Here is a 72,089-nt window from a genome sequence, read left to right on the forward strand (position 1 = left end):
GTTTGTTGTTGCCTGTTGGCTTAGTGCAGCTGATCTTCCAGTTCACTAATTCTCTCTTCAGCTGCGGTCATTCTACTGTTGAGTGCAGAGACTGAATTTTTCATTTCATCTACAGAATCTTTTAATCATGACATTTCTGTTCTCATTTCTTCCCTTAATTTGTTGATTTTTTCTGTCATGTTACTGGATATCTGTCTGACTGTTTCATTGAGTTGATTGAACATCTTCATAACTTCATACATGAATTCTTTGGTAGAGAGTTCCCTTAGGTATCTACAGAGGCTTCTGGATTCTTTTTGTTGTCCTCCCCATGTTGTGGGTATTTGCGTAGTTTTTTCATGTTGGTGTGTAGGTATGTGGAGTAGGTTTCTTGTATGGGTAAATTACCTGTGACCATGTGAGCGTTGGTCTGCTGAAAATTAGGCCACACCCACTTCCACAGAAGCCATGCTCTCTTCTGAAGAGGCCACTTCCCCACGGAAACCTGGTGTGTGTGTGGGGGGAGGGGTAAAGACGAGGTGGTGTAGAAGATCAGCACAGCTTGGGAGACGAAGAGGAAGAGCCCAGTCTCATATTTGAAAGTTCCTCATGGCATAATGATGATAGTGAGTTTTATTAATTTCATGTGTATCATCCCGTTGCTGCATCTACTCATTTTCATGGAAGAGTGCTAATTAGTATAACATTGTAGTTTAACATTTCTTTATACTATTGGATAGTTTGGGAATAAACATTACAGCAAAGAAAAAGAAAGGTATATTTAGATTCAGGGTTTTTATTTTTGAGAGCCAAAACACCTTTCAGTGGTTGAGCATTTCAATATTTCAGTTAATTGACTTAAAACAAATGTCTTGGTATGCCCCCAAGCCAAAATAATGGTGCCATCCGGAATTGATATCTGATTGATATCTGACACAGTGTGCTCAGACCTGAATAGGTCCTTGTTTATGTTCCAATACAGAGAGTCCACATTAACTGATATGATGCATTCTTAATAAACACATTATATAGACATGGATATTTGGGGAGGGAATTGTACCTGACACTGATGGAATGCATCATTTTGTCCTCCTGATAGTCAAACTTCTGTTTTGGGGCTTCAGGGATGACTCAAAGGACTGAATCACATGATTTCTTTCCTGGAACATGGATTCTGTCACTGGCACCATATAATCTCCTCTGTAGAGGACAGTGAATGACCCAAGCCCTGCTGAATATGTGCCCCCTTATCTCCCCCACCAAAATAAAAAAGCATGCTTTTTACCAATAGCAATATTTGTTGATTATTTACATGAAGCACGGGTGCACAGATACTTTCTCTCGTGATCTTTGATTTGCAGAGATATACACATATACATTTCTCCTACCGTCTCTTTTTTATCAACTGTATATTGCCATCATAGCACATCAAAGGGTCATACAGATAATATATTAAACAATATCAAACAACCAGGATAAATTCTTTCCAGTTTCCACATCATGTTCTATAAAAATGAGTAAAATTATCTGACATTCAAGTTAAGTTTGTGTAAAATCATATTACTCAGAAATATCTTTAATTTTAAGTTTATGGAACAATGGCTACTATTGTTTACAGCCATTTACCATGACACATACAGACAATAGTATGTTGAATTGTTTTGTGCCACAAGTTTTTTTTTTATTAGTGAAATACCATGAGATACAGTTTTAGACTTAAAGGTTTTTGTGCTTGGGTTTCAGTTATACAATGATCGAGTACCCATCCCACCACCAGTACCCATTCTCCACCCCCACCAATCCTAGTATCCCTCCCACCTCTCCATTCCCCATCCCACCCTGCCTCTGTAGCAGGGCACTCACATCCGTTCTATCCTTTTGGGTGCTGTGGTTTGCAGAAGAGGCATTGGGTGGCAATCATGTTTAGTCTATAGTGTACTTTCAGCATGCATCTCCCGTCCTGGGCGGATCTTCCCAGCACCCTTGTTTTGGTGCACCCTTCTCCATCTGACTTGCCTTTACCCCTAGAGTGTGCGGGAGGCCTCGAAGTCATGGAGTGAACCTCCTGGTATTTATCACAGTTGTTCTTGGATGTTAGTCTCTTATTTTGTTACTTTAAGTTACCCAAATGAATGCAATCTTTCCAGGTCTATCCCTCCCTTTCTGGCTCATATCGCTTAATATGATACTTTCCATGTAGTACCACTTGTACGTAAATTTAATGAATTCACTTTTTCTAACAGCTCTGTAGTACTCTATTGTGTAGATGTACCAAAATTTCTCTAACCAGTCATCTGTTCTCGGGCACTCAGGTTTTTTCCAGATTCTGGCTATTGTAAAGAGTGCTGCAATGAACAAACAAGTGCAAATGTCACTTCGACTTTACTTTTTTGCCTCTCTGGGATATATTCCCAGGAGTGGGATTGCTGGGTCAAATGGGAGCTGAATTTCTAATTTCTTGAGAATTGTCCATACTGTTTTCCAAAAGGGTTGAACCAGTTGGCATTTCCACCAGCAGTGAAGGAGGGTCTCTTTATCGCCACATCCGTACCAACACAGGTTACTTTTGTTGTTTTGGATGTGGGCCAGTCTCTGTGGTGTAAAATGATATCTCATTGTTGTTTTGAACTGCATTTCCCTGATTATTAATGATGTGGAGTATTTTCACATGTGCCTTTTAGCCATTCGGATTTCATCTTTGAGAAAGTTTCTGTTCATTTCGTCGCCCCACTTTTTGATGGGGTTGGATGTTTTCTTCTTGTGGAGTTCAACCAGCACTTTGTATATCCTTGATATCAACCGCTTGTCGGATGTGTATTCAGCGAATATCCTTTCCCATTCTGTGGACTGTCTTTGTATTTTGGTCACTGTTTCTTTGGAGGTGCAGAAGCTTCTTAGTTTAAGATAGTCCCATTTGTCTATCTCTGTTTTCATTTGCTTGGCCAGTGGCATGTCATCTTTGAAGATACCATTAGCTTCAATGCCATGGAGGGTTTTGCCAACTTTTTCTTCAATGTACCTTAAAGATTCTGGTCTGATGTTGAGGTCTTCGATCCATTTCGATCTTACTTTTGCACATGGTGTTAGGCAGAGATCTGAGCCCAGTGTTTTGCATGTAGCTGTACAGTTTTGACAGCACCATTTGTAAAAAAGGCTTTCCTTACTCCACTTCACATTTCTTTCCCCTTTATCAAAGATTAGATGGTCATATGTTTGAGGAGAGATATCAGTATATTCAACCCTGTTCCATAGGTCTTCAGCTCTACCTTTGTTTCAGTAGCATGCTGTTTTAATTATTACTGCTTTGTAGTAGAGTTTGAAGGTAGGGAGGTTGATTCCTCCCATTTTCTTTTTCCCAAGAATTGCTTTATCTATTCGTGGGGGCTTATTATTCCATATAAATTTCAGGAGGGTTTGCTCCATTTCTTTGATGAATGTCATGGGTATCCTTATAGGGATCACATTGAATTTGTACAATGCTTTGGGAAGTATTGCCATTTTTACAATGATAATTCTCTCGAACCATGAACAGGGGATATTTTTATATTTCCTCACGTCCTCTTTTATTTCCTGAAGCAGTATTTTGTAGTTTTCTTTGTACAGGTCCTTTACTTCCTTAGTTAAGATAATTCCTAGGTAGTTGATTTTCTGGGGTACAATTGTGAACGGGATTGTTTTCTTCATGTCCTTTTCTTCTCTCTATTTGCATATAGGAAAGCCATGGACTTCTGCGTATTGAGTTTATAGCCTGCAACTTTACTATACATGTCTATCATTTCTAGGAGTTTTTTGGTAGAGGTTTAGGGTACTCTAAGTATAGTATCATATCATCTTTGAATAGTGAGAGTTTGATTTCTTCCTTTCCTAATTGGATTCCCTTTATAACTTTTTCTTGCCTAATCGCTATTGCAAGTACTTCCAGTACTATATTGAACAGCAGTGGAGAGAGTGGGCATCCTTGTCTCATCCCTGCTCTTAGGGGGAAGGCTCTCAGTTTTTCCCCATTGAGGATGATGCTTGCTGTAGGCTTGTGGTAGATAGATTTAACTATATTGAGGAAAGTCTCCTCTATCTACAATTTGGCAAGGCTTTTCATCATAAATGGGTGCTGGATCTTGTCAAATGCTTTCTCTGCATCTATTGATATGATCAAATGTTTTTATCATTTCTTTTGTTGATGTGATGTATTATGTTGATAGATTTCCGAATGTTGATCCATCCTTGCATCCCGGGGATGAATCCCACTTGGTCATGGTGTATGATCTTTTTGATGAGTTGAGAAAGTCTATTTGCTAGTATTTTGTTGAGAAAATTCGCATCCGTGTTCATTAGGGATACCGGTCTGTAGTTTTCTTTTTTTGTGGCATCTTTGTTTCCTTTTGGGATTACAGAGATATGGGCTTCATAGAAACTGTTTGGGAGAGTTTCTGTTTTTTCAATTTCCTGGAATAGCTTGAGAAGAACTGGTAGTACGTCTTCTTTAAATGTTTTGAAAAATTCGCCAGTAAATCCATCTGCACCTGGGCTTTTGTTTTTGGGAAAACTTTTGATTACAGTTTCAATTTTTTTGATGTTAATAGGTCCATTCAGGTACTCTATATCTTCTGGCCTCAACTTTGGAAGATTATAGGAATCCAGGAATTTATCCATTTCTTTTAGGTTCTCTTGTTTCGTGGCATACAGACTTTCAAAGTAGTCTCTGATGATCTTTTGAATTTCTTTGGTTTCTGTTGTGATATCTCCATTCTTATTTCTGATTTGGTTTATTAGGGTTCTCTCTCTCTCTGTTTCTTTGTGTCGCTAGTGATTCATCTATCTTGTTTATTTTCTCGAAGAACCAGCTCTTGGTTTCATCTTTCGGATTGCTTCTTTGGTTTTCATGTCGTTGATTTCGGCTCTAAGTTTTATGTTCTCTTTCCTTCTGCCTGATTTGGGCTCCTTCTGTTGATCCTTTTCTAAGATCTTGAGTTGTGAAGTCAAGTTGCTTATGTGCTTCCTTTCTTCCATCCTGAGATATGCTTGCATGACTATAAGTTTTCCCCTTAATACGGCTTCAGCTGCATCCCATAAATTCTGTTAGCTCGTGTCTTCATTCTCATTTGTTTCCAAGTACCTTTTGATTTCGTCCTTGACTTCCTTTCTGACCCACACGTTGTTCAACAGTGAGTTGTTTAGTTTCCAGGTGTTTGATTTGGTTCTCCGTGTGTGTGTGTGTGTGTGTGTGTGTGTGTGTGTGTGTGATTCACTTCTATTCTCAGTACATCTTGGTCTGAAAAGATTGTTGATACTATTTCTATCTTCCTCATTCTATTGAAGTATGTTTTGTGGCCTAGCACATGGTGTGTTTTATAAAATGTTCCGTGCACATTGGAGAAGAATGTGTATTCTTTCTTTTTGGGGTGTAAAGCCCTGTATAGGAATATAAGTTCTTTCTCTTCTATTCATTCAAAGTCAATGTTTCCTTGCTGAGTTTTGTTCTTGTTGATCTATCCAGAGGTGATACGGCGATGTTGAAGTCTCCAGCTACTATTGTGTTGGTAGTAATGTCCTCCTTAAAATCTGTTAGCAGTTGTTTTAAGTATCTAGCTGTTCCTTCATTAGGTGCGAATACATTTAAAAATGTGATTTCTTCCTGTTGTATGTATCCCTTGATGAAGAGAAAATGGCCTTCGCTATCCCTTATAATCTTTTTCAGCCTGAAATTAATGTTGCGCATACTAGTAAGACCACCATAGCTTTTTTGAAGGAGCTGTTTGCTTGCAGGATTGCTTCCCATCCTTTAACTTTGAGTCTGTGTTTGCTCTGATTGTTCATATGAGTTTCTTTTAGACAGCAGAATGTTGCTTTCAGTTTCTGGATCCATTTTGCCACTCTGCGTCTCTTGGTTCGTGCATTTAGACCATTGACATTAGGAAAGATTATTGTCATGGGGTTTTGTGCCATCTTTCAGTAGGAGTTGGTTGTGTTTATACGTGTTTTACTTCTTATCTTACAGGAGCCCCTTTAGTCTTTCTTTTAGATTTCTTTTTGAGTCTATGAAGTTCCTGAGCTCTTGTTTATCTACAAAGTGGTGTATTGTTCCATCAAATTTGAGTGAGAGTTTAGCTGGATAGAGTATTCTTGGTGAGGCGTTCATTTCATTGAGTTTTTTCACTATATCCCATTATTGCCTTTGGGCTTGAAGGGTTTCTTCTGATAAGTCTGCTGTGAATCTAAGGGGTGCTCCTTTGTATGTAATTTCCTTCTTTGACCTTGCTGCTTGTAATATTGTGTCTTTGTCCACAGCATCCATCGTTCTGACTATGATATGCTTTGGAGTGTTTTTACTGGGATCTCTTTTAGCTGGTACCTTCTGGCTCCTTGGATCTGGATGTCTGCATTCCTTAACTCTGGGAACTTTTCAGCAATGATTTCTTTGTCTGTGGCTTTTTCATTGGGGTTGTCTCCCTGTCCTTCTGTTACTCCAATGATTCTAATGTTGTTCCTCTTGGCGTCATTCCCTAGGTCTCTGATTCTCCTTAGAGCTATTTTGAGGTCTTTTCTTATTGCTTGTTGTTCCCTATGGGATTTCTGTTGCTCATCTTCAAACTTGCTGATCCTCTCTTTAGCTGCACTTATCCTATTGCTAAGGGCACTTACTGAGTTTTTAATTTCATCTACTGGATCCTTTACTTGTGACACTTCTTTTTGTAGCTTTTTTATTTCTGCTCTCATTTCTTCCTGTATTTTCTCGATCATCTTTTCTATTGTTTCTTTCATTTCTTCTTTTATTTTTCTGGATATCTCTTCCATTGATTCTTTGAGTAAATCCTTGTACATCTTCTGCATTTCCTCCCGGTATTCTTTATCGAAGAGAGCATAATAGTTGACAACCTTGGTTGAGGATTCTGGATTCTTTCCTTCGTATTCTCCTTGTAGTGGAGATTTGCACTGTTTCTTTATGTTGTTTTGGTTGTATAGAGGAATAGCACTGAAATCGCTGGTACTATTCCCTCTTATCGTGGGAAAGGATTTTGGATAAGGTTGATCGATGGTAGTCACCCTTCTCCCTTTCTAGATTCTGACCTTCTTCTCAGTCAGGCATTATTCTTTGTTTTATAACGAACATTGAATGAAGTTTGGAGGAGGTGCTCTTTAATATTGAGCTTGTACACCTTATTTCATACTGGTCTTTTGTTAGAAATGGAGTAGGCAATTGGAATATTGTTGTAGTAGAGGTGGTCAGAAATTTTTGGTCGGTATTAGTTGACAAAGGGTGGGATGGAAGTCCTGAGTGCTCGGATTGGGAAATATAACTGCTGCCGCATGAGCGGCCGCCCACCTTGGAGGAAGCCACACCCGCTTCTAGGCCGCCATGCCCCCTATGTAGTGGTCACACCCCCGTCCCATCCTGGGGTCACTCCCACTCAGATCCTGGAATGGAGGGGACGGTGGGGTGATGGGTTGTCATGCGGTGGAGCTGCGGCTGGTGTCCCCCCTGTGCCACAAGTTTTAAGGAAATTATTGACCTTAAATTTAATATTTTCGTCTAACAGGGACAACACATATTTAAAACAAAATTTTTGTTTTAAAAGGAAAATATGACTAAGTTAACAAAGTAAATAGGTAAATGTATCTTTGTTATGGGAGTTTTTGATGGTATGCATTTGGAGGACCACATTATTGCCATAGAGAAGTCTGAGTGTTCTAAGGAATTCAAGACTGTGGGAATGATAGGAACGTACCTGATTGCACAAAAAGCTCAGGAAAACAATGATATTCTTTTTTATATTGTTCCAAGCATTTTAGGCTTGACATTGAATTGTCCTTTATTTTTTTTTAATTTTTATTAGTGAGACATCATGAGGTACAGTTGTAGACTTACAATTTTTTTGTGCTTGGGTTTCAATTATACAATGATCAAAAATACCCATCCCTCCACCAGTGCCCATTTCCCACCACCACGGATCCCACCTCCCAACCCCCCATCCCACCCTGCCTCTGTGGCAGGGCATTCCCTTTTGTTCTCTCTCTCTTATTGGGTGTTGTGGTTTGCAAAAGAGGCAATGGGTGACAATCATGTTTGGTCTATAGTCTACTTTCAGCATGCTTCTCCCATACTGGGAGTATCCTCCCAAGACCCTTTATTTGGTGTTTCCTTCTCTATCTGAGCTCCCTTTTCCCCTAGCATGTGTGGCTGGCCTCCAAGCCATGGAGTAAAATTTCTGGTACTAATCTAGGCCATTCTTGTGTGTTAGTCTCCTATTTTGTTACGTTATGTTCCCCAGATGAATGCAATCTTTCTATGTCTATCCCTTTCTTTCTGAGTCATTTCGCTTAAAATGATACTTTCCATGTAGTACCACTTGTATGTAAATTTCATGACTTCATCTTTTCTAATAGCTACATAGTACTCCAACAATGATATTCTTAATTTAAACTATTTAATCTTGACTTAAGATCTAAGGAAATAGTTGGAACAATCAACATGTGGATAGAAATTCTTATTTTAATGAATCATCGTGAGATACATTTACAGACTTACAGACTTTCATGATTGCATTTCAGTCAAACAATGTTCAAGTACCTATCCCTCCACCACTGCCCGTTCTTCACCATCATGTTCCCAGTATCGATCCCCCCATTTCCACCTCTTTTCCACCTCTTGCCTCTGTGGCAGGCACAATCCCTCTTACTCTCTCTGTCCTTTTGGGTGTTTATGGTTTTCAATACAGGTAACAAGCAGCCATCATGCTTGGTACATAGTCTACTTTCAACATGCATCCACTATCCCGAGCGATCCCTCCAACCATCACTTATTTAATGCTCCTCTCTTCATCACAGCTACCTTTTCCCCAAGTTCATGAGATTGGCTATCAAGCCATGGAGCAGTCCTCCTGACCCTTATTTCAACTGTCCGTAGGCGTTAGTCTCGTATAATGTTACTTTATATTTCACAAATGAGTGCAGTCCTTTTATGTCTGTACCTCTCTTTCTGACTCACTTCTCTTAGAATAGTACTCTCCTTGTTAATCCACTTATACACAAATTTCATAACTTCATTTTTTATGTTTTTTTTTTGTTTTTGAGTCACACTCGGCAATACACAGAGGTTACTCCTGGCTTTGCAGTCAGGAATTAGTCCTAGCTGTGCTCAGACGACCATATGGGATGCTGGGAATCAAACCCGTTTCGGCCACGTGCAAGGCAAACTCCCTACCCGCTGTGCTATCGCTCCAGCCCCATGACTTCATTTTTTTAGATAGAATTTCTTTAGTTCAACTTTTGGACTTAATTGGTTAAATCCTAAAATCATTTGTGGTAACTTGATCCTGGCAATTACCAAATTTCAGAATAACTATTTTTTCTGTTTTGCATGTCGTTTTGGCAAACATAGTTAATTAAATTAAAAGAGTATAAACTCAAGAAAAGGCAAGTTGAAGCAAAATAAAAGAAAATTAATTTCCAGTAAGGTATATTAAAGGGATGGAATGTGTGCTCTGAATTCTGTTTTTAAGTCCTGGCAACAAATGGTCCCCCAAATATTGCTGAGATTGGCTCATTACCACCAAGAGGAAATAATTCCCAAGCACTATCATGTATTACTTCCAAATTCACCAAAATATCAAAAAAGCCAAAATATCACTGAAACTCACTTACGGAAAATAAGAATCTCTCCCTTCGTCCAATGATATTGTTATATTTTAGCTTAAAAACAAGTAATTTCATTACCAATGAAAACTAATTCAAAAAAAGAAAGATTTACTAATGCTACCTTTCCAATTCCATTAATACCTATCTGCATAGCTTAGTATGTTTTCATTTTCTTTCAAAATTAGGTAAAGGACTAAATAAAAGTCAAAAGTAGGGAAATATTTTCACATAGAAACAACTGTAGAACACAAAACTTTGAACTGTTGAATTTTAGAAACAGAAAATTTTGACCAGATATATAATACAGGTGGGTAAAGAGTTTGCACGTGGCTGATCTGGGTTCAGTCCAGAACCAAATATAGTCCTCCAGCCCTTGCTGGGAGTGATACCTGAGTACAGACCCAGGAGAAAACTCTGAGTTCAGCCATATTTGACCCAAGAATCCAAAAAGATAAAAAAATAAAAACTTAGAAGGACTGGAGAGATAGTGCAGAGTGCAGAGCCATAAGTAAGTCCTGAGAACAGCTGGGTGTGGCCCCAGGCCCCCCAAAATAAAAACAAACTTGAGTACTTTGAGTGGATTATCATTGCATATCCAAAGGAAATAATTTTAGATCTCATTAAATTTATTTATATATTTCCTAGGGCTTTTATTGTTAATGTCCTACTTCCAAAATTCTAGCTTTCCACAAAGCTGAAAGTATTGTGTCAAATGTGTTTGATAAAGAAAATTTACATGTTATCAGTCAATTTCATCTTAGGAAGAAAGAATTTACAGAAAACAGAACTCAAGAGCAATCAAGGAGATGGAAAGTTTGAGTATAGTGACTGTGAAGACTTGCATGGAATAAAACAAGAAAGTATATCTTGAAGAAGAGAATTAACAGTTAATGGGTTGATAGGTTCCAGGTGGTAGAAGTGGAACATCGAAATTTAGTGACTCTAAACTTAACTTGATAGTCCCACTATCTACTGATGCAGGATTGTTATTCTACTATAGAGGTCAAGAGATTATGATTCAGGGATACTTAATAACAGTTACTGCAAATGAAGTCATGGCAGAAGGCAGTATTAGAACTCTATACTATTGAACAGTGGAGTATGCAGGGTGAAGAGGGAATTCTCATACATCATGACAGACCCTGGAGCTAACGTCTGACAGAAAATTCAGTTGAATCAAATTTTTAAAAAGCTATTGTCTGAATGTACCACCAGAGGGCACAAGTTTTAACGTTTTCCCTTTAGATTGCCTGTTTTTTTTTTTTTTTCTTCAGTGACTGAATATAACTGAGAGAACTGACTCTTGTTTCCCAGAAGTGAGCCTGGACTGATAACCTCAGTCTTGGGGATCTAGGTTTTCCATTGCCTTTTTGCACCCTACTTGTGAGGTTTTTTTTTTCTGTTCAGCTTTAACAGCCGCTGTCAGGTAGTCAGAAAGATCCTTTGCATCCAGGATGAGTATTTCAGTTATCTTTGAAACACAGGGTTTTCTACATAAAAGTAGGTCTCTATATGTTTGATTAAGTAGAACTAATGCCACTGGATATTCAGTGTCTAGTGACTGCTTTGTTAAAAGGCTCCAGTGACTTTGTAATGCAATCAAGCTAAACTCTGCACTGTTTTACCTGGTTTTGCAAATTCCATCATAGATCGTGGTCTCAACCTCCTTCAAACTAATCTTCATTTTCCCTTCAGCTTCCACTGAGCTAATGTAATCATAAAGAGGTCAGCATATGAAACTGGATGATTCACTCACATTCCTTGGACATAGTAAGTGCTCAATAAGGAGTTGTTTTCGGCAGCGACTGGGCTAAAATCATCACTACTACTACTAGTCTAGTACTAGTAAGTGGATGAGGCAAGATTGAACTGAAATATCCTGAGACCAATTCTCTTTACTCCATTGCTTTATCACAGCATTCGGTTCAGTACACAATCAGTGCAGTACCAGATGGTGAACTCATTAAGTCTTCTCTTCTTGGACTCTTCTGCATTCTCTTTGAAATCCAGTTGGCCAAGAGATGGCTCAAGATATTTCAGGACAGGACTGATTTTCCCCCTGAGCAAACATGGATGTTTGCAGAATCAGAAGTCTAGAATTGGAAGCTACCTTTGACATTATTTCCTCTAGGTCAATGCACAAATAATTTTATACAACACCTAATAGACTTGTCACCCAGGCTCTGTCAGAAATGTTCTCTCATAAATCTACCAAATCCTAGCTATTTAGCCCTAATGGGAATAACAGTCTTTACATTGTTTCTTCTTGGTGCTTTTACTCTTGTTTTTCATCCTGCCGACAGCAAGGTTTCATTTCCTTGTATAAACATGACTCAGGACAATTCTTATAGTCTTCTTCCTTTTTCATTATAGATTAAAGACCTGGAAGCAAATACATTCAATTTTTTTTATCTTTATCATTTTCACTTTTGCCCTTGGTTTTGTGCATCAGCTTTAAAAAATATCATCTTGGGGTTAATGAATAACTAAGTATGCTCTACTTTTGCAATACAGGGCATGTTATAAAGATGGAAAGTTTATTTTACTTGTGTGAGATGCAAGAGGCTTCATGGACGTGTGTTGTAAGTACTGTTGTTTTTATCTTTTGGAAACACTGAACATCTATCTCAACAAGTCAGAATATAAAATAAATATGAGTTTCAAATTACTAGAAAATTATGGCAAGGATTGTCACTAAAAATTAAGTTCCTAGTACTCAGTAATTTTCACAAAAAGATCACTCGAAGAAACGTAGAGATTGATTTAGAGACACATATGTGCAGTCGGCTGATGTGATATTGATTTGAGGCAGTATGTTAGAAATTGACTTAGTATTTCAGGCCACAAACTGACACAATCTGTGAAAAAATGGAGAGAAGGAAGAATCTAGAAAGGTATTTAGGAGATGGTTTTCAGGTAGAATCATATCTCATTTGACGTGAAAAATGAGACTTAAGGACTCCCTAAGACGTGACTAGTTTCTCTTCACTGTCATCACATTTGTCCATGATTATTGGGGTTTCATAGCTGAATGCCTACTCCATTACTTTGTTTTTTGTCATACTCAGAGAATATTATGTAATTTTCCAAGACTTCTCTAATAATTTAAAAATAACACTCATGCGTGTGAGAAGAATAATATTATGATATCTTGTAACTTAGAGATGATTCTTTACAGGTAGAGAGATCTGATATGTGAAATTTATATTTTCAGCTTTGCATTGTTCAGAAATATCTCTGTAGCTTCTGTGCATACACAAATACAACTAAATTCAATTTTTGACTTTATACCTGGCTCCATAAACCAATACTCTCCTATTCCCACTATAGATAGCTTGTAAGATTCAACTCTGCACCCCCAAATGATTACATCTAAATGATTACATCTAAAAGGAGTCCTAAAAGTATTCTTTTTAGGTTCATAGAATTTATGGCATTAATTCTTCTTCAAAATTATAATCCACAAAAGAAATATAAGAAGGGAGAGGGCTAGTTTGATTCTCAACTCCCTTCATATGCTTCCTCTAATTCAATAGATGGTAAATTTTTCTTGACTTAACTTATCCATAGTTTTTGCATAATATTTGAAGAAGAATTAATGCCATAAATTCTATGAACCTAAAAAGAATACTTTTAGGACTCCTTTTAGATGTAATCATTTGGGGGTGCAGAGTTGAATCTTACCTGAAAGTGCTTAGGAATCATATGTAATGCCACGAATCATGCCAGCATTGGCCGCACACAAGGAAAATACTTTACCTCCTGTATTTTATCTCTGGCCAAAAGCTATTTAAAGGAGAGAGAACTTTCCACTAATTTATGATTATTATAACATTAACTATTTTCTAATGTCATCAATAACCATGATGATGATTATTATTCATCTCTGGCTCAGAGTTTTCCTACAGCTAAATCTTTCATTTACTTTTTTTTCTTTTGCTTTTTGGGTCACACCCAACTATACACAGGGGTTACTCCTGGCTTTGCACTCAGGAACTACTCCTGATGGTGCTCAGGGGACCATATGGGATGCTGGGAATCAAACCCAGTTCAGCCGTGTGCAAGGTAAGCACACTACCTGCTGCACTATGGCTCCAGCCCCACAGCTAAATCTTTCTTAACAGTTTTATTATCTCTTGTAGATTACCTTTCTTTGAAAATGCCAGTGTTCCTCTATCTGGTTCTCTTGGTGCTTGGGCTACATTGCACATCATGTAAGAACTCTGAAGGTAAAGCAACCACCTGCTATTACCCCCCGAAAAATGGCACTCTGTATAAGATGTCATCCATCAATGCTGACTTTGCATTCAATCTCTACCGAAGTTTTACTGTGGAGAACCCACAGAGGAATATTTTCTTTTCCCCTGTGAGCATTTCTGCAGCTTTGGCCATGCTCTCCCTCGGGGCCTGCTCCAGCACTCAAACTCAAATCCTGGAAAGCTTGGGATTTAATCTCACAGATACCCCAACATCAGAGATACAACAGGGCTTTCAGTACCTCATGTGTTCGCTGAATTTTCCCAAAAAGGAATTGGAACTACAGATGGGAAATTCCCTCTTCATTGGAAAGCAACTGAAACCACTGGCAAAGTTCTTGAATGAGGTCAAGAGATTCTATGAGACTGAAGTCTTTTCTACTGACTTCTCCAATATTTCTGCAGCCCAACAGGAGATCAATAGTCATGTGGAGAAACAAACCAAAGGGAATGTTGTGGATCTTATACAAGACCTCCAACCAAACACCGTCATGATCTTGGTGAACTATATTCACTTTAAAGGTAAGGCACCAAGATATCTATTTTACATGTTTAGATAATTTGGCATGTCACTGAGAAAGTTCAAGATCCCTTCTCACTGGCATCAGGAGGTGTCCTTCATGGCACAATGATGTGCTCCACTGGATATAGCTTTATATAATTTTGTATCTTCCTGGAGGGAAATATTAATCTGTGGATCAGCCCAGGGAATAGCTAGAGATAGGGAACTTTTAGATGATGGTAAAAATATCCTGATAGCAGCTAGTAGAAAATAATTATGTCCAAAAGATTTGGTGAGCTAAAGCAAGTTATCTTTTTGCAGATATACTCATTTGGATTTACACCTACTATAAATTTCACTTGGACATACTGTACAGATATAGCTATTATATATTATGCAACCCACATATACTAAACATCGTATATGTGTGTGGTTTATATACATTGTATCATCCAATTCTAATAAATGCACAGATTCAAATAGTGAATCATTTTCACAGATGTTGTTCCCATCCATGTTTGTCTGTTCTAAAGCTGACAATCGTTTAAATTAATCCTATAACTTTTACAAAGCCAGTCTGTCCAAATGATTTCTACTGGCTCTACAGCACGTATCAGTCATGTTTTGGGGAGAGGCAAACATTCTTGTCCATAAACCATACACTTATAGATTAATAAAATGGCACAACAGATCTGTTGTCTGTTTTCACCAGGTGTGTTGAATATTCATATATATATATATATTTAAAGTTTTTATTGAATCACAGTGAACTACAGTTACAATACTTTCATGTTTGAGTTTCAGTTGTGCACTGATCGAACACGCATCACTCCACCAGTGTACATTATTCTCATATATTTTTAAAGAAGAGGAAACTGTGGTTCTAATGGGTTTAGTGTAAGTATAGTTTTGAACACAGGACATAGAGTTCAATTGATTTGAGATCACCGTTGCTCATCTGAAATCATCTATACAAAATGCCATGTAAAGTCTTGTTCTCTCTGCAACTAATCACTTGTAGAATTGGTTAACAGTAAGTACATATTTCTATGATGGTCTAATTACTAAAAATGTGACTGATGAAAAAGCACACTGACATTAACATTGGTTTAAAAATAATGTTCTTCTCTATATTTTAAGCCCAGTGGGCAAATCCTTTTGACCCATCCAAGACAGAAGAAGACTACAGCTTCTTAGTTGACAAAACCACCACGGTGCAAGTTCCCATGATGCACCTGATGGAACAATACTATCACCTGGTGGATACGGAGTTGAACTGCACGGTGTTGCAAATGGACTATAGCAAAAATGCTCTGGCACTTTTTGTCCTTCCCAAGGATGGTCAGATGGAGTGGGTGGAAGGGGCCATGTCATCTAAAACACTGAAGAAGTGGAACCGTTTACTACAGAAGGGGTAAAATAATTGGTATATTATTTTTATGTAAATTTCATATACTGTGTTTCATTTAGGCAGAGTCGTAAAGGTACAAAGGAGCTGGTATAAAAGACATTTTTTCAAATAAGGAAGTAAGAGCTAAAAAGTAAGATGAATTTTTCAGAGTTGACCAACTATTAATTTGATATCTTCCTGGAGACCATTTAAAGCTTGGTGATGGAAAAAATATTGATGTTAAGAGATTTGGTACACAGTCACACTGAGCTGGGAGTGCTAGATGAAAAACCATCAAATAGCCTGTTGAAACTCAATTCCATAGCCACTCTAATCTTGGCCAACACTCTAGAGATATTTTCTTTTGTTTCTATGAGTCGCATTTTACTACTTCCATTGTTGAAAGCCAGCTTTGGGTAAATAGGAACGTATTTGTTTCAGTATAACTTCTAAGACATTGATGCCATGTGTTAACCTGGCAAAAGCTATTGTGTAAATAATTAGAGTAGGGAGCAGAGTCCAATATAAAACCATAGTGACAGAGAAAGAGGAAGTTATAAGCTTGGTGTACTTATAGTCATGTTTTCTATCATCTTTCTTCACAGGTGGATTGACTTGTTTGTCCCCAAATTTTCCATTTCTGCCACATATGACCTTAGATCCACTCTTCTGAAAATGGGTATTCAAGATGCCTTTGATGATAATGCTGATTTTCCTGAACTCACGGAAGACAATGGTCTTAAACTTTCCAATGTAAGTTGGTTTTCTAGATTCCTTGCATATGTCTTATGATAAGCCATTCACAGTCTGTTGATTTAGGTTTTTTATTTTATTAATTAGAATACTGAATCTTAGATAGATAAATGCTAACAGCATTTTAATTGCCATAAAGTTTTACTGATTTAGTTGCTTCCATCCTTGAATTCCCAGTTATAAATGATTCGGGTAAAAGAACATAATGATAAAATTTATTCTGGTTATATTTCTGTTTCTAGAAAAGGAAGTGGGGATAGGATGGGGATATTTAAGAAGAGAGCTTTATAGGAGCTGGAGAGATAGTAAGGCAGGAAAGATGCTTGCCTTGCATGCAGCTGAGCCAGATTCGATCCCTGGGTAGTACATATGGTTCCCTGAGCCCAGCCAGAAGTAATCCCTGAGCAATGAGTCCAGAGTAAGACCTGAGCACTGCTGGCCCCATAACAGCACAACAGATACTTTGAGAGATAGAAGGCCATGTAAAAAGAGTTTAGTATTCTTCATTTTCGCTGGAGCGATAGCACAGCGGTAGGGCGTTTGTCTTGCATGCAGCCAACATGGCTGACCTGAGTTCTATTCCTCCACCCCTCTCGGAGAGCCCGTCAAGCTACAGAGAGTATCTCGCCCACAAGGCAGAGCCTGGCAAGCTCCCCGTGACGTATTTGATATGCCAGACACAGTAACAACAAAGTCTCCAATGGAGACGTTACTGGGCCCGCTCGAGCAAATCGATGAACAATGGGAGGACCTTTACCTTACCTTTTACCATTTTCAAACACCACATATACAGTGAGGAGGTAACCCTGCCCTTCATTTTTCTTTTCTATTCCAAATCATTGCAAAGACATATAAGATTTCTTCAGGGAACCAACAGTGTTTGCTCTCCCCCCAACAGGCTGCCCACAAGGCTGTGCTGCACATTGGTGAAAAGGGAACAGAAGCTGTATCTATCCCTGAAGTGAGATTCCTGGATCATCCCGAGATTACTCTCCTTCATCCTATCATCCAATTTGATAGCTCCTTCCTCTTGTTGATTTTGGAGAAAAGCACCAAGAGCATTCTCTTTCTAGGAAAAGTTGTGAACCCAACGGAAGTGTAGTTGGGAAAGACATTGGCAAATATCATGTGTGTACTGCAATAGGAAATAAATAAATAGTGTAGGCTGATAAAATCAATGTGGGTTTGGATGTGCTTTCTTTTGTGCAGAGGTGGAGAAACCATTCCTGTGACCAAATATTCATATAATCAGTGAATTATCCAAAGCACAGGAAGAGTTTATGTCAGCACATTTTTATTTGAGCCTTTTCCCTAGATAGATCAAAGGAATTTGATTTGGTAAATGCCTTTTCTGAATTTTAGAGAATAGTTGAAATGCGGGTCAGATCATCATAGCTTACTGTATTCGTAATAAATTTGAGGAATATAAAACAATTCAAATTCAATGGCTTATGTGGGATTTGCAAAAATTCTCAATGCCTTACTACTTCACCATTAACAACAGTTCCCCACATTTTTTCCAAATAGACCACCAGCAGGTTATAAAAAGATTTCAACTACAAGTCTTAGTCACAGAATCACAGACTGAAAGCCTCTACTAAGAAAGTAACTTTTGCAATACAGATACTGAAGGGATATACATGATACCTTTTCAGTATCTGTATTGAAAACCACAATGAAAAAAAGGAAAGAGAGAGTGCAAGTGAGCTAGTGAGTAAAAGAGAGAGAAAGTCAGAGAGAGAGAGAGAAGTGCCAGGCTATAGAGGCAGGCTGGGGTGGAGAGTTGGAGACTGGAATGAAACTGGGGAAGGATTGGTGCTGAATAATGCACACTGGTGGAGGGATGAATGTTGGAACACTGTATGACTGAATCTCAATCATGAATAGCTGTGTTATGGTGATTCAAATACTAAGTGAAATGAGTAAGAGAGAGGGAAGGACATATTATGACTGTAGTCATTCTTGGAATATAGAATAACATAATATGAGACTAACACCCAAGGACAGTAGAGAAGGGGCAAGGAGGATTTCTCCGTGGTTTGAAAGACTGCCTCATTTGCCTGGGGAGAAGGCAGTTGAGATGGAGTCGGGACCACTTAGTCATGGAGATGGGAGATGTGTAGTGAAATTAGACTAAGGACCAAACATGATGGTCTCTCAGTATCTGTATTGCAAACCATAGTGCCTAAACTGAGAGAGAGAGAGAGAGAGAGAGAGAGAGAGAGAGAGTAAGAAGGAAGATTACTACCAAAGAGACAGGGGGTTGGATGGGGTGGGGGTGGCGGGAGGGATACTGGGGACATTGGTGGTGGAAAATGAGCACTGATGGAGTGATGGGTGTTCCATCATTGTATAACTGAAACTCAATCGTGAAAGCTTTGTAACTGTATGTTATAGTGATAAAAAAGTATAAAATAAAATAAAGAATGTGACCTTCGTGAACTTACAGTCATGGGGCAAAACAAGACAGATAGGAACTTCCCTGAATAAACCCATTTCACCATTCCTCTCCATCCAGTTTCTTTATTGCTTATTTATAAGTTTATGATGAAGAAGGAAATAAATTCATTCAAACCATATCTCAGTACCTCATTTTCTATGTACAATCATTTTTCTTTCCAAATGTTCCTCTGGTCCTATTTGCTCAAATAAAAATATTCTAATCAATCCATATTTTCATCTATGTTCTCATTGGAGGTTAGTGATTTCTTAAACTTAAATCTTTCATTGACTTCATCTTCTCTGTGTGTGCCATTCTAACAACTCAAAAAAAACTAGATTTATTTTAGCAATAATTTTTCAATGTCTCAGTATTACAGTTAAGTGCACACAATTAGTGCAGTGATTGCTAGTATGATGATATATAAAATTTTAAACCTAAGGTGAAAATCTTAAATACCAACAAAATAATATCCAAATCACAAATGTTTTGGAAGATAGTAAAGATTTTCAGATAGTCCAAAATTGAAAATATTTTGAAGAAATACATATATATGCCACATTTTAATGTGGGCATCTTTTTAATTCACGTGTAAATTATATTCATAATTTAAATTAAATTATTTCCAACTTATAAAGTTGACTTTTAAGTGTTTGCTTTCTACCTTTGTAGTGTGAATAATATATATAATATGTATATATATATGAATCACTACTCCTACCACCTATGTTTCAGTGCCATCCTACCACCATAAAGACCTCTCTCTACTCTAATCATTCTTCTAACCTTTCTTCATAATGTGTCTGGTAATTAATACAATGTTTATGGAGTCTAGGAGTTTTTTCAGCTTGTTTGTTTTTATAAATTAGTTATTCTTTACGGATTCTTCTTTGGTAAAGGAAATTGTCTCCTCTATGTCTAAGTGCAAATCAATTGTTTCACAGGAATTATTTTAAAATTTTATTTCTAAAGACAACAGTTAATAAACAATAGATATTACCAACATTATATTATCCAATATCTCCTCCTGGAGCATGTTTTGACCTTGCTTTCAAGTAACTGTCTTTGATAACTGTAACCAATTTTTGTCACTTTACTGAAATATATCCAGTATCAAACTGCATGGTTCTCACAGTGTATAACTTGGTAAATTTAAGCAAAAGCCCCATAGTTGTGTGTTATTATTATGGAAGAATTTTCGTTTAGAATATCAGTCTCTACATTCTATTTTTAAGTGTTGGAGGCTGTTATTACAAATATACACAGATATTTTTAGTGAATGAAAAAATTTATTATTCACTCTTGTTATTTTGTCTCTAGCCCTCCCGTTGATCATCGATTTGCTCAAGCGGGCCCAGTAACGTCTCCATTGGAGACTTTGTTGTTACTGTGTCTGGCATATCGAATACTCTCGGTAGCTTGCCGGGTTCTCCGAGAGGGGCGGAGGAATCGAACTTGGGTCGGCCATGTTGGCTGCGTGCAAGGCAAACGCCCTACCCGCTGTGCTATAGCTCCAGCGATATATATATATATCTCTTGTTATATCTTGTTATATAACAAGATATATAACTCTTGTTATAATATAATAAATATATTGCTTGGCAGAAGGTAACTTTCCTCCAAATAGTGACTCAGAGGAAAGAGAATAATTTTCAATGCAAGCTTCTGAGATCTCCTAAAACGTTAATAATATATATTGACCCCATATACTCCATGACACATAAGTGATGTTTTGCATTGATTTATTTATTGTCGATACTATTACAGGTATTAGGAATTATGCTAGGAGTGATCTTTGAGTATACACTGAAAACTGATGGATATAACATTAAACAAAAATAACAAAAATTAAATAAATAAAACGATTTAATTAAAAATTAAAGGAAAGAGAAAAGTAACATATAAAGGCACCTCTATCAGGTTTTCAGAGAGATTCTCAGAAGAAATAGGCAGGTCATGTGAAAGTGGAGTGAAAGAGTCACACCACTTATATATAAAAACTGTCAACAGACCACTTAATACGATTATCATTTAAGTATGATAGAGAAATAAAGCATGTTTAGAGAAAAAAATAACAAATAAAGTTTTTTTACCAACAGACCCTAGCTACAAAAAGTGTTTGAAGAAGTGCTTTAAAATATCCAAAGGTGCACAAGACCATGAGCAAGGGGATAAGCACTAAGACACAATCATAAAAATAAAAATAACAGGAGAAAATGTGTTTTTTTCATGTTTTAGTGTAGCACTGTAGCACTGTCTTCCTGTTGTTCATCGATTTGCTTGAGTGGGCCCAGTAACGTCTCCATTGTGAGAGCAATAGCACACCAGGTAGGGCATTTGCCTTATATGTGGCTGACTCGGCTGACCCGAGTTCGATTCCTCCACCCCTCTTGGAGAGCTGGCAAGCTACCCAGTGTATCTCTCCCGCACAGCAAAGCCTGGCAACCTACCCGTGACATATTCGATATGCCAAACATAGTAACAACAAAGTCTCACAATGTTTTATTGAAAAAAGAAAGTTTAAGAAGAATATCCCATTAAACGTCTCCATTGGAGACTTTGTTACTGTGTCTGGCATATCAAATACTCTCGGTAGCTTGCCGGGCTCTCCGAGAGGGGCGGAGGAATCGAACTCGGCTCGGCCATGTTGGCCGCTTGTAAGGCGAACGCCCTACCGCTGTGCTATCGCTCCAGTTACTGGGCCCGCTAGAGCAAATCGACGAGCAATCCCATTAAAAATTTAGATTTTTATCAAATAAAAAACTTCTTTGAGCCTAATCAGTGGCTGAATAAATATCAGTACTCCTACATTAAAAAAAAACTTCTTTGACAGGGCCAGAGTGATAGTACAGTGGGTAGGGCGTTTGCCTTGCACGTGGTCGACAGGAGTTCAATCCCCAGCATCCCATATGGTCCCTCAAGCACTACCAGAAGCAATTCCTGAGTGCAGAGCCAGAAGTAACCCCCAAGCATAGCTGGCTGTGACCCAAAAAGCCAAAAAAATTCTTTGTAGTTACCTAAGGAAGGAAATGAAAGACCTATTTACTAAATATTATAAAACTTTAGCACTGTAGCACTGTAGCAATGCCCTCCCATTGTTCATCAATTTGCTCGAGAGGATACCAGTAACATCTCCATTGTGAGACTTGTTACTGTTTTTGGCATATCAAATACGTCACAGTAGCTTGCCAGGCTTTGATATCCTGGCGGGATACTCTCGGCACATTTCAAGGCTCTCCGAGAGGGGCGGAGGAATCGAATCCTGGTCAACTGCATGCAAGGCAACCACACTACCGGATGTGCTATCGCTCCAGACCATAAAACTTTACTGAAATAAATTGTGAAACTATACTTAAAGACAATGTAAATAAATGGAAATGTGTCTTGCATTTATGGACTGGAAAATAAACATTATTAGAAGGGACACATTACCTAAAGCAATCTATATATGGAGAGAGCAATCCTTATTATAACCATCATGGAATATTTAAAGAGATAAAAAAAGTAAAGGCCCTCCCGTTGATCATCGATTTGCTCAAGCGGGCCCAGTAACGTCTCCATTGGAGACTTTGTTGTTACTGTGTCTGGCATATCGAATACTCTCAGTAGCTTGCCAGGCTCTCCGAGAGGGGCGGAGGAATCGAACTCGGGTCGGCCATGTTGGCTGCGTGCAAGGCAGATGCCCTACCCGCTGTGCTATCGCTACAGCCCAGAGATAAAAAAGTAATTAAATGTATATGAAACCAAGAAAGGCTCAGATCATCAAAATATATTTATAGAAAAGTATGGAGACATTATACTCCTTTATTTTAAATAAATTTATAATAAAGTGGTTGTAAACAGAACTGGCAGAGGAACCCAGGTGTGAGGGACCCGGGGCTGAGATCTCCAAGCCTGCACGGTTTGGGACTGGACCTGTCAGTAGCTAGACAGTTACACCCTCCAACTGCCGTGTAACCCCAACTACGGCCAGGATGCAGAGATTATCACAACAAGCTCCCGGGAGCACGCGGCCGCGAATGCTATTTATTTACTTTTCTCTAAGTTTTCAGGGTACCTTTAAATATCCCACCTGCACGGCAGAGCCTGGCAAGCTATCCGTGGTCTATGCCAAACAGACCAAATTGATATGTCAAATCCAGTAATAAATGGATCTCATTCCCCTAACCCTGAATATGGCAGAGTCGAGAAGGATATGGAAGGAAAGGCTGATAAAATACCAAGGCAGAAATAGGCTGCCAAAACGAAGAAAAACAAAAACGATTGTCTGTACTTTTAATGCTTGTACGCTGGCATCTGCTGTATCCATTGAAGACCTTATGGTACAAGCGCGAAAGATCAAGTACGACATCATTGGTCTGACCGAAACGAGAAGACATCAATCACATCATGCCGTTTTCGACACTGGAGAAGAACTGTTCCTTGGAACATGTGATAAAAGAGGCGTCGGTGGTGTCGGTATCCTTGTCAACACAAACTTAGCCACGAGCATTGATTCATTCGAATGCCTAACAACCCAAATCGGACGATTACACTTGAATAGATGTGGCTCACTACCGGCAGTTTCTATCTTTGTTGTCTATGCACCAACATCCAGTTATGGTGAAAGAGAAACTGAGAAGTTCTACATGGAGCTGGAGAAGTTCTATAAAGAAGATCACACCTTTTACAAGATCATTGTCGGTGATTTTAATGCCAAGATAGGACCAAGAAGATCAGTTGATGAACTCCACATCGGGACCCATGGCCTAGAATGGAACGAACAGGGTGACAGACTGTCTGAGTTCATCATGTCAACCAAAACCTTCCATGGTAACTCACAGTTCCAAAAGGCTGAATCTAAATGTTAGACATGGGAGTCTCCCGATGGACGGATCCACATTGAAATAGATCATATCATATTCAATCGGCGGTTTTGCCTAACCGATGTTGCTGTTGTCCCAAAATTCCAAACGGGATCAGACCACCGTCTTCTTCATGCAAAATTCTACCTCGCAGAACGAGGAGAAAAGAATGCAAGGTTTAAGAAGAGGACTCCAAGAACGACCACCAACTGGGAGCTCTTTGGCTCTGTTGTGGCAGCATGGGAAGATGCCGTCATTGATAACATTGATGAGGAATACGATTGAATGATTCAGCACCTCCATGATTGTGCGAGGAATGCCAAGAGAGAGATAACCACAAAAAACCGCCTTTCTTCGAACACTCTTGAGCTTATTCGCCAATGTGGCTTGGCACATGTCTCAGGCAACCACAAGCGAACATTCAAACTGGCAAAACAGTGCAGAGAAGCCATCAAGGATGACCTCAAAAACAGGAGAGCAGCAGTACTTGGTAGATGCAGCAGAAGCCGGGAAAAGCATTCGTAATGCCTGCCTGTCCTTCACCAACTACAAAACCAAGATGACTGCCCTCCGACATCATGATGGATCTATCACATCTTCCAGAAGGGCAATGGAGAAGATTATTCATGACTTCTACTCAGATCTCTTTAATAGCCACGTCCACTTGCCCACATACCACGTACCACATGATGGATATGTCGTTCTCAATGTTCTCCCTTCCGAAATCCAACATGCCATCTCGTCGGTAAAGAAACAAAGAGCACCTGGCCCAGACAAGATCAGACCTGAACACCTGAAGAATTTACCATCAGTACTCATCAATACATTGGCTCGGCTCTTCACACGCTGCCTGTCTGAATGCAAGGTTCCATCCCAATGGAAAACCAGCAGGACTGTACTACTATACAAGAAGGGAGACATCCACGACATTGGCAACTATCGCCCAATCTGCCTATTGTCTGTCGTCTACAAACTGTTCACTCGAGTCATCCTGAATAGGATTAGCAGAACACTAGATGAAGGACAACCGTGTGAACAAGCCGGATTCCGAAAAGGATTCAGTACCATCGACCATATCCACACGATTACTAAGTTCATTGAGGTTTCTCGGGAGTTCAAGATGCCGCTCTGTCTAACATTCATTGATTTAAAGAAGGCCTTTGATTCTGTTGAGATAGAAGTGGTCATGGAAGCCCTAGCCAATCAGGGCGTACAAACGCAATACATCGGGATCCTTCGTGAGCTGTATTGCGGATTCACTACCAGGATCTCACCATTCTATAAAGAAGTAATCATCCATGTCAAGAGAGGGGTTCGGCAGGGTGATACCATTTCACCGAAACTCTTCAGTGCCACCCTCAAGAACATCATGCGACGACTGGAATGGGAAAGCATGGGAGTGAAGATAGATGGTCGGCAACTACACCACCTCCGCTTTGCTGATGACATTATTCTAATAACACCAAACATCAGCCAAGTGGCACAAATGCTGAATGACTTTGACCGTGAATGTTGAAAGGTCGGACTACAGCTGAATCTTACGAAGACAATGTTTATGAGAAACAGCCTTGTTCCTGTCGCTCCATTCACTCTCAATGGAACCACCATCTCCGAATGCAACAGTTATATATACCTAGGTCGAGAAATCAACATGATGAATGACCTGGCACCTGAGTTGCACAGGAGGAAGAGAGCGGCTTGGAATACCTTCAAGAACGTTGAAGAAATAACTGAAAGGACAAAGAACCTCCAGCTACGAGTACATCTCTTTGATTCCACTGTTCTTCCTGCATTAACATATGCCTCAGAGACCTGGACCCTACGAAAACAGGATGAGAATGCTATTCGGGTCTCTCAAAGAGGAATCGAAAGAGCTATGCTTGGAATATCACGATTCACTCAAATGAGAGATAGAATCCGGAGTTCTGATCTTCGTCAACGCTCAAGAATCAGGGACGCTGTCTCATTTGCCAAGACATCAAAAAATCAGATGGGCTGGACACGTAATGGGGTTTACAGACAACCGCTGGACTAGAGCCATTAGGGATTGGATTTCACGGGACATCAAAAGATCACGTGGACGCCCACCTACAAGATGGTCAGACTTCTTCGTCAAGACCCTGAATGATCGGTTTGAGGCTCTGCATGTTCCTAGAATGAACAGATAACATTGGGCTACGCTAGCACGCAACCGGGATGAATGGAGATGTTACTGGCACCCGCTCGAGTAAATCGATGAATAATGGGGATTAAGTGATTAAGTGATTAAGTGGTTGTAAACTCCAGGACTTCAAAGATGTATATGGAAACTCAACTCTAAAGTGAAGGGAAATAAAAGCAAAAATAAACAAATGGAACTACATTAAATTTAAATTTTTATGTACATTAAACTAGTTCGTTTCTCATAAACATTGTCTTCGTGAGATTTAGCTACAGTCCGACCTTTCCACACTCGCAGTTGAAGTTGGCCAACATTTGTGCTGATTGGCTGACATTTAGTGTTATTAGAACGATGTCATCAATAAAGTGGTGGGGGTGCAGTTGCCGACTGTCTATCTTCACTCCCATTCCTTCCCATTCCAGTTGTCGCATAATGTTCTCGAGGGTGGCACTGAAGTGTTTTGGTGAAATGGCATCACTTTTCCAAACCCCTCTTCTTACGTTGATGACCACGTCCTTGTAGAATGGTGAGATGCTGGTGGTGAATCCATAATACAGCTCACAGAGGATCCTGATGTACTGAGTTTGAACGCCCTGTTTGGCTAGGGCTTCGATGACCTCTTCAATCTCAACAGAATCAAAGGCCTTCTTTATTTTTTATCTTTTAAAATTTATTTATTGAATCACTGTGAGGACAGTTACAACGCTTTCAGGTTTAAGTCTCAATCATACAATGATCAAACACCCATCCCTTCACCAGTGCATAGTTTCCACCACGAAGAACCCCAATATGCCCCCATTCCAACCCTCCCTCTGCCTGTGAGGCAGATGATTTCCACTAAACTCTCTACTTTGATTGCATTCATTATTTTGACTAAAGATGCACAATTATTATTTGGAATTTTACCCCAACAATCAGACCTACTGAAAATGCATCATGAAATAATTTGTTTTCTATTCCTGATTATGAAGAGCATAAGATGTCACTATTGTGGCCTCGTGATTTCGGGTTTCTGATATTATATTAACTAAGTCTGGAGGGATTTCTTCCAAAAGACGAATAGTTCCAAGATTGGTTTGTGTGCCTCTGGGTCCATGGCCATGCTGGAGAGCCACACGTGGGGCGGGGGGGTCAACTCGTGGTCTCGGCGGGGTGAAAAGGATGTGTCGGTTCCACCCCCCATGCCATGAGGCCGCAGTTGCCCCATCACTGCCAGCTCATAACTGGCTGTCCAATATGCTCTGAGGCGGTGGCCACAGTGCCGCCTGGGGGAGGGGGTTAAAGTCAGGAGAAACAGACACCCTTTCCTTCACAGGGCGGGCACAGCTCCGTAGCTTAATGCATAGTCCATTCAGATTTCTGCCAAAAGTTGCTGGGTTTCAAATTATGTCCATGTGCCTCTGGGGCCATGGCCCTGCTGGAGAGCCGCCATGGAGGGTAACTTGTGGTCTCAGCAGAGCAGGAAGGATGTGCCAGTTCCATCCCATGAGACCACAGTTGCCCCGTCATTAAAGGCCTTCTTTAAATTGATGAACGTTAGACAGAGGGGCATCTTGAACTCTCGCAAAACCTCAATGAACTTGGTCACCATGTGGATATGGTTGATCATGCTGAATCCTTTTCAGATCCCAGCTTGCTTGTATGGTTTCCTTCATCTAGTGAGTGTTCTGCCAATACTATTCACGATGACTCTATTGAATAACTTGTAGATGACAGACAACAGGCAGATCTGTCGATAGTTTTCAATGTCATGGATGTCTCCCTTCTTGTATAACAGAATGGTCCTGCTTGTTTTCCACTGGGATGGAACCTTGCATTCAGACAGGTAGTGTGTGAAGAGCCGAGCCAGTGTATTGACGAGTTCTGGTGGCATATTCTTCAGGTGTTCAGGTCTGACCTTGTCTGGACCAGGTATGTATGCTTCTTTACCAATAAAATGTCATGTCAGATTTCGGAATGGAGAACGCTGGGAATGACATATCCATCCTGTGGAATTTAGTATGTGGATAGGTGGACATGGATATTGAAGACATCCGAGTAGAAGTCGTGAATAATCTTCTCCATTGCCTTCTAGAAGATGTGATAGATCCATCAGGACATTGGAGGGCAGTCATCTTGGTCTTATACTTGGCGAAGGACAGGCAGGTGTTGTGAATGCTTTTCCGAGCTCCTGCTGCATCATCCAACACTGATACTGCTTTTCTCTCCTTGAAGTCTTCCTTTATCGCTTTTCTTTTTTTTTTTTTGCAGGCTGTTAGCTTGTGATTGCCTGAGGCTCCCGCCAAACAGAGCTGGCGAAAGAGCTCCAGTGTTTCTGAAGACAGGTGTCTTTTTGTGGCTTTCTCTCTCTCAGCATTCCTTGAAAAATCATGGAGTTGCTGAACCAGTCAATCGTATTTTTTGTCGATGTTGTCAAAGACGGCATCTTCCCATATTGCTGCAAAGGTTGGACTTCAGCTAAATCTCACGAAGAAAATGTTAATGAGAAATGGAGTAGTTCCTCACATTCCATTTGCCCTCAATGGAAAGAACATCTCCAAATGCAGCAGTTATGTGTATGTAGGTCGAGAACTCAACATGACAAACGACCTGGCAACTAAAGTGCACAGGAGGAAGAGAGTGGAGTGGAACGCCTTCAAGAACGTCAAAGAAGTGGTTAAGAGAACGAAGAATCTCTGGCTCCGAGCACATCTTTTCGACTCCATCATTCTTCCTGCACTAACATACGCCTCAAAGACCTGGGCCCTACGAAAACAGGATGAGAATGCTATTCGGGCATCCCAAATAGGAATCGAAAGAGCAATGCTTGGAATATCATGTTTCACTCAAGTGAGAAAAGGAATCTGGAGTTCTGACCTCCATTGAAGATCAAGAAGAAAGGGACCCTCCTTCACTGCTGGTGGGAATGCCGACTGGTCCAACCCTTTTGGAAAACAGTATAGATTATTCTCAAAAAATTAGAATTTGATCTCCCATTTGACCCAGCAATACCACTTCTGGGAATATATCCCAGAGAGGCAAAAATGTATAGTCGAAGTGACATCTGCACTTGTTTGTTCATTGCAGCACTCTTTACAATAGCCAGAATCTGGAAAAAACCTGAGTGCCCAAGAAAAGATGATTGGTTAAAGAAACTTCGGTACATTTACACAATAGAGTACTCTGTAGCTGTTAGAAAATATGAAGTCATGAAATTTACATACAAGTGGTACTACATGGAAAGTATCATGTTAAGCGAAATGAGTCAGAAAGAATGGGATAGGCACAGAAATATTGCATTCATAAAGAACATAAAGTAACAAAATAGGAGACTAACACCCACAAATGGCCGAGATTAGTACCAGGAATTTTGCTCCATGATTCGGAGGCCAGCCACACGTGCTAGGGGAAAAGGAAGCTCGGATAGAGAAGGGAGCACCAAATAAAGGGTGTTGGGAGGATTCTCCCAGGATGGGAGAAGCATGCTGAAAGGAGACTATAGACCAAACATGATTGCCACTCAATGCCTCTCTTGCAAACCACAGGACCAAAAAGGAGAGAGAGAACAAAAGGGAATGCCCTGCCACAGAGGCAGGGTGGGATGGGGGGATGGAGGATGAGAGGGATGCTGGGACCCGTGGTGGTGGAGGATGGGTGTTGGTGGAGAGATAGGTATGTGATCATTGTATAACTGAAACCCAAGCACAAAAATTTGTAAGTCTATAACTGTACCTCATGGTGTTTCACTAATAAAAAAAAGAATCAGGGACACTGCCTAGTTTGCCAAGGGATCAAAAATCAGATTGACTGGATACATAATACGATTTAGAGACAACTGCTGGACTAGAGCTATTACCGACTGGATTCCACGGGACATCAAAAGGATGCATGGTCACCCACCTATGAGATGGTCAGACTTCTTCATCAAAACCATAACAAATGGTTTGAGGCTCTTTGTGTTCCCGGAGCAAGCAGGAACCACTGGGCTACACTAGTACTCGACAAGGACGAATGGAGAAGTTACTGGCACCCGCTTGAGCAAATTGATGATCAAGGATGACAAGTGATACAAGTAATATAAATTAAAATAAAGTAGTTTAAATAGAAGGCAGCCTAAAATTGGTAGATGATTATTGCACACAAATATCCATATATTTAACAAGATAAATACAAATTATATGTATTTAACAAGATAAATACATGATAATGTTCAAAATATGTAATGGACACCTAACTTAATAACAAAAAGCCAAGAAGCCCAGTGAAAAAGGAAAAAGATCAAAATATACACTAACAAAGAGCACAGAAATATAACTCATGAGCACTCACAAAATCTGCTCAATGTCATTTATTTATAATTAGGGAAGTGCAATTCAAAAACACAATCAGATATCAACTTATGCTTGTGAAAATGGCTTATTTACTAAACACTGCAAATAGGAAATGTTGGTGAGCATGCGGAGTAAAAGAATTCTGGTAAACTGTTGATGAAAATGTAAATTTGTCTAGCCTCTGTAGAAAACAATCTGAAAAGTCCTTAATAACAGAAAAAGAAAATTCCATGTCATATAGTAGCACCCGTTCTAGGCTTTTTACTGCAGAAAACTAGTTTAAAAGGATATTTGCACCCTTATTTTTTTTAATTGAAAATCGATATATTTTATTATATTTTATTAAATGGTTTTAATTTCCTTGTTTCCATAAGTTAAAATCATAGAGCAATCACAAATTGGATTTTACTGGTTTACTTTTTTTTCTTTTTTTTCCCTTTATTTTATTTTATTTTTTATTTAAAGTTGTAGATTTACAATTCTTTGTGCTTTGGTTTCAATTATACAATGATCAGATACCCATCCCTCCACCAGTGCCCATTTTCCACCACCATGAATAATATCCCTCCCACCCCCATCCCCCCATCCCCCCTGTCTCTGTGGCAGGGCAATCCCCTGTGTTCTCTCTCTCCTTTTGGGTGTTGTGGTCTGCAAAAGAGGCATTGAGTGGCAAACATGTTCAGTCCATAGTCTACTTTCGACATGCATCTCCCCTCCTGGGAGGATCCTCCAAACATCCTTTATTTGGTGCTCCCTTCTCTATCTGAACTGCCCTTTCCTCTAGGATACCCGGCTGGCCTCTAAGTTATGGAGTAATCCTCCTGGTGCTGATCTCAGCTATTCTTGGGTATTAATCTCATACTTTGTTACTTTATATCCCCCAGATGAATGCAATCTTTCTATGTCTATCCCTCTCTTTCTGACTCATTTCGCTTAGCATGATACTTTCCATATTGTACCACTTGTATGTAAATTTCATGACTTCATCTTTTCTAACAGCTACATAGTACTCCATTGTGTAGATGTACCAAAGTATCTTTAACCAGTCATCTGTTCTTGGGCATTCAGGTTTCTTCCAGTTTCTGGCTATTGTAAAGAGTGCTGCAATGAACAAACAAGTGCAGATGTCACTTCGACTATACATTTTTGCCTCTCTGGGATATATTCCCAGGAGTGGTATTGCTGGGTCAAATGGGAGATCAATTTCTAATTTTTTGAGAATCGTCCATACTGTTGTCCAGAAGGGCTGAACCAGTGGACATTCCCACCAACAGTGAAGGAGTGTCCCTTTCTCGCCACATCCACGCCAGCATTGGTTGCTTTTGTTCTTTTGAATGTGGGCCAGTCTCTGAGGTGTGAGATGGTATCTCATTGTGGTTTTGATCTGCATCTCTCTGATGATTAATGATGTAGAGCATTTTCTCATGTGCTTTTTTGCCATTCGGATATCTTCTTTGAGAAAGTTTCTGTTCATTTCATTGCCCCATTTTTGGATGGGGTTGGATGTTTTCTTCTTGTGGAGTTTAACCAGTATTTTGTATATCCTGGATATCAACCCCTTGTCAGATGTGTACTCGGCGAATATCCTTTCCCATTCTGTAGACTGTCTTTGTATTTTGGTCACTGTTTCTTTGGATGCACCCTTATTTTTATAGCAGCTCTATTCAGAATAGTCAACACTTGTAATCAACCTAAATGTCTACTAGTAGATGATTGGATAAATATGCTTTTTATGCATATTTAACAAACCACAAATTTATCATTAAAGATAAAATTATACACTTTAGTAAATATGTTATAGATCCTGAGAAGATGCTGCTAAGTGAAAACGGTAAGTAAATAGATAACACACAAGTGCAAAACATAACAAAGAATACACCATTAAGTATTATGGTTTAAAAACTAATGTCTTTGTTCACTATCTATTTTCAAGATCTACTGGAGTGGCTACATCACCAGACCACCACCCTGCCGCCGCCATGGCTTTGGTGAAAGGTTCTACTAAGGGTTCCACCCTTAGCTGTGTTAGGGAGAATTGTATTAATAACCTAATATTGTGTGTTAGGAATCTAGAGACCAAGAGAAAATTGAATTTTGATCACTGTCACTCTCCTCCCATTGTTCATCGATTTGCTCGAGCGGGCCCAGTAATGTCTTCATTGTAACACTTGTTACTGTGTTTGGCATATTGAATACGTCACGGGTAGCTTGCCAGGCTTTGCTGTGCGGGCGAGATATTCTCAGTAGCTTGCCAGGCTCTCCAGGAGGGGTGGAGAAATTGAACCCGAGTCATCCGGGTCGGCCGCGTGCAAGGCAAACGCCCTACCCGCTGTGCTATCTCTGCAACCCGAATTTTAATCATCTAGAAATAAATAATATTGATTAGATAAGAAGTAAATTGATAGTGGCAAAACTACAGAGAGGACCAACAAAACCTAAGACAGTTTCTTTTAAAGTATCAGCAGTATTAATATACTGATATAAACTGTCCCAGAGAAAGTAACTTAATTACTAAAATAATAAAAGTGGAAAGAAACATTATTACAGACCTTAGGGAAATAAAAAGAATTATAGGATCATAATTTAAGCTGCTATTTGCTAATACTGAGATTTATGTAGAATATACGAACAAATTTCTAGAAAATGAGAGTATGTACAACCTAAGAAAAATATAAAATAAAATAGGAATAAAATTATAACAAGATTGAATGAGTAATTTTAATATCTTCAACTAATGAATAACAAGTTGTTAAATAATTCATTTGTAAATTCTAATATTCACAAAATAATTAATTATAATTTACAATTATTATCTGTACTAGTTTGAGATCAATTAACTATTAATCAATAGTTAATTGATCTCAAACTCTTACCAATACTTAGAAAGAATACTTCCTACCATATTTTGTTAGGCCACAATACCATAACTATATAAGGGCATAATAGAAAGAAAAAAATAATAATACCCTGCATAAATATGATTGTTAAATACTTAATACATTACTGGTAAATAGAATCCACTACTGATAAATTACATGAAATCCATGTGGAAGTTTAATCTGTGAAAGCAATGCAATTTTGGCATATAAAAGTGAAGTCAATATAATACCACATATTTATAAAATTTTAATCTTTAATGTATAATTGTTTAAATTAAGACACCATTTTTACAAAATTGTCTATAATAGAATTGGTTCAAGCTTACAATGTTGAGAAAACAATCCCACCATCAGTGTTTCTAGGGTGCCTGCTATAGCCAAACATGCCCTCTTAGCAGGCATATACCAAATATATTTCATATTCCTTGTTCCAAAAAGCTTAAAGAAATGTCAAATAGAATTATGAGAAGATAAATCAACACAATTCATTGTGAAAATTTATATGTAATTTTAACCTATGTGAATAAAGAAATTCAAATAATTTAATATAATATAGTATACTGCCCATTCTCCTTTACATAAATAAGTTTTCAACTCTGTAATCTAAAATATATTGCATTAAATTTTATTTCATACTTGAACCTTATTGCACTAGTCATCATATCCTTCCTGTCATAAATGAGACTTTTTATTTTTGCCCGTTTGGCAGGTATATAGTAAATTTATTTTATACTATTTGTTCCAAACTACTTGAATGACAAACAGAATTATTAGAAAATAAATCAACAAAGTCAATTAATGATTAGTTAATTGATTAATTAATTATTAATGTAGTGATTAATTGCTAAATATTTTTAACTTTTTTTATCTGGGCCCCCTCGAGCAAATCGATGAACAAGGGGAGGACAGTCCTACAGTGCTATCTAGTAGAGAACTATGTTTTAACCTTTCTTAATCTAGTTAGAGAACTATATATACCATTAGTTAGTGTCATACAATGCCACCTGATGTAAAGTTTCTCTTGTTTTTTAAAGTAGCCCTTTTAACTTTTCTTGCAGAATCACCCAGATTACTAGTGTTTGTCCCCAGTGATTATTTTCCTGGTTAAAATTATTGCTCTAAAAGATAGGGGATTTATCCTAAGACATATGTTTCATTCACACAACGCTCGAGCACCCATCCCTCCACCAGTGCACATTTTCCACCACCATTATTCCCGGTGTTCCACCCGCCATCCCCACCCCACATCATTTCCCACCTCACACCCCACCTTTCCCTTCAGGTAAAGTCCTTCTCACTCTCTCTCTCTAATTTGGGGCATTATGGTTTGCAATACAGAAACTGAGATGCCATTGTGCTTGGTCTTTGGTCTACTTTCAACACACATTTCCCATCCAGGGTGAGTCTTCCAATCATCATTTATTTAGTGGTTCCTTCTCCATCTCAACATCCTTTTCCCCCAGCACGTGGGGCCAGCTTCCAATCTTCCATTGACTGCATTATCTCTACTGTCCTTAGGTGTTAGCCTCATATTATGCTACTTTATATTCCGCAAACAAGTGCAGTCATTCTATGTCTATCCCTCTCTTTCTGACTCATTTCACTTAGCATGATAATCTCCATGTCTATCCACTTAAATGCGGATTTCATGATTTCATCACTTCTAACAGATGCATACCATTACATTGTGTAGATGTACCAGATTTTCTTTAACCAGTCATCTCTACTAGGGCACTCAGGTTTTTTCCACATTCTGGCTATTGTGAACAGTGCTGAAATAAACATACAAGTGCAGATACTATTTCCACTGTGGCTTTTTTTTGCATCTCCAGGGCATTTTCCCAGCAGTAGTATTGATGGGTCATATGGAAGCTCGCTTTACCGGGTAAAACTGCGTGGGTGGTCATGCAAGAGCGCCAGCTATCCTGAGGGAGGGCTGGAGCAATAGCACAGTGGTAGGGCATTTGCCTTACATGCAGCTAACATGGCCGACCCGAGTTCGATTCCTCCACCCCTCTCGGAGAGCCCGGCAAGCTACCGAGAGTATCTCGCCTGTACGGCAGAGCTTGGCAAGCTACCCGTGATGTATTCAAAATGCCAAACTCAGTAACAACAAAGTCTCCAATGGAGATGTTACTGGGCCTGCTCGAGCAAATTGATGAAAAATTGATGGAAGCTCAATTTCTAGTTTTTGGAGGAATGCCAATATTGTTTTTCAAAAAAATCTGGATGAGTCGGGATTCCCATCAACAATGAATAAGAGTCCCTTTCTCTCCACTTCAGCACCAGCACTGGTTGTTCTTTTTCTTATTGATGTGTGCCAGTTTCTGTGGTATAAGATGATAGTTCATTGTTTTAATTTGCATCTACCTGATGATTGGCGATGTAGAACATTATTCCTGAGCCTTTTCATCATTTGAATTTCTTCTTTGAGGAACTTTCTCTTCATTTCTTCTCCCCATTTTTTACTGGTTAGAGGTTTTTATCTTGTAAAGTTCTACCAGTGTCTTCTGTATCCTGAATATTAAGCCCCTATCTGATGGGTATTGGGTAAATATTTTTTTCCCATTCTGTGGACTCTTTCTGTATTTAGTCACTGGTTCTTTTGAGTTGCAGAAGCTTCTTAGTTTAATGTAGTCTCATTTGTTTATATTTGTTTACACTTGCTTAGTCAGTGGTGTTACATCCTTGAAGACTCCTTTAGCTTCAATGTCATGGGGCGTTCTGCCTACGTTTTCCTCCATGTACTTTATGGATTCATAAAGTCTGATATTGAGGTCTTTAACCCATTTTGATCTGACTTTTTTGCTTGGTATTAGACAGAGGTCTGGTTCATTCTTTTTTTTAGTGTAGCTATCCAGTTTTTCCAGCACCACTTGTTGAAGAGGCTTTCTTTTCTCCACTTCATGTTTCTTGCTCCTTTATCAAATATTATGTGATTGTATATTTGAGAGGCTGTACCAGAATACTTAACTCTGTTGCATTGGTCTGCGGGTATGTTTCTATTCCATTACCATGCTGTTTCAATTTTTTTTATTTTTGGGACACACCCAGCGATGCACAGGGGTTACTCCTGGATCTGCACTCAGGAATTAATAATAATAATAAATAAAAGGCCCTCCCGTTGATCATCGATTTGCTCGAGCGGGCCCAGTAACGTCTCCATTGAAGACTTTGTTGTTACTGTGTCTGGCATATCGAGTACTCTCGGTAGCTTGCCGGGCTCTCCAAGAGGGGCGGAGGAATCGAACTCGGGTCGGCCGTGTTGGCCGCTTGTAAGGCGAATGCCCTACCGCTGTGCTATTAATCCATATTAATTTCAGGAGTGTTTTGTCTATTTGTTTGAAAAATGTTATGGGTATCCTTATAGGGACTGCATTGAATCTGTACAATACTTTGGGGGAATATTACCATTTTGACCATGCTAATCCTCCAGATCCATGAGCAGGAGATGTGCTTACATTTCCTAGTGTCCAATATTCCAGTCAACAAACACAGAATATGTTTCCATTTCCTTGTGTCTTCTTTTATTTCTTTCAGCAAGGATTATAGTTTTCAATAAGTAGGTCTTTTGCTTCCTTTTTTATGATATTTTAAATACTTGTGGTTTAATTTTGATATCTGTTTTGTAACCTGACTATAAATGAATTATGTTTTTACATTTCTCTTCTGCTTCATTGTTTGCTTATAAGAATGAAGTAATAAATTTCTGTGCCTTTATTTTTAGCCTACTAATTACTATGTAGATTATAACTTATGGTTTTTTATAGAATCTTCATGGTTTCCTATGTACAATATCATGTGACTTTTGGATAGTGGACTTGGATTTGCATCTACTTGGATTGCTTTCATTTCTTTTTATTATCTGATTGTAGTGATTAGGACTTCCAGTACTTTGTTGAAGAATAATAATGGTGAAAACAAACATCCTTATCATGCGACTCACTTTAGAGGAAAGGCTTTTAGTTTTTCTCCACTAACTGTGAGGTTAGCTATGGGTTTGTTGTTTTAAGATGAGATAGCTCCATTCAATTCCCATTTTGTTTAGGGTTTTAATCATGAATGTGTGCTGACTATCGTCAGTTTCTCTTCATCTATAGATATTGTTCTTAATCTTTCTTTTATCAATGTGGTTTATCATATTCACATTCAAATGATTTGTGAACACTGAACCGTACTTGGATCCTTGGGATAAAACACATGTGACTGTAGTGCATAATGTTTTAATATATTGATGCATACAATTTATGTAAATTTTATTGAGTATATTTGTGTCTTTGATCATAGGGTATATTTGAAGAATATTTTTATTAATGTTGTTTTAAAGTAGAAGAGATTTTATTTGGGGGTTTTTGAAGGTGAGGAGGGAGGGAAAGTGTAAGAGTAATGCGCTCAAGGGAGAACACAGGTTCCTATACACACCCCAGCATTAGATAGGAAAATACACATCTCAAGACAGGAGATGTGGACAACACATGTGCTCAGGCACCACATGTGCTAGGCCATACGGGCACAGCAGCACATGGGCTTAGGTGGCAAATGCCCCTATTAATATTTTCATCAAATTTTTGTAACAAGATGATGTTACTTCTGAGGAAATTATCTCATGCTTTTTGTTTCTTCTATTTCGTGGAAGAGTTTAAAAATTATGTATATAGTGTCTTTTAGAATATTTGGAGACTTCAATTCACATCTAAAGTCACATGACCTTGAAATTTTATACTTTGACAGGTTTTCTATAATATCCTAGAGAATGAAATATGTGGACTGAGAAATAATACATAGGCAACTTTAGGGACCTGGAGAGCCCTTAAGTATATATTAAATTTCAGTCTTTAATTTTTTCTTTAGTGTCACTACTTATTTACTATCAGACTGCTTATTTACTATCAGTCTAGATAGTAAATAATCTATCTTTTTTTTAGCTTTTTGGGTCACACCCGGAGATGCACACGGGTTACTTCTGGCTCATGCACTCAGGAATTACTCCTGGCGGTGCTTAGGGGACCATATGGGATGCTGGAAGTCATACCTGGGTTGGCCGCGTGCAAGGCAAACGCCCTACCCACTGTGCTATGACTCCAGCCCCTTAGACAATCTATCTTATGGTGAGGTATTGATATTAATCTCACTGTATATTGGGTTGCTGTTGATTCAGTTCTGATAGTTATTGCTTTGCATCAGGGAAGTTGGGATACTAGGAATCTTCATAGAGTTTACATTTATATATATATGGAGAGAGCAAACTAAGTAAAGTAAGTCTTTGATATTGATGGGTACTATGGAGACCTATAAAGCAAGGGAGAATCTTTTCATAATTAATGATACATTACTGCAAACTGGAGAAACAAGGGTTGCTCTCTCTGCTTTATATACCACACTTCTCAGAACTTGAAAAGAAACACCCCCTCAAGGTCTAAGTTGAATTTTCTTCTTCCCCTATCACTTATTTGTTTTATTTTCTTGTAAATTATTAACTTTGTAAGATATTATTTTGCAACGGTTTGTCTCAATCTGCACTCTGCCTCCTCTCTTTGTAGCAACTTTCTTATTTACTTTCCATTTTACTACTGCCCACACAAAAGACCGGCTCATTGGTAATTGTGTACATAGAAAAAAGAACAATTCCCTCTCATTTTCTGCCAATTATTTCCCACATTTTATTTTAGTCTTAGTTTTTTTTTCAGGACACAAACTAGAATCACAAGCGTGAATTTTGGAATCAGGCGAATTTAATTTATATTTAGGTTCTACCTCTTACCAATGTAGGGAATTTCGACATATTACCAAGAAGCTGTTTTTGCATGATATTGATGACATTATATACTGGCAGTTTTCAGCCACTAGACTATGAACCAATGTCAATCTGCAGGTAAAGAAACGTTAAAAACCACTGGTCTACTCCACTGTTAATAAATAATGGTTCAAAGACCAGTACTGAGGACAGGTTATGGGTTCAGGCTTAAAATGACTGAAAAAATAGTAATATTTCCTATAAAATATTCAGGTAAGAAGTCTAATTTTGTTACATAGACAGAGAAGTTGGAAGCAGAATATTAACCAATGCAACTCTTCTTATATGGGGCTTCCAAAGCTTTGAGTACACTACTGAACAGTGAACAACAAGGACTAATGTGTCTATTAAAAAAAGAAACAGGAGCAGAAAGTAGAGAGTGAAGTGAGAAAATGATAAATATAATTATGATCTGAAGGTCAATTAATAAACTGAGTTCTTTTGTTTTTTAAAATTCTCCTTATCGTTTTGTATCTATATACTTGAAATAATACTTTTATTTCTGAAAACCACATATAAACTCTGATTATGGTGGTTAAATTTAGTTCACAATTTTAATACTATTAAAATAAAATAACAATGTATCTAATAAATATTTGAGCATAACATATTGATCCTGGAACTCAAGGATGTGACAAATGAGATATTGTGAAGTGAAAGAGCTTGTTTCAGATTATGCATGAAGTAACTGCATCTTTTTCGGCAGAGTCATATTTTGGAACAACGCATGCGGGAGGAATGCTGTGTAGAATACAGAATTGTGCTTTGATTTTCTTTAAAAACAAACTACCTTGTTTTTAGGTATATTTAAATTAAAGTCATTATTTCACTCTATTATAGAAAAGAATGCCCCGAAATAAGTTTAGGGTCATCTAATTTTTTGTGGATTAAATTTGGATTTTAATTAAATATTGAAAATGAGAAAAGTCTAAAATTTGTAAAGTAAAATTTGTGTAGGTATGTATCTTCCTAATTAGACAATCATACTATACCACTACTTTGGGACAGTGCTAGTCCAATTATCTAGTTCCTTATTAGTTCTCTCAGCATTTTGTATTACTACTTATTTTTTAAAATTTTATTTCATTAAAGCACCGTGATTTACAAATTTATTCATAGGCGAGTTTTAAATATATGATGTTCCAACACTGATTCTACCAACAATGTCAACTCCCTTCCTCCAATGTTCCCAGATTCCCTCCCCTACCCCACCCCCACCCCAAGCCTGGCCTCTTGACAGGCACCTTTTATTTATTTATTTTTTTTCTTTTTTTATTAGTGAAACACCATGAGGTACAGTTATAGGCTTACAAATTTTGTGCTTGGGTTTCAGTTATACAATGATCAAGTGCCCATCCCTCCACCAGTGCCCGTCATCCATCACCACGGGTCCCAGCATCCCCCCCACCCCTCATCCACCCCCCCGTCCCATCCTGCCTCTGTGGCAGGGTATTGCCCCTTGTTCTCTCTCTCTTCTTTTGGGTACTGTGTTTTGCAAGAGAGGCTTTGAGTGACAATCATGTTTGGTCTATCGACTACTTTTAGCATGCTTCGCCCACCCTGGGAGGGTCCTCACAACACCCTTCATTTGGTACTCTCTTCTCTATCTGAGCTTCCTTTTCACCTAGAGTGTGTGGCTGGCCTTCCATTCATGGAGCAAAATTCCTGGTACTAATTTCAGCCATTCCTGGGTGTTAATCTCCCTTTTTGTTGCTTTATGTTCCCCAGATGAATGCAATCTTTCTGTGTCTATCCCGCTCTTTCTGACTCATTTCGCTTAACATGATACTTTCCATGTAGTACCACTTGTATGTAAATTTCATAACTTCATCTTTTCTAACAGCTACATAGTACTCCATTGTGTAAATGTACCAAAGTTTCTTTAACCAGTCATCTGCTCTTGGGCACTCAGTTTTTTTCCAGATTCTGGCTATTGTTAAGAGTGCTGCAATGAACAAACAATTGCAGATGTCACTTCGACTATATCTTTTTGCTTCTCTGGGATATATTCCCAGGAGTGCTATAGTTGGGTCAAATGGCAGATCAAATTCTAATTTTTTGAGAGTCGTCCATACATCACAGGCACCTTTTACAGTTTTGTTCTTAAAGTTTAGGTCTCATGATTTCAGTATTGCTTATTCAGGGATGTGTATATTCATCTCTGTCATTCCTTAACACCACCAATGTACATGAATCCACTTGAGCCCTGCTTCCCAACCTCCATTGCTTCTCACCTGTCTCTTCTCCCATTTTCCTCCATTCTATTTCTTTTCTTCTACTACCTGTACTGGGGTCAAGGGTGATCTCTTTAAAAACATGTGTTTACTTGCCCTGTCATTATAAACAACACATATAAATTTTATCTTCCCATGTTTATCCTTCTTCTTCTGGCTTATTTCATCTAGCATGATATCTTCCAATTCCATTCATGTTTCAGCAAATTGCATGATTTCATCATTCCTTTCAGCCCTTTATAATATTATAGTTTTCATTTTTATTAGTTTGTTGTAATATTATAGTTTTCATTTTTATTAGTTTGTATGTGCATTGTCCAAAGTTTTATAAAATAATTTCATCAGATAATTTAGAATTTCAGTAGAAAGACTATATATTATAATACAATGATGTATATGAGTACTTACATAAAAACATGATTTTAATTTCTGGTACTACCATTTAAATGTTCCTGCTTGAGTTTCTTTGTAGACAAAGTGATAAAAGAAACATCTATATCATACAGTTATTGTACAACAGGTGGCCAATTATTTACTTTCCTATTTTCCCTTTGGTTTCTGGGTCACACCTGAAAGAACTCAGAGGGTATTCTGGACTCTTGGTAATGCTTAGGGGACCATGTGTGGTACGAGAGATTGAAACGGGGTTGACTGCATGCAAGGCAAGGGCCGTAACTACTTCACAATTTCTCTAAAACCAATTAAGCTCCCAGGTAATTGCTGGCCTTTATCATTATGTTACTGACTGATCTCACTCACGTACTTCCAACATTTTTCTGTCACTACCAAATTATAAGGAGAAATTCATTGTTGCAGGAGCAACTTCTAGACTGGGAAATTATTTTTATTTTATGGGATATGATTGTGCTTATTGAAATAATGAATACAGCTTCAAAAAGGGCCAGGAACTACTTCCAGGAAAAGTGAATGCTTCAAATTGTTTTGCAGGGATTTTTAGCTACTGTCCTGGAGATTTTTAATAAAACATTATGGTATAACTAACCAGACACATCAGCTTTACTATACATTAACCAAAATAAGTATATGTAAAGAAATTAAAAAAACCCAAAAATAATTTTTAAAATAAATTAAAAAATAAGTATATGTATGGTGTGAAGAGTACTCTGAACTGGTATGTATACATTCATCTTACACAGTTATTTTACTGTGCAGTGATAATTGGTATTTTCTCTATTCTCATTCCCATATAGCCTTAATCAAGCCTTCATCACCAACATAAATAGTTACACATTTTTACTTGAAAAGTCCTTTGCTTCATAACATTCAAATTTTTCTGCTTTGGATTTCTACAGCATTTCATCAGTATTATTTAACTAGTGTTTGCTTTGAAAACACTGAAGACCTTTAAACTATCCCTGCCCATACACTTTACCTTTTGCCTCTGGCAACAAAGGCTTTTGCTCCAGACAGAACTCAAAAGTCACCCTGGTGCTGGGTTAGGACTACCTGAGGAAAATATGTTTTTCATACAGGTGGCATTAATACAGTGACAAGTTTTCCTCTTATCCTAATTTATGTCCTCCAAATTTGTCAATTCTTCAAAAATATGGATCTGTTTAGCCATTAATCACTTTCTACGAATACAATCCTTTTACTCGTGAAAAATGCTGTGTTTATAGGTAGATGATTTGAAAGTCAAATATATTATTTATTTAAAGGTTTTCAAACAAAGCATTTTATAGCAGTTGGATTTGAGTAGCCATGGTGGAAGTGTGAATGTTGGAAATTTAATTTTTATATTATGTGACTCACTTTAAAAATAAGAACTATGTAATATTTTTATAATTATGAAGAAGCATAAGTAGGGCCAAGGCATCAGCATGGCCTGGTCCCTGTTCCTTGTGTACACCCAAGAACAATTTAAAATACGTCATGAAACAATTAAAATAAGTACTTATTTTAAAAGGCAGAGGAGGTAATTAAAGGATGCTACTACCCAGTTAGGAGAACGTGAAGTGTTTAAGGAAAAGAGAAGGAAGCAAGGATACTCAAACAAGTGTATCGAGTGGGAGGGGTCCAAAGAGAAAACTAAGTGCTTTTTCTTTTTTTTATTTTTGATGGGCTCAAACTTCCCACCTTTCCTAGTCCTCCTCACTTTTCTCACCAAATGGATAGGAACTATTCAAAATCTTAAGCCATAACTATATCTCGTCATTGTCATGGGTAACAATAAAATAGCATGTGGTCAGTGAGAGTGTTTTTGATATAAGTTAGTATTATAAGATGATATAATTAGTTCTTTATGGTCCTCTCATTATAAAAAAGGAAGAGGGAACACATAGAGTTAAAAAAGGAATTACACTTCACACTACACTACTTCTATGGTGAAAGAGTGAGGGCTTTCTCACGCAAGATCCAGTACAAGATAGGGATGTCTATTATCACCATCATTCAACATAGTTACTGGACGTTTTAGAAAGCACAATAAAGCCAAGACTAGAAATGAGGAAAAATCAATTATAAAATTAATAAGATATTTATAAAATATTTATAAAATGGCCTGCTAGTCAATGATAAAAGAAGTTACTAATAAAAGCAATGATATAATAAATTTCATTGACATTAACATGGCTTTAATTTGATCCCCTCTTATTTATTCTGTTAATGAGGGAGGGTTCTAGGAATGTTCAAAGACATGACACCCAACACTGGATAGTTGAGAACAAAAGTTTATTTATCACATATGCTTTTATAGATAGATTAGGGGCTTCGTACACTATTTGTCATTGCTTTTCTACTCTCCAGGGGAAAATATTTTAATAGAGCTTTACCCCACTTAACAGAAGAGCATTTCCCTTGCTGTAAAACTCCCCTGTGCTTTCCTGTTTCAGTTAAGAAGAGAATTTATAGATTTGTAGAGACCACAGTTCAATAATAAGGGCCCAGAAAAAGACTATTTGATTATGTGGTTCTATTCTACACTTAAAAGTTACACTTGCGGGGCTCCAGTATGATAATGATGTTTTGCAACTGTAAAAGGTGCAAGATTTGGACTCTACCCGAGGATGCGTTCTTAAAGAATCCCAGTGTTAGCATGCGGTAAAGTGATAAAAACACCTTTGACATTTCTAACATTTAAAAATATCAACAATGCTAAAAGTATTAAACAAAGAGCCATGACCTTAATGAGTTTCACATAAAAACACAAATTTCTTATTAATCTCAGATTTTGTGACTTGATAGATACATAAAGACGGTTAGGGTCCACCCAGCTGGAATGGCTGACAACTTTAGCAGTTGGGGGACCAGTAGGGGGGAGAGATAAAACTGAATAGCAGATGCATCAGGAAAAAAAAGGCAGCCAATCCCGCACTTCCGCTGCTAGGAGGTCCCTAACCGCTGAGGCCCACCAATCAGGGGACAGGTTGGTTGACAGTTGAGGTTCGAGTATAAAAGTGGCATGGAGATGTAGGGGCTTTCTAGCTCTCCAGGAAAACGGCCCTGATAGATTGATGGCTCAGTATTTGGACCATGTGCATGGCGCGAAAAAAATCTTTGCTGAACTTTCGCATCTGTGTTGTAGTCGTTCCTTCGGTCATGGACCATAATAGAACATATCCATATCTGTTTTTTTTCAGATCATTAATTTATTAATTTTTTTAAAGTTTTGTATATATTTCTTACAAACCATGTAATTTATAAACTTGACCTCATATAACTTTTTTTTTAGATTTACAATTTTTTGTACTTGGGTTTCGATTATACAATGATCAAATATCCATCCCTCCAACAGTGCCCATTTTCCACCACCATGGATAATATCCCTACCACCCGCATCCCCCCCATCCCACCTTGCCTCTGTGGCAGGGAAATCGCTTGTGTTCTCTCTCTCCTTTTGGGTGTTGTGGTCTGCAAAAGAGGCAATGAGTGGCAAACATGTTCAGTCCATAGTCTACTTTTGACATGGATCTCCCCTCATGGGAGGATCTTACAAACACCCTTTATTTGGTGATCCCTTCACTATCTGAGCTGCCATTTCCCCTAGAATGACCGGCTGGCCTCTAAGGTATGGAGTAATCCTCCTGGTACTGATCTCAGCTATTCTTGGGTATTAATCTCATATTTTGTTACTTTATATCCCCCACATGAATGCAGTCTTTCTATGTCTATCCCACTCTGACTCATTTCGCTTAGCATGATAATTTCCATGTTGTACCACTTGTATGTAAATTTCATGACTTCATCTTTTCTAACAGCTACATAGTACTCCATTGTGTAGATGCACCAAAGTTTCTTTAACCAGTCATCTGTTCTTGGGCATTCAGGTTTCTTCCAGTTTCTGGCTATTGTAAAGAGTGCTGCAATGAACAAACAAGTGCAGATGTCACTTCGACTATACATTTTTGCCTCTCTGGGATGTATTCCCAGGAGTAGTATTGCTGGGTCAAATGGGAGCTCAATTTCTAATTTTTTGAGAATTGTCCATACTGTTTTCCAGGTATTCCAGGTCTTCTTTCTTTTAGTTCCCTAAGCATCCTAAGTAGCTCCGTTCTGAATTCCACAGCTGCCGAGAACAGAATCAGTGAGCTCAAAGATGAAGTTCAGAGACTCCCCAGAAAATAGCAGAAAATGGAAAAGAGACTCACATTTCGGGAACAGATGGCAAGAGAAGATTGTGATGAAACCAAGAAGGGTAACATAAGAATTATTGGAGTCCCAGAGGGACAGGAAGAAAACCTTGATGAAGAAGAAACTGTCAAAGTCATCACTGCTACAACATTTCCAGAGATGAAGAAAACTTGTGACCACATTCAGGAGGCCCGAAGGGTAGCAGTTAGAAGAAATCCGAAAAAATATACCCCAAGACACATCCTGATCAAAATGACCAAAACCTTAGACAGAGAAAAAATTCTGAAATCAGCAAGATCGAAGAAAGAAATCTCTTACAAAGGAGCATCCTTAAAATTCACAGCTGATTTTTCTGATGAAACCCTCATGGTCCAAAAACAGTGGTGGGACATAGTGAAAAAACTCAATGAAATAAATGCCTCTCCAAAAATACTTTACCCAGGGAGACTCTCATTCACAATAGAAGGAAAAACACACAGTTACACAGGGAAACAACAGCTCAGGAACTTCATAGACTCTAAACCATGGTTACAAAAAAAACTAAATGGGTTACTTTAAGGCAAGACAGGCCCCTCAAATACACCAAATTTCAACAGAAAAAATGGGACAAAATCCCATAAGAATAATCTCTCTCAATGTCAATGGGCTAAACATACCAATTAAAAGACGCAGAGTGGCAGTATGAATTAGAAAATTGAACCGAACATACTGCTGCCTGCAGGAAACACATCTCAATAGTCAAAGCAAACACAAACTCAGAGTCAAAGGCTGGAAAACAATCCTACGAGCAAACAGCCCATAAAAAAGCTGGGGTAGCCATCCTAATATCAGACCACATCGATTTCAGAGTGAAGAAGGTCAAAAGGGACAGTGAAGGCCATTTCTTATTGATCAAAGGATCTGTACAACAGGAAGAACTTACAATAATAAATGTATATGCTCCTAATGAGAGACCAGCAAAGTACTTAAAACAACTACTCATAGATATGGAAAAAGACATCAATAGCAACACAATGCTAGTGGGAGACTTCAACACCGCTTTGTCACCTCTTGATAGATCAACCAGACTCAGGCTTAGCAAGGACATACTTCATCTGAGGGAAACAATCGAAGAAAAGGACTTAGTAGATATATACAGGACATTCATCCTCAAAAAGCTGAATACACATTCTTCTCAAGCGTACATGGAACATACTCCAAGATATACCACATGCTGAGCCAAAAAACATGCCTCCATAAAATTAAGAATATAGAGATTGTATCAACAATCTTCTCAGACCATAATGTGCTGAGATTAGAAGCAAATCACACATAAAAACAGAAAACTAAATCAAACACCTCGAAATTAAACAGTGCTCTATTGAACGAGTGGCTAAGAAAGGAAATCAAAATATTCCTAGAAAAGAATTAAAATGAGGACACAAGTTACCAAAACTTATGGGACACAGCAAAAGCTGTGTTAAGAGGAAAGTTTGTAGCTCTTCAAGCATTCCTCAGGAAGGAGGAGTGAGCACACATAAATAACCTAACCTCACAGCTTAAGAGTTTAGAGAAGGACCAACAAAAGGAGCACTACCAGAACAGGAGAAAGGAAATAATAAAACTCAGAGCCGAGATTAATGAGATGGGAACCCAAAAAACAATCCGAAAGATCAATGAAACCAAGAACTGGTTCTTCAAGAAAATTAACAAGATCAATAAGCCTCTAGCAAAACTCACAAAGAAAGGGAGAGAGAAAACCCTAATAAACCGAATCAGAAATGAAAAGGGGTCATTACAACAGAAACTACAGAAATTCAAAGGATCCTCAGGGAGTACTTTGAGAAGCTTTATGCCACGGAACATCAAAACCTCGAGGAAATGGATAAATTCCTAGACTCCTACAGACTCCCAAGGCTGAACCAAGAAGACCTGGAATACCTGAACAGACCTATCACCATCAAGGAAATTGAAATGGTCATAAAAATTCTCCCAAAGCACAAAAGTCCTGGCCAGGATGGATTCACTAGTGAATTCTTCCAAATCTTTAAAGAGGATTTACTCCCACTCCTCTTTAAGATTTTCCACGAAATTGAAATATCAAAAACACTTCTCAACAGTTTCTACAAAGCAAGTATTATCCTGATACCAAAAGCAGACAGAGATACCACAAGGAAAGAGAATTACAGGCCGATATCCCTGATGAACGCAGATGCAAAGATCCTCAAGAAACTACTAGCAAATAGAATCCAACTACTCATCAAAAAGATCATACACCATGACCAAGTAGGATTCATCCCAGGAATGCAAGGATGGTTACCGTTCGGAAATCAATCAACATAATTCATCATATCAACATAAGAAAAGAAAAAAAGCATATGATCATATCAATAGATGCAGAGAAAGCATTTGACAAGATCCAGCACCCCTTTATGATGAAAACCCTAGCCAAAATGGGTATAGAGGGGACTTTCCTCAACAAAGTTAAAGCCATCTACCACAAGCCTACAGCAAGCATCATCCTCAATGGGGAAAAATTGAGAGCCTTCCCTCTAAGATCAGGGACGAGACAAGGATGTCCACTCCATCAACTGCTGTTCAATATAGTACTGGAAGTACTTGCAATAGCGACTAGGCAAGAAAAAGATATTAAGGGCATTCAGGTAAGAAAGGAAGAAATCAAGCTCTCACTATTCACAGATGATGTGCTACTATACTTAGAGAACCCAATAACCTCCACCAAAAAACTCCTAGAAACAATAGACTTGTATAGTAAAGTTGCAGGCTAAAAATCAATACCCAAAAGTCCATGGCTTTCCTACATGCAAACAGTGAGAAAGAAGAAAGCGACATGATAAAAACAATCCCGTTCATAATTGTGACCCAGAAAATCTAGGACCTAGGAATCAGCTTAACTATGGAAGTAAGGAAATAAAAGAGGATATGAGGAAATGGAGAGAGATCCCCTGCTCATGGGTCGGGAGACTTAACATTGTCAAAATGGCAATACTACCGAAAGCATTGTATAAAGTCAATGCAATTCCTATAAGGATACCCATGACATTTTTCAAAGAAATGGAGCAAACACTCCTGAAATTTATATGGAACAATAAGCCCCCAAGAATAGCTAAAGCAATTCTTGTGAAAAAGAAAATGGGAGGAATCAACGTCCCTAACTTCAAACTGTAGTACAAAGCAGTAATAATTAAAACAGCATGGCACTGGAACAAAGGCAGTACTGCAGACCAGTGGAACAGGGTTGAATACACTGATATCTCCCCTCAATGATATGATCATCTAATATTTGATAAAGGTGCAAGAAATGTGGAGTAAGGAAAGCCTCTTTAACAAATTGTGCTGGCATCACTGGATGGCTACATGCAAAAAATTGGCTCAGAACTCTGCCTCACACCATGTACAAAAGTAAGATCAAAATGGATTAAAGACCTCAACATCAGAACACTAACCATAAGGTACATTGAAGACAAAGTTGTCAAAACCCTCCATGACATTGAAGCTAATGGTATTTTCAAAGATGCCATGCCCCTGGCCGAGCAAGTGAAAACAGAGATAGATAAATGGGACTATCTTAAACTAAGACGCTTTTGCACCTCCAAAGAAACGGTGACCAAAATACAAAGACAGTCTACAGAATGAGAAAGTACATTCGCCGAATACACATCTGACAAGAGGTTGATACCAAGGATATATAAAGTACTGGTTGAACTCCGCAAGAAGAAAACATCCAACCCCATCCAAAAATGGGGCAGTGAAATGAACAGAAAATTTCTCAAAGAAGAAATCAGAATGGCAAAAAAGCACATGAGAAAATGCTCTACATCATTAATCATTATTGAGGTGCAGATCAAAACCACAATGAGATACCACCTAACACCTCAGAGACTGGCCCACATTCAAAAGAAAAAAAAACTGATGCTGGTGCGGATGTGGCAAGAAAGGGACACTCCTTCACTGTTGGTGGGAATGCCGACTGGTTAAGCCCTTCTGGAAAACAGTGTGGACGATTCTCAAAAAATTAGAAATTGAGCTCCCATCTGACTCAGCAATCCCACTCCTGGGTATACATCCCAGAGAGGCAAAAATGTATAGTCAAAGTGACATCTGCACTTGTTTGTTCCTTGCAGCACTCTTTACAATAGCCAGAAACTGGAAGAAACCTGAATGCCTAAGAACTGATGACTGATTAAAGAAACTTTGGTTTATCTACACAATGAAGTACTATGTAGCTGTTAGAAAAGATGAAGTCATGAAATTTACATACAAGTGGTACAACATGGAAAGTATCATGCTAAGCGAAATGAATCAGAAAGAGAGGGATAGACTTATAAAGACTGCATTCATGTGGGGGATATAAAGTAACAAAATATGAGATTAATACCCAAGTTTAGCTGATATTAGCACCAGAAGGATTATTCCACAGCTTAGAGGCCAGCCGGGCATTCTAGGGGAAAGGGCAGCTCAGATAGAAAAGGGAGCACCGAATAAAGGGTGTTTGGAGGATCCTCCCAGGAGGAGAGATGTATGTTGAAAGTAGACTATGGACTGAACATGCTTGCCACTCAATGCCTCTTTTGCAGACCACAAAACCCAAAATGAGAGAGAGAACAAAAGGGAATGCCCTGCCACAGAGGCAGGGTGGGATGGGGGAATGGGGGTGGGAGGGATATTATCCATGGTGGTGGAAAATGGGCAATGGTGGAGGAATGGGTATTTGATCATTGTTTAATCGAAACCCAAGCACAAAGAATTGTGAATTTACAACTGTACCTCATGGTGTTTCACTAATAAAAAAAAGTATATATAATACATGTATCTGATTAGTATGGATCAAATACAATATCCTAGTAAATTTGCCTTCAGAAATCCAATTTATATATAAAGACTCAGATAGGAGAAGTTACAGAATAAAGAAAGATAGATTCTATTAAAAAGAAAGCAGGACCATTAATTTTAGACCAAAAAAGTAAAAAATAAATTAATACAAAGAGCATACATAAGTGCATTAATTGTAAAATAATGGATCATAGTTCTTGATTTAAGTTCATTTAACAAAAAATATGTTAGGCAAAAACCAACAGAACTGAAATAATGGATAAGTCCACTTTAGTATTTAAATACTTCAATAATATGTTAATCTTTGATATATCAGGGGTGGAGAAAACTACTTAGAGTAGACTTATACGGTAGAGTCAACTTGATTAAACCAACATTAATTGAATGTTTTTGAAGTAAATGTCGAGAAACTTTATTGCTTTGTCTTTGTCATTTATGACTGCCATTTTGCATATTGTTATATAATTTATCTAGGGCTACTTATATGGACATCTTATTCTACATAAATACACTATCCTGAACTAATTAGCTAAATACTATAATTTTATATATATGGATTCATTTCTTAATTGTTTTGTCTTATTGTTAAATGAATATCACAGTTCTAATATTTTAAACTTTATCATAAACTTTCTTATTAGATATATTTTCCAGTGTCCTTTAACTTGACTATGATCCTTTAAAATTATCTTTTTAATGTTTATTTTACAATACTAATAATATTTACGCCTTTTTGTGCACAAACTTACTGTACTTCACAACTAGGAAAGTGCATAAAACAAACACTACTGTCTATATATCACTTCTAGTCTGCCCCATAGGGCGTTCGCCTTACAAGCGGCCAACATGGCCGACCCGAGTTTGATTCCTCTACCCCTCTCGGAGAGCCCGGCAAGCTACTGAGAGTATTCGATATGCCAGACACAGTAACAACAAAGTCTCCATTGGAGACGTTACTGGGCCCGCTCGAGCAAATCGACGATCAACGGGAGGGCCTTTACCTTTACCTTACCTTTAGTCTGCCCCATCAATGTCTATCCTCTAACTGTCACCTTCTTGTTAAACTCAGATATAAGGTGTGTTTATTTTTTTTAAATTTTTTTATTAAAAAATTTTTAATAGTGAGACATCATGAGGTACAGTTGCAGACTTACACATTTTTGTGCTTGGGATTCAATTATACAATGATCAAATACCCATCCCTACACTAGTGCCCATTTCCCACCACCACGGATTCCAGTATCTTTCCCAACCCCGATCCCACCATCCCACCCTGCCTCTGTGGCAGGGCATTCCCTTTTGTTCTCTCTCTCTTACTGGGTGTTGTGGTTTGCAAAAGAGGCAGTGGGTGATAATCATGTTTAGTCTATAGTCTACTTTCCGCATGCTTCTCCCATCCTGGGAGGATCCTCCCAACAACTTTATTTGGTGTTCCCTTCTTTATCTGAGCTCCCTTTTCCCCTAGTATGTGTGGTTGGCCTCCAAGCCATGGAGTAAAATTCCTGGTACTAATCTCGGCCATTCTTGGGTGTTAGTCTCCTATTTTGTTACTTTGTATTCCCCAGATGAATGCAGTCTTTCTATGTCTATCCCTTTCTTTCTGAGTCATTTCGCTTAACATGATACTTTCCATGTAGTACCACTTGTATATAAATTTCGTGACTTCGTCTATAAGGTGTGTTTTAATTCATTACTATGAACTTTCCTTTCTTTGCTCCTTCATGTACACCATATGGGTAATATTATCTGGCTTTTTAACTTTGACCTCTAACTGTTTTCGCTAATTGTGATACCATCTAGTCCCATCGAAATTGTACCAAAAGAAATGATTTCACTTTTTCTCATAGTTGTGCAATATCCCATTGTACTTATACAATTTATTTAACTGCTCATCTGTCTTTGGATGGTTTCCAGATCTTGGCTATTGGAAACAGTGATCCAATGAACACTGTTCCAATCGACAGTGATCTAATGAACAGTGATCCTATGAACACAAATATATAAAAACATATGTGAATTAATGTTTTTGTGTTCTTTGTTTAAATGTGATATGGCAGTTGAGTTTTTGTTTGGTTTTGTTTTATTTCCAATTTTAATTTAGGGGCTATGTTTTAAAATACTGTTAATTATAGAGTTGCAAAGAAAATAATAGAGTTGCAGGCATACAGTGCTCCAATTTTACACCATCACCAGTGTCAGGGTGCCTCCAGCAATGTTTCAAGTTCCCTTACAACTCCGATGCCTCCCATCCTTATCAAACTCTTTTTTTAATTTAATTATTATGTTTGATTCAGATGTTTACAATAGTGTCAATTCTTAAGGTTTTAATTTACACAGTTCTCTCACCTCATCAAAATGCCCAATACCCTCAACCAACATCTTAGCATTAAATTTGCCCCACCTCAATCATCCCCCCTCACTTTTCCCTTACTTGGCATTCTCAATTCTGTAATCCATAGCCAGAGTACAGCCAATATTTGATTATTGATGCTTTCCATTACCTTTTCTTAGTTCTCTCCATACCACGTAAGTGTAAAATCAAATATTTGTGATTCTTGCTCTGATTTATATTGCTTACAAATTATTTCCTCAAGTTTCATGCACGTTGCAGCAAACATCATGATCTTTTTGTAGAGGTGCATAATATTCAATTTTGTGTACAAATGACAACTTCTTTTTAATCTATCTTTAACTGAGGTACTATGATTTACAATATTTTATATTTTTTCAGTTTATTGTTGCAAATTTACTACACCAGTCCTTTGACCAGGTTTTAAGATATGTCTACCATGGTCTAATTCCTTATACCAAACCACAGAATCCTCCTTTCCCAGTTCCATTGATTATGTCTCAGGGTTTGTTTGCACTGGGAATTCTCTAGTCCTCTTCTTTGTTTCTTCATACTCCACAAATAATGAGACCATTTGGTATTTATTTTTTAAGTTCTGATTCAATATCATCCAAGTCACAGTAAGCTGAAATTTTATATTTTTCATTGCTGAATAGTATTAATTTTATATATATCACTATCACGATCATCCTGTTGTTCATCGATTTCCTCGAGCAGGCACCAGTAACGTCTCCTTCTTCCTAGTCCTGAGATTTTAAAGGAGCCATTTCAATGCTCTTTCAGGATTAAGAGAATGAGACCCATCATTGTTACTGGTATTTGGCATATTGAATACGACACGGGAAGTTTGCCAGACTCTGCCATATATTCGTCGATTGCCTTGAGCAGGCCCCAGTAATATCTCCTTTGTTCTAGCCCTGAGATTTTTTTTAAAAAGTGCCATATTCAAGGCTCTTTCAGAGTTAGGAGAATGAGACCCATCATTGTTACTGGTATTTATCATATTGGGTATGGCACGGGGAGTTTGCCAGACTCTGATATGTGGGCAGGTTACATTCAGTAGCCTGCCAGTTTGTCCAAAGTAGGAATGAGATAATAAGATGTCAAAAGAAGATGTTGCACGGCCACATTCGGGGTTGCGCAGTTCTAGGAGCTGGGTTTTATAGTCTCTGAGTCTTGGCCGCTGATGGGATTACACGGCGCCAGGGGGTCAGTTGGTGGGTGTGACCCCTGCCTACTGGAATTTGGAGGATCTGGGTGGAGGATGCTCAGCCCCAATTTGAGCAGACTTGGAGATCTCAGCCCCGGGACCCGCATGCTGAAGACCTCCCGAACCAGCCACCACCATGCTGAGACCACTCTCCATATGCATCCATCAAGGTACCTGCAGAGGAACAAAGGCATGCGGGTCCCGGGGCTGAGATCTCCAAGCCTGCTCGGATCGGGGATGCCGTATAATATATATATATATATATATATATATATTATACACACATATATAATATATATATACACATACATATATACTAAATTTTTTTTGTCCACGCATCTGTTATTGGATGCTTGGGTTGTTTCAGATCTTAGGTATTGGAAATAGCACTGCGATAATAGTAGACATCCATGTCCTTTTCAACTACCATTTTTGTGTTATTTGAAAAGAACCCAAGGAGTGGAATTGGTGGGGTAATGTAGTAGTTCTTTTTTATATATTTGAGAAGTTTCCATAATGTTTTCCATGGGGACTGAACCAGATGTCCCACCAACAGGAATGAGAGTTCTTTTTCATGAAATTCCCATAAACACTTATTATTTTTGGTCTTTTTTCTCACTGAAAAAGTGTTATATGTGAGGTAGCACAGTGGGTAGGGAGTTTGCCTTGCACGTGGCTGACCAGGCCAACCCAGGTTCAATTTCTCCGCCCCTCTCAGATAGCCTGGCAAGGTTCTGAGAGTATCTTGACCGCACAGCAGAGCCTGGCAAGCTATCTGTGACGTACGCGATATGCCAAACACAGTAACAAGTGTAACAATGGAGACGTTACTGGGCCCGCTTGAGCAAATCGATGAACAATGGGAGGACAGTGATAGTGACAGTGATATCCCTGATAATCAGTGATAATGAACAATTTTATGGTATTCATCATAGTAATTTGTGTCATTTTGAGGAACTTTCGGTCCATCTCCTTGCCCCATTTTTTATGGGTGTTGCTTGCACTTTTTGTTGTTCAATTTGAGAGTGTTTTATCTACCTTAGCTATTGGATTTTTTCTGTTAATCACTTAATCACTTAACTTCCCGTTAGTCATCGATTTGCTCGAGCAGGCACCAGTAACGTCTCCATTTGTCCCTGTCGCGTGCTAGTGTAGCCCAATGGCATCTGTTCGCTCTGGGAACATGAAGAGCCTCAAACCGATCGTTCATGATCTTCACGAAGAAGTCTGACCATCTGGTAGGTGGGCGGCCATGCGGTCTTTTGACATCCCGTGGACTCCAGTCAGTAACAGCTCTAGTCCAGCGGTCTTTAAATCTCATTATGTGACCAGCCCATCTGATTTTTGACACCTTGGCAAATGAGACAGCGTCCCTGATTCTTGATCGTCGATGGATGTCAGAACTCCGGATTCTTTCTCTCATTTGAGTGAAACGTGATATTCCAAGCATAGCTCTTTCTATTCTTCTTTGGGAGACCAGAATAGTGTTCTCATCCTGTTTGCGTAGGGCCCAAGTCTCTGAGGCATATATTAATGCAGGAAGAACAGTGGAATCAAAGAGATGTGTCCAGAGCCAGAGGTTCTTTGTCCTCTTAGCTATTTCTTCGACGTTCTTGAAGGCGTTCCAAGCCGCTCTCTTCCTCCTGCGCAGCTCGGGTGCCAGGTCATTTGTCATGTTGACTTCTCGACCTAGGTACACATAGCTGTTGCATTTGCTGTTAGTGAATAGATATTATTTTCAAGTCAGTGTCAGGCCTAATTTTTACTCACAGTGCAGAAGATTTTAGTTTGTTGTACTTCCGACTCTTTATTTCTGCTCATGTTTAATTTGCCAATAAGTTTGCATCATTGAAGACACCTCTGATATAAAGATCTTGGAAAGTCCTCCCATGTTTTTCTCTGTATATTAAGTTTTATATCAAGATTTTTTCCCTAATTTTTGTTGAGGCACTTATCATTTAACACGCTATTAATGACGGATTTTCAGTTTTACAGTAATTATAAATGTACCCTCCAGCTATGTTCCCAAGACCCCCTCCAACTCCGATATATCAGCTTAGTAAACTCAAGACCTCTCTAAGTTCAATATCTGAAGATGGAGAATCTCGCCTGTTTACTCAATATATTTTATGGTATCAAGGCTTTTGTTTCTCCAATTTTCATTAAAGTTACTGGGTTTTGGCATATCAAATATGCCACGGGGAGCTTGCCAGACTCTACCGTTAAGGTAGGATATTCTCGGTAGCCTACTGGGCTCTCCAAGAGCAAGGCTAGAGAATAGGAGATCGTGGGGCCGCAAATGCGGCCGCATGCTTGCAGAAGCTTTGTTTTATAGTCTCTGGGTCTTGTAAGTAATGTTATTTTAATAGCTATTGAAATTGTATCATAGTACTAAGTATATCCTGCTAATTACTTGATTATGATTTAGATCTTGTAATTTTCTTATCTGATATTTTTCTAAAACATAAATTTTTTTCATTAAAAAAGTTATCTTGTAGTGCCAGGGATCAAACCCTGGTTCTCACATATGAAAAGCATTAGTTTACCACTGATCCACATCCATGGTCCAAATTAATTCATTTTGAAGTTAAAAATAAAAGATACAGGGCCGGAGTGATACCACAGCGGGTTGGGCGTTTGCCTTGCATACGGCTGACCCAGGTTAGATTCCCAGCATCCCATATGGTCCCCTGAGCACCACCATGGGTAATTCCTGAGTGCAAAGTTCATTAAAATAGCATGATTAAACTACTTTTTACTCGAGTTTAATACTCGAGTTTCATGCATAAAATGCTTTAACACCACACACATCACCAAAGAGTTTCCGTTCTACCACCAATGTCCAAAAACACCCTAGCCATTTTGAATTGGCTTCTGTGTGTGATATGAAGTCTAAATTCTTTTGTTTGCTTGTGGTTGTTCACTTTCCCAGCATCATTTGTTAAACATGATCTGCTTGCTTCTCTTTTAACACTAATGCATTATCTACACATTAGCATTCCATACATCTGAAGGTTTACACATAAACTCAAAATTCTATTCCATTGATCTGAGTCTTTGATCCAGTACCATTTGGTTTTGATCACTATAGCTTTGTGGTAAATATTTAAGTTAAGAAAGGTTTTGTTTTCTGTTTTTCTCAGAGTTGTTTTATTTAAAGCCAATCACTGGGAAGCTTTTACTACACATGTCAGGAGGGAACCCTGTCTACAATGAGGGGGAATGTCACCCCTCCTGACTTGGCACAACTGAATGGTGTTGGTGCTAAGCCAGGACATTAAGATGAACCTCTGGACACTGCCCTGCAAGCAAGAAGCAGAACTGAGGTCCCACTTTGAATTAAGTGGGCAAGCTAAAAACTTGTGAGTCCAATGATCTGGAGAAGTACAGCAGGGTCTCATACACACGCCTAGTCATACATTATCTTGGCAGTACAAGGCAGCAGTTTCCCCCTCTCTTACACATCTTTAAACTGTATTGACCTTCAAGTATCAGTATGAGCCTTCTATTTGACCTATGTGTAACCAACCACAAGACTGTGGGCAATGTAATCTGTAAAGCCTACGTGTCCAGTTCCATATCTTCCTCTAACGTTTTTAATCATAATAACATAGCTGTGACAACATAACTTTGACAAGAAGATGTATACCCTGATTTTCCTTTGACGAATGCTCATCCTATAACTGTTTGTACTCTTATTATTGAGTCTTTCTCTGTGATGATGTCATTAGGATATAACTGATAAAAAATAGAATAAAAGGAGGATCTAACAATCACACTTTGCCTTGAGCCAGAACGAGTGTTGGCCCTCCATGCTCTGTATATTCCTCTCGTGTGTTCTATCTCCATGCCTCTGACTGAAGGAATTTTCATGCAACAAAACTGAGCTAAAGTAACTGAGAACTAAGAAAGGAAGGCCATGCATGCAATGCATCCATAACATCAGGGGCTCTAGAGAAAACTCAGAAATGCCATGTTTGCTTCCCATATCTGGAGGGAGTCCCATTTGTGAAGGCAAGGCCTCTCTGCTGAGATCCTTGGTCATGCATTTTTTCACCTCTCCATAACACACTGTAAACAAACAAAGACAACCAAACTCTAGGTTTCTGACCACACAGCAAACACAAATACAAGTTAAAATTCAAAGGCTACAATCATAAGGCAATGCAGAATTCCACAAGGCCTAGTGAGTGAAGACTCTAGTGCTGATGACCCAACCAGTAAAATGAGTGAGCTATATAAACTCTTAGATAAGGAATTTAGAATGGGATTGTTAAAGATGTATAAGGGGCTCAAAGAAACAATACAATGCACTGACTATAAAATATAAGAGGCTATGAGATCATAAATGAGGAATATACAAAGGAAAATACAATAAGAAATGACAGATCTGAAAAACCTCATAGGTGAAATGAAAAACTCACTGGAAGGCCTCAGCAGCAGAATATCAACTACTGAGGACAGAATCAGTGATCTCCAAGACGAGGTGTAGAAAATCTTCAGACAAAAGCATGAGGTGGAAAAGAGCTTCAAAATAAGTGAGCAGATGACAAGAGAACATTTTGATGAATTCAAGAAGAACAATATAAGTATCATAGGGGAACCAAAGGGGAAGGAAAAAACCCTGATGCAGCAACTGTCAAAGCCATCATTGCTGAGAAGTTCCCTGATGCAAGAAGTCTAAAGAGTTCCAACTAAAAGATATCCAAATAAAATACCCCAAGATATGTCCTAATCAAAATGGCAAAACCACAGATAAGAACATAATATTGAAAAAAACAAAATCAAAGAAAGGAATTACTTATAAAGAACATCCTCCTTAAGATATACAGAGGAATAATCAGACGAAATCCTCTGGGCATGAAGACAGTGGTGGAATATAGTAAAAAACTCAATTAAATGAATGCCTCACAAAGAATACTTTACCAAGCCAGTCTCTCACTCAGATTTGAAGAACAATACACAGCTTCACAGATAAAAGACAAAACAGGAAACTCATAGACTCAAAGCTATTGTAACAAGAAGGACTAAAAGTACAATTTAAAGATAAAATAAAACCCACAAACACACTAAACTCCTGCAGGAAATGGCACAAGCCCCCTTAACAATAATCTCTTTCATTCTCAAGGGGCTAAATATTCCAATTAGGAGACACTGAGTGACAGGATGGACTAGAAAATTGAACCCAAAACTCTGCTGCCTGCAAGAAACGCATTTGAATAGTCAGAGCAAACATAAAGTCAAAGTCAAACACTGGAAAACAATCCCTCAAGCAAACAACCCATTCAAAAAAGCCAGAGTGGCCATACTAGCATTAGACAATATAAACTTGAGACTGAAGAAGTTTATAAGAGAGAGTGAAGGCCATTTCTTATTGATCAAGTGATCTGTACATCGGGAAGAACTTACACTCCTAAATATATATGCAACTAATGAGGTATCAGCGAAATACTTAAAACAATTGCTAAGAGACACAGAGAAAGACATTGATAGCAACACCATAGTAGTTGGGATATTTCAACACTGAGTTGTAACCACTAGTTGGATGGAGTAAAGTACACCAAAGAAATACTTTATTTGAAAGAAGTTATGGGAGATAGAGAGTTGGTTCATATATATATATACACATATATATGGCATATATATGTATATGGCTTGTCATCCTTGAAAAGCTGAATACACATTCTTCACCATACATGGACATTCTCCCTGGTAGATCACATGCTGGGACACAAAGCATCTCAATAAAATCAATAGTATAGAAAGTGTATCAATCATATTTTCAGACCATGATACTCTGAAAACAGAAGTTAATCAGACACAGAAATAGCAAATCAAATCAAACACCTGGAACTTATAAAGCCTGATACTGAACAACCAGTGGTTTAGAGAGAATATCAAAGAGAAAATCAAAAGTGTCCTGGAAACGAAAGAAAATGAGTTTCCTACTAGGATCTGTGGGGCACTGCAATAGCAGTGTCAAGAGGAAAGTTTATAGGTCTGCAAGTATTCATCAGAAAGGAAGAACAGGTCCCATAAATAGCAATTTCACAGCTTAAGATCTTGAAAAATGATCAACAAAAGAAGCCCAAACTAGATAGGAGGAAGGAAATAAGGAAATAAATAATACAACAGAAATTAACAGCCCGGAATCCCCCAAAACAATCCAAAAAGTTAATGAAACTAAGAGCTAGTTCTTTGGGAAAATAAACATGATCAATGAAACATTGGCAAGACTCACAAAGAAACAGAGAGAGTGAGCCCTAAAAACTGTATCATAAATTAGTGGGGGACATCACAACAGAAAAACACAGAAATTCAAAGAATCATTAGAGATACCTTTGTGAATCTTAATTCCATAAAACAAGAGAAACTTAAAGATATGGATAAATTCCTGGATTCCTATAACCTCCCAAGGCTGAATCAAGAAGATTTGCAATACCTGAACACACATATCACTATTGAGGAAATTGAAATGGTAATCAAAACTCCCCCACCAAAAAATAGCACAAGTCAATATGAATTCACTAGGGAATTCTTTCAAAGCTTTAAAGAGGATCTACTGCCAATACTTTTCATGCTTCTCCAGGAAACTGAAGAAACAGAAAAACTTACAGCTTCTATGAGGGGAATGTAACCCTTATGTCAAAAGCAGACAAAGACACCACAAATAAAGAGAATTAGAATCCAAAATCCCTGATAAACACAGATGAAAGATGTTAACAAACTACTAGTAAATACAATAAAAAAACTCATAAAAAAGATAGCACACCATGACCAAGTAGGATTCATCCAGGGGAAGCATGTACGAAGGTAATTGCCTCAATCTAGTCAAAACCACATTCCACAAGCCTACAGCAAATATTATTGTCTATGATGAAAAACTAAAAGTCTTACCTCAGGCTCAAGACAAGGTTGCCCACTGCTGCACTTCTATTCAATATAGTACTAAAATTACTTGTCATAGCATTTAGGCAAGAAAAAGATATCCATGTCATCCAGAGAAGAGAGAAAGAATTCAAACTTTCTTTATTTGCAGATGACATGATGAAATGTCATGAGTATCCTGGTAGAACTTTACAAGAAAAAAACCCAATGCCATCAAAAAATGGTGAGAATAAATGAACAGAAACTTCCTCAAAGAAAAATTCAAACGACAAAAAGGCACACACACAACACACACAAAAAACCTCTAAATCACTAATCATCAGCGAGGTGAAAATCAAAACAATAATAAGAAATTATCTTGCATAAAACGCACTAAAAGTATAAGAAAAAGTTTAAAAATAACCAGTTCTAGTGCAGATGTAGGGATAAGGGGACTATTATTTATTGTTTGCAATGCTGACTATTTTAACCTGTTCTAAACACACTATAGAATTTCTTCAAAAACCAGAAACTGAGCTTCCATACGACCCAGCCCAGAAATAGCACTTCTGAGAATATACCCAGGGAAAGCAAAAACACAACAAAATAAATGCCATCTGCACTTCTATACTCATTGCAGTGTTATTTACTGTAGCCAGAATCTGGAAACAATCCATGTGCCTGAGAACAGAAACCTGTCTATAGAAGCTTGGTACATCTACACAATGAAATACTATGCAGCTGTTAGGAAAAAATGATAACATGGAATTTGTTTATAAATAGATGGACATGGAGAGGAGCATGCTGAATGAAATGAGTCAGAAGAAGAGGGAAAGACAGGATGATTGCACTCATTTGTAGGATATAAAAATACGAAGCATGAAACTAATACCCAAGGATATTAGAAACAAAAACTAGGAGGATTGGTCCACAGTTGGAATCTTTCCTCAAGTGCTGGTTGAAGAAGGCAGTTGAGATAGAGAATGGACCATTATGACAATGATATGAGGTGTCTAGAGATGATCACTCTAGACAAGACCTGGGTGATGAATGGAGGTAAAGAAACAAATATGATAACCTCTCTGTACCTGAATTGCAAACCATGTCTGAACAAAGAGAGAGAAAGAGATAAAAAAAGAAAAGTTCCTGCTATAGAAACAGACTTGATGGTGTGGGTGATGGGGGAGAAACAGGGTCTTTGGTGGTGGGAAATGTACACTGGTTGAAGGATGACTGTTGCAACATTGTATGACTGAAACCCAATCATGAACATCTTTGTAACTGTAACTCACTGTGATTCAATAAAAATAAATAAATTGAATCACAGTGAGTTACAAACATATTTTTTAAATTTATATATTGAATCACCATGAGGACAGTTAAAAAGCTTTCAGGTTTAAGTCTTGGTCATACAATGATCAAACACCCATCCCCTCACCAGTGCATATTTTCCACCACAAAGAACCCCAATATATCCCCCATCCCACCCCTCCCCATGCCTGTGAGGCAGATGATTTCCACTTAACTCTCTATCTACTTTGATTACATTCATTATTTCGACAAAAGATGCACCATTATTATTTGGAATTTTACCCCAACAATCAGACCTACTGAAAAGGCATCATGAAATAATTTGTTTTCTATTGCTGGCTATGAAGAGCATGAGATGTCACTATTGTGGTGGTGCAATTTCAGATTTCTGGTATTTTACTAGTTAAGTCTGGAGGGATTTCTGCCAAAAGCTGCATTATTCTGAAATTGGTTTGTGTGCCTCTGGGTCCATGGCCTTGGCAGAGAGCCGCTCGTGGGGGGCAACTCGTGGTCTCAGAGGGGCGGGAAGGATGTTCCATTTCCACCCCCCATCCCATGAGGCCCCAGTTGCCCTGTCACCGCCAGCTGATAACTGGCTGTCCAATACGCTCTGAGGAGGCCACCACTATGCCACCAGGGGGTGGGGGAGGCGAGAGAGACAGACACCCTTTCCCTCCCAGGAGGGCAAGGCACCATAGCTTAATGGATAGTCCATTTACATTTATACCAAAAGCTGCTGGGTTCCGAATTAGGTCCGTTTGCCTCTGGGTCCATGGCCCTGCTTGAGAGCCGCTTGTGGGGGGCAACTCGTGGTCTTGACAGGGCAGGAAGAAAGTTCCAGTTCCGCTCCCCCCATCCCATGAGTTAGAAAAATACTTTGATGTCTTCGGGTGTACCAATTCCTTCACCATTGTTCACTAATGTCCATCAAGGCCGCTAGTTTCCCTCCTGCCCCCATCCTGCCCCTCTGTGGCAGGCACATTTCCTGTCCCAAACTGTCCTAGTGTTCTCTTCCCTAACATTTCTCCCAACCCCTGCCCAATTTCTATCCACCCACTGAAAGAGGACCAATAGGGAGTTTCAGCTCAGGGATCCCTCTTCCAGTTTTCACAGGAACTGGGTCTGGGCTACACAAAGTATCTGTAGTAGGCACAAGTTACAGCAGCATTTTAAAAATTGTTATAAATGGCCATTTACAGTCAATTTCCTTTATCAGTTAAAAATTTATTACTGCACTGATTCTGTGTTCTACTAAATATGATGAAGGTATGCAATTTAAAATTTTTGTACTATATCTCACAATCCAGAATAAAGTATAGGTATTTTATATTGCATCCAGAAATATTGGTATTCATCCTGAATCAAAATTCCTCATTTATGTGGCTGGAGAGATAGCACTGCGGGTAGGGTGTTTGCCTTGCATGTGGCCGACCCAGGTTCGATTTCCAGCATCCCATATGGTCTCCTGAGCACTGCCAGGAGTAACTCCTGAGTGCAGAGCCAGGAGTAACCCCTGTGTATCACCAGGTGTGACCCAAAAAGCAAAATAAATAAATTAATAAATAAATTCCTCATTTATTGTTCTTATACTGTTACTTCTACTATCAGTTGTTCTTGGAATTTTGGTAATACTTTTGTGCTTTCTCGAATAAAGGGACTCAAAGCCCAATTTGGTATGTTCACCTTAAGAATAAATTCAAATCACCAGTTGAAGACAGATTGGAGAACTTTCAAATGCTCACAAGACTTTCTCACATTTTTCTACTGTTGATAAAATTGAAAATTAGCCGAATTCCCCTGGTCAAATTTTGTTTATTCTAAAGTTTTGCCAGAAATAAAGAAACACCAGATTTTGTTTTGATGAAATTCAGCTCATTACCTTGGAGTTGTAGACTTTTTCATTAAATAAATAAACAAGAGTGTCTTATTTACCCATAATTGTATGGCTTATTTGCTATATCGTTTTGAATCAATCAAGCTGTCGTTTTCTTAATCTCTAGCATAGAGTCAGAGAGCTTATAAAATCAACCAAAGTAGACATCTTTTGACCGGAAAAGTGCATATTTTAAAGTGTTCAATTAATGAGACCAGAGAGATAGAACAGGTGTTTAAAAAAAGCCACTTGTATGTGACTGAAGACAGTTCGATCCCTAGAATCGCATTCAGTCCCGTAAGCACTTCCAGAAGTGAATCGAGCTCAGAGCCAATTTTAAGCTCTGAGTAGCACGGGTGTGAACCAGGAGTCAATAAAGTAAATGTCTTCATCTCTCTTGTAATAATCCTGGTATCACATGCTCCCGTTGTTCATCAATTTGCTCCAGCGGGCCCAGTAACGTCTCCATCTTGAGACTTGTTGTTATTGTGTTTGGCATATCGAGTACGTCATGGGTAGCTTGCCAGGCTCTGCCATGTGGGCAAGATACTCTTGGTAGCTTGCCAGGCTCTCCGAGAGGGGCGGAGGAATCTAACTCGAGTCGGCCGTATTGGCTGCGTGCAAGGCAAACGCCCTACTGCTGTGCTTGTAATAATGCAGTGTAAAAAATAGTTTACAAGATTGCTCAAGCTTTTGAAGAATAATTGTGTAGACATTTCATTTATTTATTATTTTTAATTTAAATCAAATCACCTGGATTTAAATAAACTGGATATACAGTTATCAGCATACATGATAATTTATGTAATTGAAAGTAAATAATTTACCTTTCCAGAACCAAGTTTCTGTAGTACTGTAGCACTGCCCTCCCATTGTTCATCGATTTGCTTGAGCAGGCCTATAGTTATTTTAGTTCTATAATGGTCATCATATCAGGTATACAGTATTTTGTGCATAAGACAGCAAAAGACAAACTAAATTAGTAATGAAATACATAAACTAGATTTTGTTCTTGTTTCTACATTTATGCATATCTAATATCAAATTATCCAGTATCAAGAGATGGCACAGGGGTTAAGGCATATGCATTTTGTAGTAGCAATCCCAAATTTGTTCTTGCCAGCCACTATACTTTTTTGTATTGACACTGAGGTTCTTTAGGACCCAGAGTGACCCAGACAGTTAAACCCTGGGATACCAGGGTTTAAGTACCACAGCGTCCTCACAATCCTGCCCTGAACCATTGGTCAGCTAAATTTAGAATTGCTTGACCATGTCACTGAAACCATTGTGCAACATTTTGGAGTCTCCCCAATAAAATTATCAAATGTTCAATATATCACTGTATCGATGATCACTGTTATCCCATTGTTCATTGATTTACTCAAGTGAGTGCCAGTAATGCAGAAACTCACCAAGCTTAATGATTGAAGATGCTAACTCAGATGAATCAAACAGTAACAATGAACTCTATAACCTTTCAGGTAACAAATTTAAAATGAATCTTTTAAAGATGTATGAGGAGCTCAAAGAAGCAATGAGTGCACTGCTGATAAAATACAAGAGGATATGAAACGGAGGTGAGGAAAATGCAAACAAAAATACAAGCAGAAATGACAGACCTAAAAAACTTGGTAGGTGAAATGATAACTCAGTGGAAGGTCTCAGCAACAAAGTAGCAGCTGCTGAGGACACAGTCAGTGAGTTCCAAGATGAGGTGTAAATAATCTCCAGACAACAGCAGAAAATGGAAAAGAGCCTAAAAATAAACCAACACATGTCAAGAGAAAATCTGGATGAAGCCAAGAGGAATAACCTAAAAAACATTGGAGTCCCAGCAAGACAGGAAGAAAACCATGAAGGAGAAGAAATTGTCAAAGAAATAATTGCTAAGACGTTCCCAGAGCTGTAGAGCACATGATGATCAGATTTAGGAGGCCCAAAGGTACCAGCTAAAAGAAATTCAAATAAAAATACTCAAAAACACATCCTTATCAAATAACGAAAACCATAGACAGAAATAAAATTCTGAAAACAGCAAGATCAAAGAAAAAATTGCTTATAAAGGAGCATCTTTAGGATTCACAGCATTCCTATCCAATGAAACCCTAAGAGCCCAAAGAGAGTGGTGGGATATATTTAAAAAACTCAATGAAATAAATCCTTCACTTAGAATACTTTACCTAGCTAGACCCTCATTCATATCAGAAGGAACAACAGACAGCTTCACAGAAAAACAATTCAGGAACTTCATAGCCTCAAAACTGTGGCTATAGAACAACTAAATGGGAGACTTTAAGACAAGGCAAGTGCTTCATGCCCTATCGAGGTCATGAGTTGCACCCCAAGAGCAGCTCTCCGGAACGGCCATGGCTCCAGAGGCACAAGGACTTAATGCAGAGCCCGGCAGCTTGCGGCAGAAAAGTGAATGGACTATGCATTAATCCATGATACCATGCCACACCGGGAGGGAAAGGGTGTCACTCCCTTCAGCCTTTTCCCCACCAGGAAGCAAGATGGCGGCCGCCTCAGAGCTTTTTGGAAAGCCAGGTATGAGCCGGCAGTGATGGGGCAACTGCAACCTCATGGGAAGGGGGTCGTTACCTGCTCATCCTTCATGCCCTACCGAGGTCACGAGTTACCCCCCACGAGCGGCTCTCTGGCACTCTCCAGAGCCAAGGAAACCAATCTAGTAATTATCTGGCTCTTGGCAGAAATCCCTCCAGACTTAATAAGTAAAATATCAGAAATCCAAAATTGCATGGCCGCAATAGCAGCCATGCAATATCATATGGTTCTCATAACCAGCTATAGAAAACAAATTATTTCACAATGCCTTTTCAGCAGTTCTAATTGTTGGGTGGAAACTCTAAACAATAATGGTGCATCTTTTGTCTAAATAATGAACGTAATCAAAGTAGATAGAGAGATAAGTAGAAACCATCTGCTTCACAGGCATTGGGAGTGATAGGAGAGGAATTATATTGGGGTTTCTTGTGGTTAAAAATAAGTACTGGTGAAGGGAAAGGTGTTTGATCATTGTATGACTGAGACTTAAACCTGAAACCTTGTAACTTTTCCCACAGTGATTCAATAAATAAATATTATAAAAAAGACAAGACAAGCTCCCAAATACACCAAACTTTGGCAGAAATATGGGATAATACCTCATAACAATAATTTTTCTCAAAGCCAATGGGCTAAATGCAGCAATTAAAAGACACAGAGTTACAAGATGGATCTGAAAATTGGGGGAAATATTCTGCTGACTGCAAGAAACACATCTGAAAAGGCAGAGCAAACACAGACCTAAAGTGAAAGGATAGAAAACAATCCTACAAGCAAACAACTCCCTCAAAAAACTGGGAGTGACCATACTAATATCAGACCACATAGAATTCAGACTGAAGAAGGTTATAAGAGACAGTGAAAGCAATTTCTTAATGATCAAAGGATATGTGCACCAGGAAGAACTCACACTCCTAAATGTGTATTCACCTAATAAGGAACCAGCAAAATACTTAAAATGATTGTTCATAGACGAAGAAAGACAATAGCAACACAATAACAATTGGAGATTTCAATACTGCTTTATCACATCTTGAAAGATCAAAAAGACTCAAGCTCAGCAAAGATATACTTTATCTGAGGGAAGAAATGGAAAACAGGAGTCTTGTAGATATATTCTTGTAGATATATATACCCCAAAGAATAACACATATTCTTCTCAAGTGCACATGGGACATTCTCCATGATAGACCACATGTTGGGCCACAAAACATACCTCCATAAAATTAAGAGAATGGAAATTGTATCAATGCTCTTTTCAGACCTGATGCACTGAAAATCGAAGTGGATCACACCCAGAAACAGAAATTCAAACCAAACACCTGTAAATTAAACAGCTCACTGCTGAATAATGAGTGACTTAGAAAGGAAATCAAAGAGGAGATGAAAAGATTCCTGGAAATGAATGAGAACGAAGACATGAGTTACCAGAACTTATGTCCCATGCTCGAGCCGAGCAGCACATATAAGTGAACATATTCCTGGACACATAATCAAACACTTCCTACCCATTTTCCATAATTACCACACCATATTTGATGGAGTTCAGACAGTAGGCAACAAATCATAAAGTGAAATATATATGTCCTCTTGGAGAGCCCGGCAAGCTACCAAGAGTATTCCGCCCACATGGCAGAGCCTGCAAGCTACTCGTGGAAAAGCTTTAACAGGATTGGGAGTAGGTTCTCTTTGAAGGTTTGGAAGAATTCAGTAGTGAATCCTTCTGGGCCAGGGCTTTTGTTTTTTGAGAGACTTTTGAGTACTATTTTGATTTCCTTGATAGTGATAGGTCTGTTCAAGTATTCCAAGTCTTCTTGGGTCAGATTTGGGAGATTATAGGAATCCAGGAATTTGTTCATGTCTCCGAGATTGTCTAGTTTTGTAGCATAAAGCTTTTATAGCAAAAAAGTAATCTCTGATTATCGTTTGCATTTCTGTGGGTTCTGTTGTGATGTCTCCCTTTTCGTTTCTGATTTTGTTTATTAGGGGTCTCTTCTTCTCATTCCTTGTGAGTCTCACTAGTGGTTTATCTATCTTTTTTATTTTCTCAAAGAACCAGCTCTTGGTTTCACTGAACTTTCAGACTGTTTTTTCTTGGTTCCCATGTCATTAATTTATGCTCTAACTTTTATTTCTTTCCTCCTGTCTGATTTGGGCTCCTTTTGTTGGTCATTCTCCAAGATCTTAAGCTTGCAGATTAAGTTATATATGTGGACTTTCTCTTCCTTCCTGAGGAATGCTTGTAGAGCTATAAACTTTTCTCTTAACGGTGTTTTTTCCCCAATCTCAAACAGTACTACAAAGTGGTAGTAATTAAAAGAGCATTGTAATGGAATAGAAACAGTCCCACAGGCCAATGGAACAGAGTTGAATATTCTGACAAAGCCTATCAAGCATATAATAATTTAATATTTGACAAAAGTACAAGAGATGTGAAGTGGAACAAGGAAAGCCTCTTCAACAAGTGATGCTGGGAAAACTGGACAGCTACATGAAAAAGAATGAACTCAGAATCTCTGTCTCACGTCAAACACAAAAGTCAGATCAAAATAGGTTAAAGAAATCAATATCAGAAATGAATCCATAGGCACAATGATGCAAATGTAGGCAGAACCCTCCACGATATTGAAGATAAATGAATCTTTAACGATGAAACACCACTGACCAAGCAAGTGGAAACAAATATAAACAAATGACTACATTAAACTAGGAAGCTTCTGCAACCCAAAAGAAGCAGTGACTAAAACACAGAAAGAATGTAGTGACTAAAACACAGAATTGAATGGGAAAAATATTTACCCAATACCCATCAGATAGGGGCTAAATATCAAGAATAGACAAGACACTAGGACTCTGCACCAGGCTGTGAAGCGGGTGAGAGACCTTCCCACCCCACGGGACCCAGCCCTGGCAATGACCTCCACTACCCAACCAACGTTACTCTCCAGGCCACTTTCCAGATGCTTCAGCTGAGCCTCCCGCGTGAATGAAGTCCCACAGAACCTAGAGGACTCTGGACTCAATGGTACCCTGGAACACAGATCCTCTGGCTGCTTCCCCCAGCCTCTGGTGATTCAGGGATAACACCCATAATCCACATCCTGCCAGCACCAGATAATCTCCTCATCAGCCACCCTCCAGAACTCAGGATGCTCCTCCCAGACAGAAGTATAAAATGAGGCTCCCAGAATTCTGCCACTGGACTCCGTGCCAGGCTGTGGGTCGGGTGAGAGCCCTCCCCACTCCAAGGGACCCAGCCCCAGCAGCTGACCTCCACTACCTAACCACCACCACACTCCAGACCATTTTGCGGACCTTATAAAAAATATTATAAGACACTTCCTTTCCATTTAACACAATTACTACACCATATCTGTTGGGAAACAACAAAAAAAGAAAAAGAAAAGTAGGCAACAAATCATAGAGAAAATATGTAAATATTTGCCCTTGGAGAGCCCGGCAAGTTACTGAAAGTATCTTGTCCACATGGGCAGAGCCGGACAGGCTCCCTGTGGCATATTCGATATGCCAAATACAGTAACCACAACAGGTCTTATTCCCTTGACACTGAAAAAGCCTCCAATCTTTGGGAAAAAAAGAGTAAGAAGAGGCTGCTAAAATCTCAAGGCAGGGAGGAATAGAGATGTTACTGGCGCCCGCTCGAGTAATTTGCCGATCAACAGGATGACAGTAAAAGTGGCAGTGATACAAGACACTGGTCGAACTTTGATCACTTGATCATTTGACATCCTGTTACTCATAAATTTGCTTGAGTGGGTGCCAGTAACATCTCCATTCGTCCCTGTTGACTGCTAGTGTAGAGCAATGACATCTGCTCAGTCCAGGAACACAAAGAGCCTCAAACCAATTGTTCAGGGTCTTGATGAAGAAGTCTGACCATCCCGTAGGTGGGCAGCCATGTGATCTTTTGACATCCCGTGGAATCCAGTCGGTAACATCTCTAATCCAATGTTGATCTCCAAATCACATTACGTGCCCAGCCCACCTGATTTTCTATGCCTTGGAAAATGAGACAGCGTCTCTGATTCTTGATCATTGATGGAGGTTGGAACTTCAGATTCGTTCTCTCACTTGAGTGGAGCGTGATACTCCAAGGATAGCTCTTTCAATTCCTCTTTGGGAGACCCGAATAGTGCTCTCATTATGTTTTCATAGGGCCCAGGTCTCTGAGGCTTATATTAATGTAGTGGAATCGAAGAGATGTGCCCGGAGCTGGAAGTTCTTCATCCTCTTAGCTATTTCTTTGACGCTTTTGAAGGTATTCCAAGCTAGTCTCTTCTTCCTGTGCAACTCAGGTGGTGGGTCATTCTCATGTTGATTTCTCAACTGAGGTACACATGACTGTTGCATTCAGAGATGTTCATTCCATTGAGAGCGAATGGACCATCAGGAATGAGACCGCTTATCATAAACATTTTCTTCGTGAGATTCAGCTATATTCCAACCTTTCCACACTCATGGTAGAAGTTGGCCAGCATTTGTGCCATTTGGCTAATGTTTATTGTTATTAGAACTATGTCATCAGCGAAGCGGAGGTGGTGTAGTTGCCGACCGTCTATCTTCACTCCCATTCCTTTCCATTCTAGTTGTCGCATGATGTTCTCGAGGATGGCACTGAAGAGTTTCGGTGAAATGGTATCACCCCGACGAACCCCTCTCTTGACATGAATGATCACTTCCTTGTAGAATGGTGAGAGCCATAATACAGCTCACAAAAGATCCTGATGTATTGAATTTGAATGCCCTGCTTGGCTAGGGCTTCAGTGATGGCTTCAGTCTCAACAAAATCAAAGGCTTTCTTTAAATCAATGAACCTTAGACAGAGCGGCATCTTGAACTCCAGAGAAACCTCAATGAGCTTGGTTATTGTGTGGATATGGTCTATCATGCTGAATCCTTTTCAGAACTCTGTTTGCTTGCATTGTTGCCCTTCATCTAGTGTTCTGCCAATCCTATTCAGGATGACTCGAGTGTATAGTTTGTAGATGACAGACAACAGGCAGATCGAGTGATAGTTGCCAATGTTGTGGACGTCTCCCTTCTTGTACAGTAGTATAGTCTTGTAGAGTCCTGCTGGTTTTTCGTTGGGATGGAACCTTGCATTCAGACAGATAGCATGTGAAGAGCAGTGCCAGTGTATTGATGCGTACTGACTGCAGGTTCTTCAGGTGTTCATGTCTTATCTTGTCTGGGCCGGGTGCTCTTTGCTTCTCTACCGATGAAATGGCATGTCAGATTTTGGAAGGGAGAACGTTGGGAACAACATATCCATCCTGCGGAATTTGGTATGT

General features: G+C 38.7%; 1 protein-coding gene across 1 annotated transcript; it reads left to right on the forward strand.

The window, feature by feature from the left end:
• The first annotated feature begins 13,771 nt into the window (after nt 1-13,771).
• SERPINA7 (serpin family A member 7) lies at nt 13,772-17,615 on the forward strand. Its single transcript, XM_056125829.1, has 4 exons — nt 13,772-14,390; nt 15,511-15,784; nt 16,366-16,513; nt 17,412-17,615. The coding sequence occupies exons 1-4, from the start codon at nt 13,772-13,774 to the stop codon at nt 17,613-17,615; spliced, it is 1,245 nt and encodes a 414-aa protein (XP_055981804.1).
• Nucleotides 17,616-72,089: the final 54,474 nt, after the last annotated feature.

This window comes from Sorex fumeus, unplaced genomic scaffold (assembly GCF_029834395.1).
Source record: "Sorex fumeus unplaced genomic scaffold, SorFum_2.1 ptg000058l, whole genome shotgun sequence".
Taxonomy (NCBI): Eukaryota; Metazoa; Chordata; class Mammalia; order Eulipotyphla; family Soricidae; genus Sorex; species Sorex fumeus.

What these genes read in the sequence shown, in the direction of transcription:
- SERPINA7 (XM_056125829.1), top strand. Translation starts at nt 13,772, where the DNA reads ATGCCAGTGTTCCTCTATCTGGTTCTCTTGGTGCTTGGGCTACATTGC. An exon ending in GAACTATATTCACTTTAAAG is followed by an intron (nt 14,391 to 15,510) that starts GTAAGGCACCAA and finishes CTATATTTTAAG; the next exon opens with CCCAGTGGGCAAATCCTTTT. An exon ending in AACCGTTTACTACAGAAGGG is followed by an intron (nt 15,785 to 16,365) that starts GTAAAATAATTG and finishes CTTTCTTCACAG; the next exon opens with GTGGATTGACTTGTTTGTCC.